At 39.3% G+C, this 72,089-nt stretch overlaps 2 protein-coding genes and 3 pseudogenes across 2 annotated transcripts; 1 reads left to right on the top strand and 4 right to left on the bottom strand.

Annotated features, from left to right (window-relative positions):
• Nucleotides 1–15,836: 15,836 nt before the first annotated feature.
• Nucleotides 15,837–23,268, bottom strand: LOC100674596 (olfactory receptor 2G3-like; annotated as a pseudogene).
• Nucleotides 23,269–25,444: 2,176 nt separating this feature from the next.
• LOC111748904 (U6 spliceosomal RNA) lies at nucleotides 25,445–25,544 on the bottom strand (annotated as a pseudogene).
• Nucleotides 25,545–30,682: 5,138 nt separating this feature from the next.
• Nucleotides 30,683–31,610, bottom strand: LOC135229130 (olfactory receptor 5J3-like; annotated as a pseudogene).
• Nucleotides 31,611–39,468: 7,858 nt separating this feature from the next.
• Nucleotides 39,469–40,570, bottom strand: LOC100659967 (olfactory receptor 5AS1-like). Its single transcript, XM_003422652.3, has one exon. The coding sequence runs from the start codon at nucleotides 40,568–40,570 to the stop codon at nucleotides 39,584–39,586; it is 987 nt and encodes a 328-aa protein (XP_003422700.2). The 3' UTR covers nucleotides 39,469–39,583.
• Nucleotides 40,571–58,440: 17,870 nt separating this feature from the next.
• Nucleotides 58,441–60,504, top strand: LOC135229140 (olfactory receptor 5F1-like). Its single transcript, XM_064278921.1, has one exon. The coding sequence runs from the start codon at nucleotides 59,123–59,125 to the stop codon at nucleotides 60,077–60,079; it is 957 nt and encodes a 318-aa protein (XP_064134991.1). The 5' UTR covers nucleotides 58,441–59,122; the 3' UTR covers nucleotides 60,080–60,504.
• Nucleotides 60,505–72,089: the final 11,585 nt, after the last annotated feature.

Here is a 72,089-nt window from a genome sequence, read left to right as displayed (position 1 = left end):
CTGCTTTGTATGGTGAAAACCTCCCCCCGCCAAGTGGGATGGGTAGAGAACACTGACCCACACCCTCCAGGGGCCTCTCCTGGGACTAAAGATCCCAACATGGTCTCAACGTCGTCACCCTCTCAGCACACACCTTTCCTGCACACGTAATCCTGCCTTTCTCCGGCAGGGCCCTATCCTACCAGGAAAAAAAGCAAGCCGCTCAAAAAGGCCGATGCCAGGGAAATCGAGGAAACACTGCCATTTTCCAAATTTTGGCTGTCTACATGTCCCCGCCTCCGCTGCAAGGCCGCGTATGTGGCCGGGCTCCGAAGGCAAGGCCGAAATCCTGGCAGCCTGGGCCCCAGCAGTCCCATGCTTTATGGACGGGGGGACACGGATGACCTGTTCGCCACATACGGGAGGGATCCTTGGGCCCTTCACTGGCTCGCCATTCAGCTCCACGACGTCCACTTCCGGCCCTGGCCTTTGCTTTGGCTGGTGCCCCACGGAACGTGTGCTCCGGAGCGATGTTTCTCCACCCATCACTATCATTCTGCCACCAGGGGATGTGTGAGTGTGGGAGTCACCATTTGTCACTGGCAGCAGTGTCACAAGGCAGTAGACTTCCAGGTACCCGCTGACCTAGGCTGCCTTCTGCCCCAGGCAAGGTCCCCAATCCTTTATCCCAGATGCTGACACCCGGGCACTGGCGGACATTCATTTGGAGCAACACACAGGTCTGAGTGAGCGTCAGCGGGCCAGGTAGGTGAAGTCAAGGCCAGGTGGGCGGGGCTGAGGCTCCTTTGCCATCACCATAGAGACAGTCCCCCCACCGCAAGAGTGGGCGGAGCTTGTGATGGGCCTGCTGACAAGACTTGAGCCAATGGCAGAGATCCGGCCCGCCAGGCAGATGACACAGGGCCCTCCATTGTGACCTATGACACCTAGTGGCCACAGGATTTGAGCACACCCTGGGAAAGGCTACGCAGGCACAAGGGAGCCCCTGGTGCGGACTGCTTCAGGGCATTGGCACAGCAGGCCAGGTACCTCTTTCCCACTTTCCTCAGGATATCACTAGGCAAGGCGTCCCCACTCAGCATCTCTTGCCTCTCTCTGTCTCTCTCTGCTTGTGTTCGTTCTCTGAAATCTCTTCCTTCTCCCCCTTGTCACTTCACACCTTGGAGTGCCTGACAGAGGGCCTAGAGACCAAAGAGCAAAGGGGGAAGGCCTCTGGCTCTACTGGTTGCCCATGGGCAGAGAAGATCTGCTAGTCTATCTGGAAGGTCTAGAGAGTAGCCATTGATTGGGGAGCCACATCACGGGCGGACCTGGCCAGGTGAAGCTTGCTGACATGCAGCAGCCTCTCCGGAGACTACTAATTCCCCGGAGAACATTCTATGCAAATACCCAGCTGAGTGCCATGGGCAGAAAACATTGACACATACCTGCCAGAGGTCTATCCTGGGTCTCAAGAGTCCACCCTGGTCTCCAGCCACTCATCATCTCAGCACACACTTTGCCTGCACACGTGGAATCCGCCTCTCTCCACGAATGCCTTCTCCTGCTAGGAAACACACGATGGCACTCAGCCAAAGGAGAGCACAGGCAAAGTCAACTGAAGCCTCCATTTTCAAGAGTTTGCCCTCTGCTGGGCCACAGCCTCCGCTCGCACAGTGCATGTGTGTCACTTCTCCGAAGACAAGGCCGCAATCCGGGCGTCCAGGGCCCCAGCAGTCCAGAGTCTGCGCATGGCGGCATATGGATCACCTCTTTGCCACGTACAGGAGGGAGGCCTGGGCCCTACACTGGCTCCGCTAGAGCTCCACGACCTCAGCTATTTTCCCTGACCTTTGGCCCGTGCCCTCGTGTGTGTGTCATCCCGAGTTACACTTCTTCTCCGACCACTCTGAATCCGCCACCTGCGGATACATGAGCATGAAAATCAACATCTCTCACTGCCTGCAGTGTCACAGGTCACCAGGTGTCTAGGCTCAGGCTGACCTTGGCTGTCTTCTGCCCAGGCAAGGAGCCTAATCCTTCAAAGGCAACGAGGACATGTGGTCATTGGCCGACATTCATTCTTTCATCCACACAGCGGTCTAGATGAGGCTAAAGAGGCCAGGTAGGCCAGGTGAAGGCTGAGTGCGGGGCCTAAGGCTTCTTTCCCAATCACCATGGAGACAGCCACCGCAAGGCTGGCCGGAACTTCTGACGGGGACGGGTCACAAACACCCAGCCAATAGGAGAGGTCCAGCCTAAGCGGCCACTTCCGCAGTGCCCTCCATTTTACCCATGGACACACGACGGCCCCTTCTCTTTTGGGCCACAAAATCCAGGGCACCCAGGGAATCACCTCACAGTAGGCAGCCCCTGATGTGGACACATTCCACACACTGGGCCGGCAGGCAGGTTCCACTTTTCCACTTACGCTAGGATATCAGTAGGCAAGGCGCCCTTCCTCAGCATCTATGGCCCCTCTGTGTATGTGTTCATTCGGAGAAATCTCTTCCTTCTGCCCCTGAGACACATCACAAGTATGAGGGGCCTGAGAGAGAGCCTAGACATGAAACGGGGGAGGCTTCTGGCTGTAGTGCTTCCCCGTGGGTAGAGAAGAGCAGGTAGTCTCTCTGGAAGGTCTTAGCTTCTGTTGACTGACATGGACAATACAGTAGGTGCGGACTCTGGCCAGGTGGAGCTTGTGGGCAGATGCAACCCCTCCGGCGACGAATAATTCCGCTGCTGCTTTGTATGGTGAAAACCTCCCCCCGCCAAGTGGGATGGGTAGAGAACACTGACCCACACCCTCCAGGGGCCTCTCCTGGGACTAAAGATCCCAACATGGTTTCAACGTCGTCACCCTCTCAGCACACACCTTTCCTGCACACGTAATCCTGCCTTTCTCCGGCAGGGCCCTATCCTACCAGGAAAAAAAGCAAGCCGCTCAAAAAGGCCGATGCCAGGGAAATCGAGGAAACACTGCCATTTTCCAAATTTTGGCTGTCTACATGTCCCCGCCTCCGCTGCAAGGCCGCGTATGTGGCCGGGCTCCGAAGGCAAGGCCGAAATCCTGGCAGCCTGGGCCCCAGCAGTCCCATGCTTTATGGACGGGGGGACACGGATGACCTGTTCGCCACATACAGGAGGGATCCTTGGGCCCTTCACTGGCTCGCCATTCAGCTCCACGACGTCCACTACCGGCCCTGGCCTTTGCTTTGGCTGGTGCCCCACGGAACGTGTGCTCCGGAGCGATGTTTCTCCACCCATCACTATCATTCTGCCACCAGGGGATGTGTGAGTGTGGGAGTCACCATTTGTCACTGGCAGCAGTGTCACAAGGCAGTAGACTTCCAGGTACCCGCTGACCTAGGCTGCCTTCTGCCCCAGGCAAGGTCCCCAATCCTTTATCCCAGATGCTGACACCCGGGCACTGGCGGACATTCATTTGGAGCAACACACAGGTCTGAGTGAGGGTCAGCGGGCCAGGTAGGTGAAGTCAAGGCCAGGTGGGCGGGGCTGAGGCTCCTTTGCCATCACCATAGAGACAGTCCCCCCACCGCAAGAGGTCTAAAGGACACACTCTGCTCCCAGTGCTACTTTCTTGGTGGTATGAGGTCCCCAACTCTGCTTGCTTCCCTTTCTCTTTATCTCTTGAGAGATAAAAGGTGGTGCAGGCCCCACCCCAGGGAAACTCCCTTTACTTTGGATCAGGGAGTAAGGGTGGTGTTATAATCCCACCCTAGTCTTCTCAACATAAAATTACAATCACAAAATGGAGGACAACCACACAATACCAGGAATCATGGGCTAACCAAGTTGATACACACCTTTGTTGGGGGACATAATTCAATCCATGACACTCCACCCTTTGACCCCCCAAAATCACATCCTTGCGACATGCAAAACATATTCACCCCATCATATCATGGGAAAAGTCTTAACTCCAAGTCCAAAATCCAAAAAGTCCTCTTCATCTGTGAAATCTAAAATACTAGTTATCTGCTTCCAAAGGTAAAATGGCAGAACAGGTACAAGCTAGAGATTTCCGTTACAAATGGAAAAAACTGGAGGAAAAGGTGTAACAGGCACCAGGCAAGTCAGCGGAACACATTGCATTAGCCCTCAAAGCTTGGAAAATAACTCTCTGTTCTTTGAGACAATTTACACAATGGCCCTGCCCTCCAGACTCAAGGTATTGGCCACACTCTTCAGATTCTGAGTAGAGGCCCCTCGACTCTGGGCTTCACTTCTGCCTTCCAGGCCCACTGGGAGAGCAACTCTGTTCCCTAGGCTTTAGGTGCACCATTCTCCTCTTCCATCTGAGTGGCAGCTCTACCCTTAGAAACACCAGAGGCCTTGTCTCCACCTTTTGAAACTCCTGAGGTCATGGCCATACCTTTTGAGGCTGAGACAGCTCAACTTCTTGTGTTTTTTGTCTCTTCAGCTTCTGCTTCCTGGTTTCTTGGCCTCTTGGCTCCTCGGGACTCACACCCGCATCTGCCCTGCTGAGGCAAGTGTTCCAAAGCTCTGTAGCTCCACCAGTAAGTGCCTAGAGGCACCTCACTGCACCAGAAAGCCTCTTGCACACAAACAGTCAGCTCTCTCGCTCCGTGGTTTGGCGCCAGCACCATGTTGTGATGGTCTCCTGGTTCTGCTACTCTTGGTTCTCTGCTGCTGCTGCTACTTCTCTGCCACTGCACATTCTCTGCTGCTGCTGGTTCTCTCTCCATTCACAGTGTCAAAACCACTTCCACATTTTAGGTATCTGTTACAGCAGCACCCCACTCTCTTGGTACCAAATTCTGTCTTAGTCATCTAGTGCTGCTATAGCAGAAATACCACAAATGGATGGATTTAACATAGAGAAATTTATTTCTCTCACAGTCTAGTAGGTTACAAGTCCAAATTCAGGGCGTCAGCTCCAGAGGAAGGCTTTCTCTTTCTGTCGGTTGTGGAAGAAGTCCTTGTCCTCAATCTACCCCTGGTTGAGGAGCTTCTCAGGTGCAGGGATCTGGGGTCCAAGGGATGCACTCTGCTTCCGGTGCTGCTTTCTTGGTGGTGTGAGGTCCCCAACTCTCTGCTTGGTTCCCTTTCCTTTTATCTCTTGATAAAAGTTGATACACAAATTTGGGGGGGACGTAATTCAATCCATGACAGGAGGGTTCAGAGCCATCACCTTTGGAAGCAGATACTCGATTTGAACAAACATTTGCCTCCATCTCTAAAATGTTGAGCTAGAGAGTCCATTTCTGCTGATGTATGAAAAAAAGGAAGGCATATCACAAAGAAGATGGTTGGAGCTACTTTGGATAATATCTGCTTTTAAAGTTTAAGTGGGATTCAGAAGAGGGCTTAATGTCAGATAGATGTTAGCTAAAAGCAGACACTGTAAGAAAGATGTTTACCTAAGTTTTATTAACTGCAGAAAGGCATTTGGCTCTATGGATCATAGCAAATTATGGATACCATTACAAAGAATCATAATTCTAGAACACCTAACTGTGCTCATGTGAAACCTAAACATAGACCAAGATGCAGTTATTCCAAGAGAACAAGGAGATACTGCATGGTTTAAAACTGGAAAGGGTGTGGGGTAGGATTGTATCCTCTCACCTTACTTATTCAATCTGCATGCTGAGAAAATGATCAGAGATGCTGAACTATATGAAGAAGAACACAGCATCATGATTGAAGAAAGACTTATTAACAACTTGTGATATACAGATTACATACTTTACTTGCTGAAAACGAAGACAACATGGAGTACTCTCTGATGAAAGTAAAAGACTACAGCCTTCAGAATTGATTACAACTAATCATGATGTCATCAAGGACATCATACATGAAGAAAACAAGAGGTCTTTAAAGAGATGGGAGAGAAAGAAAAGACCTAAATGGATGTCGGGAGAGACTCTGAAACTTGCTCTTGAATGTCTAGTAGCTAAAGCAAAAGGAAAGAATGATGAAGTAAAAGATCTGAACAGATTTCAAAGGGCAACTCAAGAAGACAAAGTAAATTCTTACGATGACATGTGCAAAGACCTGGAGATGGAAAACCAAAAGGGAAGAATACAGTCAGCATTTCTCAAGCTGAAAGAACTGAAGAAAAAGTGAAGCCTTGAGTTGCAATACTTAAGGATTCTACAGGGAAAATACTAGACGATACAGGAAGCATCCAAAGAAGATGGAAGGGATACACAGAGTCACCATACTAAAAATGGTTGGTTGACATTCAACCACTTCAGGAGGTGGCATATGATTAGGAACTGATTGTACTGAAGAAAGAAGTCCAAGCTACACTGAAGGCATTGGCAAAAAACAAGGCTCCGGGAATTGACAGAATACCAATTGAGATGTTTCAACAAATGAATGCAGCAGTGAAAGTGCCTACTCTTCTATGCCAGTAAATCTGGAAGACAGCTACGTGCCCAACTGACTGAAAGAGATACATATTTATGCCTAGCCCCAAGAATGGTGATCCAAACGAATGTGGAAATTATTGAACGATATCAATATCACATGCAAGCAAAATTTTGCTGAAGATCATTCAAAAGCAGCTGCAGCAGTATATCACCAGAAATTCAAGCCAATTCAGAAGAGGACATGGGAACAGGGGTATCATTGCTGATGTCAGATGGATTCTGGCTGAAAGCAGAGAATACCAGAAAGATGTTTTATTGACTATACAAAGGCATTTGACTATGTGGATCATAACAAAACAAATTATGGGTAACATTGCAGAGAATGGGAATCTGGAACACTTAATTGTGTTCATGAGGAATCTGTACATGGATCGAGAGGCAGTCGTTGCAACAGAACACAGGGAAAACGTTCAAGATGAATTGACACAATGGCTGCAACAATGGGCTCAAGGATAATGATGACTATGAGGATGGCGCAGGACCGGGCAGGGTTTCGTTCTGTTGTGCATAGGGTCGCTATGAGTAGGAATTGACTTGATGGCACCTAACACCAACAACAACCAGAAGAAAGAGAAAATCAGTCTTGGAGGAAGTGCAGCCAGAATGTTCCTTAGAAGTGAGGATGCTGAGACTTTGTCTTACTTTGGATACATCATCAGGAGGGACCAATTGCTGAAGAAGGACATCATGTTTGGTAAAGCAGATGGTCAGCGAAAAGGAGGGCTGGATTGACACAGTGGCTTCGGTAATGGGCTTACACATAGCAACAATTGTGAGAATGGCAAAAGACCTGGAAATGTTACTATTTTTATACAGAAGGTCACTGTGAGTTAGAATTGACTTGAAAGCACCTAACAACAATAAAATGGTGTTAAAAAAGGAGAGACAGAGGCGGGGCCGAGATGGCGGACTAGGTAGACGCTACCTCGGATCCCTCTTGCAACAAAGACTCGGTAAAACAAATGAATCGATCACATACATAACAATCTACCAACCCTGAACAACAAACACAGACTTAGAGATGGAGAACAAACAAATACGGGGAAGCAGCAACTGTTTTCGGAGCCTGGAGCCAGTGTCCCAGTCAGGTAACCTTGGCACCGAGCTTAGGTCTGGGCCCAGGGGAGCTGAACTCAAAAATCTTGTGAGGGCGCAAACAAGGGGCACAGCCCTACCCCCCTGAACTGACCCCGGGAGGGGACCCAACCGGTCCGCGCGGGTGGCGTGGTGACGTGGCTAGTGGGAGAAGTTCCCAGGAGGCAGTGACAGGATTTGCAGCCGGGAGTGCAGCGTCCCAGCCGGGGAACCTTGGCGCCGGGCTTTTGACTGGGCGCTGTCACGGCACAAGCACGGGGCACAGCCCTACTCCCCTGAACTAACCCTGGGAGGGGGCCCAGCCGGTCCGCAGGAGCGGCGCGGCGACGCGGCTGGTGGGACGAGAAGTCCCCGGGAGGCAGCGACTCATTTTGGAGCCAGGAGTGCAGCATCCCAGCAGAGGAACCTTGACGCTGGGCTTTGGATTGGCAGCTGAAGATCTGACCACGGCTTCAGCGGGCTAGACCCCCGGGGGCAATCTCCACACAGCCAGCACACATAGGCGACACACCCCTTGGGAATCTCAGATAAAATAGTCATTCCACGCAAGACAAGCAACTTTGGCTATATTCCGAGGTGCTACTCTCCTATCTCTCTGAACCCTCACCCACCCTTCCCAGGCGGCTTCATTAACATTGGAATTTCCTGAGCCAGAGGGAGAACGGCTCCGGCTCCGTGGCAGCTTTGCTTTCCCTCTTTTTTTTTTTTTTGGTCTTTTCCTAACCCATTCTTCCGGCCTGAGAGAAGCAACCACAAAAAACCCAGGGACCAAAAATCCTTCCCTAATTGGACTAAAAACACAGAACCAGCTACAGCCAAGCATATATGATTCAAATCTCGGACTTTCATCCTTACAGGGAACAAGGTGGCGGTTCTAATCCAAAGGCAGTTCTGATAGGGATCTGACTGCATTTTTTTTTTAGTGGATTTTCTGGAAAAACAAGTTTCCCAGGTCTGATATCTCTGCTTATTCAACAGAGCCCTAACTGACCCACAACAGGGAACTGAGGGCTGAAGCTCCCCCCAGACCACCTAGCCTCTTGCCTTAGGGGTCTAAGGAGGGTAACACCTACCAATCAGTAGAGGTACTTGCATTGGGGGCCTAAGGTACAGCTGCAGTGCCCTCCCACCAAGATGCTATAGGAATAGAGACAAACCTACCTCACTGACACTTGGGGGAAGCCTGTCAGCATCCTGCCCCCCCTGGAGGGTGAACCCCAGCTGTTAATAGAATCTGGTGCACACAACTATCACCACTACTTCTCGAGGTGGATAGGTGTTAGGGTGCAGCACACACTTGATGACCCCAAATCAGATTCTACTCAAGAATAGTGAATGGACTCAGGCATATATATCTGGCAACAGCCCAAACCAGCTGGTAATGGGTCATAAGTAAGTCAACGGCTACAACAAATAAGACAGCACAATCTAGTAGCCCATCCAAGTATATTGAAAGAAAACAAAACAAGATAAGACTCAGTGAGCAATTATAGTACAAACCACTACTATATCTTAGTGATGGCTCGGAGACAGCAGTCGATATCAAACCACATAAAGAAGCAGATCATGACTGCTTCTACAACCCCCCAAACAAAAGAATCAAAATCTTTCCCAAATGAAGATACAATCCTGGAATTATCAGACACAGAATATAAAAAACTAATTTACACAATGCTTCACGACATCAGAAACGAAATAAGGCAAACTGCAGAAAAAGCCAAGGAACACACTCATAAAACAGTTGAAGAACTCAAAAACATTATTCAAGAATATAGTGGAAAAATTAATAAGTTGCAAGAATCCACAGAGAGACAGCATGTAGAAATCCAAAAGATTAACAATAAAATTACAGAATTAGACAATGCAATAGGAAGTCAGAGGAGCAGACTCGAGCAATTAGAATGCAGACTGGGACACCTGGAGGACCAGGGAATTAAAAATCAGATAAAAGAATTAAAAAAAAATGAAAAACCCTAAGAATCATATGGGACTCTATTAAGAAGGATAACTTGAGTGTGATTGGAGTACCAGAACAGGGAGGGAGGACAGAAAACACAGACAAAATAGTTGAAGAACTCCTGACAGAAAACTTCCCTGACATCATGAAAGATGAAAGGATATCTATCCAAGATGCTCATCGAACCCCATTTAAGATTGATCCAAAAAGAAAAACACCAAGACATATTATCATCAAACTTGCCAAAACCAAAGATAAAGAGAAAATTTTAAAAGCAGCCAGGGAGAAAAGAAAGGTTTCCTTCAAGGGAGAATCAATAAGAATAAGTTCAGACTACTCAGCAGAAACAATGCAGGCAAGAAGGGAATGGGACGACATATACAGAACACTGAAGGAGAAAAACTGCCAACCAAGGATCATATATCCAGCAAAACTCTCTCTGAAATATGAAGGCGAAATTAAGATATTTACAGATAAACACAAGTTTAGAGAATTTGCAAAAACCAAACCAAAGCTACAAGAAATACTAAAGGATATTGTTTGGTCAGAAAACCAATAATATCAGATACTGGCACAACACAAGGTCACAAAACAGAACATCCTGATATCAACTCAAATAGGGAAATCACGAAAACAAATTAAGATTAATTAAAAAAAAATGCTCATAACAGGGAATCACGGAAGTCAGTATGTAAAAGATCACAATAATCAAAAAGAGGGACTAAATACAGGTGGCATAGAACTGCCATATGGAGAGTGATACAAGGCGATATAGAACGATACAAGTTAGGTTTTTACTTAGAAAAATAGGGGTAAATAATAAGGTAACCACAAAGAGGTATAACAACTCCATAACTCAAGATAAAAGCCAAGAAAAACGTAACGACTCAACAAACATAAAGTCAAACACTACAAAAATGAGGATCTCACAATTTACTAAGAAAAACCTCTCAGCACAAAAAAGTATGTGGAAAAATGAAATTGTCAACAACACACATAAAAAGGCATCAAAATAACAACACTAAACACTTATTTGTCTATAATTATGCTGAATGTAAATGGACTAAATGCACCAATAAAGAGACAGAGAGTCACGGACTGGATAAAGAAACACGATCCGTCTATATGCTGCCTACAAGAGACACACCTTAGATTTAGAGACACAAAAAAACTAAAACTCAAAGGATGGAAAAAATATATCAAGCAAACAATAAGCAAAAAAGAAGAGGAGTAGCAATATTAATTTCTGACAAAATAGACCTTAGACTTAAATCCACCACAAAGGATAAAGAAGGACACTATATAATGACAAAAGGGACAATTGATCAGGAAGACATAACCATATTAAATATTTATGCACCCAATGACAGGGCTGCAAGATACATAAATCAAATTTTAACAGAACTGAAAAGTGAGATAGACACCGCCACAATTATAGTAGGAGACTTCAACACACCACTTTCGGAGAAGGACAGGACATCCAGTAAGAAGCTCAATAGAGACACGGAAGGCCTAATTACAACAATCAACCAACTTGACCTCATTGACTTATACAGAACTCTCCACCCAACTGCTGCAAAGTATACTTTTTTTTTCTAGCGCACATGGAACATTCTCTAGAATAGACCACATATTAGGTCATAAAACAAACCTTTGCATAATCCAAAACATCGAAATATTACAAAGCATCTTCTCAGACCACAAGGCAATAAAACTAGAAATCAATAACAGAAAAACTAGGGAAAAGAAATCAAATACTTGGAAAATGAACAATACCCTCTTGAAAAAAGACTGGGTTATAGAAGACATCAAGGAGGGAATAAGGAAATTCATAGAATGCAACGAGAATGAAAATACTTCCTCTCAAAACCTCTGGGACACAGCAAAAGCAGTGCTCAGAGGCCAATTTATATCGATAAATGTACACATACAAAAAGAAGAAAGAGCCAGAATCAGAGAACTGTCCCTACAACTTGAACAAACAGAAAGTGAGCAACAAAAGAATCCATCAGGCACCAGAAGAAAACAAATAATAAATATTAGAGCTGAACTAAATGAATTAGAGAACAGAAAAACAATTGAAAGAATTAACAAAGCCAAAAGCAGGTTCTTTGAAAAAATTAACAAAATTGATAAACCATTGGCTAGACTGACTAAAGAAATACAGGAAAGGAAACAAATAACCCGAATAAGAAACGAGAAGGACCACATCACAACAGATCCAACTGAAATTAAACGAATCATATCAGATTATTAGGAAAAATTGTACTCTAACAAATTTGCAAACCAAGAAGAAATGGATGAATTCCTGGAATAACACTACCTACCTAAACTAACACAATCAGAAGTAGAACAACTAAATAGACCCATAACAAAAAAAGAGATTGAAACGGTAATCAAAAAACTCCCAACAAAAAAAAGCCCTGGCCCGGACGGCTTCACTGCAGAGTTCTATCAAACTTTCAGAGAAGAGTTAACACCACTAATACTAAAGGTATTTCAAAGCATAGAAAATGACGGAATACTACCCAACTCATTTTATGAAGCCACCATCTCCCTGATAACAAAACCAGGTAAAGACATTACAAAAAAAGAAAATTATAGACCTATATCCCTCAGGAACATAGATGCAAAAATCCTCAACAAAATTCTAGCCAGTAGAATTCAACAACGTATCAAAAAAATGATTCGCCACGATCAAGTGGGATTTATACCAGGTATGCAAGGCTGGTTTAATATCAGAAAAACCATTAATGTAATCCATCACATAAATAAAACAAAAGATAAAAACCACATGATCTTATCAATAGGTGCAGAAAAGGCATTTGACAAAGTCCAACACTCATTTATGATAAAAACTCTCACCAAAATAGAAATTGAAGGAAAATTCTTCAACATAATTTTTTTATGCGAAGCCAACAGCCAACATCACTCTAAATGGAGAGAACCTGAAAGCATTTCCCTTGAGAACGGGAACCAGACAAGGATGCCCTTTATCAACACTCTTATTCAACATTGTGTTAGAAGTCCTAGCCAGGGCAATTAGGCTAGACAAAGAAATAAAAGGTATCCGGATTGGCAAGGAGGAAGTAAAATTATCTCTATTTGCAGATGACATGATCTTATACACAGAAAACCCTAAGGAATCCTCCAGAAAACTACTGAAGCTAATAGAAGAGTTTGGCAGAGTCTCAGGTTATAAGATAAACATACAATAATCACTTGGATTCCTGTACATCAACAAAAAGCACATCGAAGAGGAAATCACCAAATCAATACCATTCACAGTAGCCCCCAAGAAGATAAAATACTTAGGAATAAATCTTACCAAGGATGTAAAAGACCTATACAAAGAAAACTACAAAGCTCTACTACAAGAAATTCAAAAGGACATAATTAAGTGAAAAAACATACCTTGCTCATGGATAGGAAGACTTAACATAGTAAAAATTTCTATTCTACCAAAAGCGTCTATACATACGATGCACTTCCGATCCAAATTCCAATGTCATTTTTTAAGGTGATAGAGAAACAAATCACCAGTTTCATATGGAAGGGAAAGAAGCCTCGGATAAGCAAAGCATTACTGAAAAAGAAGAAGAAAGTGGGAGGCCTCACTCTACCTGATTTCAGAAGCTATTATACAGCCACAGTAGTCAAAACAGCCTGGTACTGGTACAACAACAGGCACATAGACCAATGGAACAGAATTGAGAACCCAGATATAAATCCATCCACATATGAGCAGCTGATATTTGACAAAGGACCAGTCTCAGTTAATTGGGGAAAAGTTAGTCTTTTTAACAAATGGTGCTGGCATAACTGGATATCCATTTGCAAAAGAATGAAACAGGACCCATACCTCACACCATGCACAAAAACTAACTCCAAGTGGATCAAAGACCTAAACATAAAGACTAAAACGATGAAGATCATGGAAGAAAAAATAGGGACAATGTTAGGAGCCCTAATACAAGGCATAAACAGAATGCAAAACATTACCAAAAATGACGAAGAGAAACCCGATAACTGGGAGCTCCTAAAAATCAAACACCTATGCTCATCTAAAGACTTCACCAAAAGAGTAAAAAGACCACCTACAGACTGGGAAAGAATTTTCAGCTATGACATCTCTGACCTGCGCCTGATCTCTAAAATCTATATGATTCTGTCAAAACTCAACCACAAAAAGACAAACAACCCAATCAAAAAGTGGCCAAAGGATATGAACACACACTTCACTAAAAAAGATATTCAGGCAGCTAACAGATACATGAGAAAATGCTCTCGATCACTAGCCATTAGAGAAATGCAAATTAAAACTACGATGAGATTCCATCTCACTCCAACAAGGCTGGCATTAATCCAAAAAACACAAAATAATAAATGTTGGAGAGGCTGCGGAGAGATTGGAACTCTTATACACTGCTGGTGGGAATGTAAAATGGTACAACCACTTTGGAAATCTGTCTGGCGTTATCTTAAACAGTTAGAATAGAACTACCATACAACCAAGAAATCCCACTCCTCGGAATATACCCTGGAGAAACAAGAGCCTTCACACAAACAGATATATGCACACCCATGTTTATTGCAGCTCTGTTTACAATAGCAAAAAGCTGGAAGCAACCAAGGTGTCCATCAACAGATAAATGGTTAAATAAATTGTGGTATATTCACACGATGGAATAGTATGCATCGATAAAGAACAGTGACGATCTGTGAAACATTTCATAACATGGAGGAACCTGGAAGGCATTATGCTGAGTGAAATTAGTCAGAGGCAAAAGGACAAATATTGTATAAGACCACTATTATAAGATCTTGAGGAATAGTAAAAACTGAGAAGAACACAAACACATACTTTTGTGGTTACGAGAGGGGGAGGGAGGGAGGGAGGGAGAGGGTTTTTTACTGATTAATTAGTAGATAAGAACTGCTTTAGGTGAAGGGAAGAACAACACTCAATACAAGGAAGGTCAGCTCAATTGGACTGGACCAAAAGCAAAGAAGTTTCCGGGATAAAACGAATGCTTCAAAGGTCAGCGGAGCAAGGGCGGGGGTTTGGGAACCATGGTTTAGGGGGACTTCTAAGTCAATTGGCAACATAATTCTATAACGAAAACATTCTGCATCCCACTTTGAAATGTGGCGTCTGGGGTCTTAAATGCTAACAAGCGGCCATCTAAGATGCATCAATTGGTCTCAACCCACCTGGAGCAAAGGAGAATGAAGAACGCCAAGGTCACACGACAACTAAGAGCCCAAGAGACAGAAAGGGCCACATGAAGCAGAGACCTACATCATCCTGAGACCAGAAGAACTAGTTGGTGCCTGGCCACAACCGATGACTGCCCTGACAGGGAGCACAACAGAGAACCCCTGAGGGAGCAGGAGATCAGTGGGATGCAGACCCCAAATTCTCACAAAAAGACCATACTTAATGGTCTGACTGAGACTAGAGGATTCCCAGCTGTCATGGTCCCCAAATCTTCTGTTGGCAGAGGACAGGAACCATCCCCGAAGACAACTCATCAGACATGAAAGGGACTGGACAGTGGGTGGGAGAGAGATGCTGATGAAGAGTGAGCTAATTATATCAGGTGGACACTTGAGACTGTGTTGGCATCTCCTGTCTGGAGGGGGGATGGGAGGATAGAGAGAGTTGGAAGCTGGCAAAATTGTCACAAAAGGAGAGACTGGAAGGGCTGACTCATTAGGGGGAGAGCAAGTGGGAGTACGGAGTAAGGTGTATATAAACTTATATGTGACAGACTGACTCGATTTGTAAACGTTCACTTGAAGCTCAATAAAAGTTAATAAAAAAATCTTAAATCTAAGGGCATTTTCCATTAATTTGTGGCAATGATATGAAAGAATAAAATTCCTTATTTACCTGGAAAAAAAAAAGGTGAGAGTTTGTGAGTTTCTCTGAGACAGGAGAGGTTGAAAGATTGTGGGTAGGAGGTGTGATGAATCCAATGCAGGTCTTGTTTTAAATTATTGTGATGATATGTACAAAAGTTTTTTTTAGCACATTTACTTGGAGGGCACCATTTAAAGAGGAGCAGTTGTAGGAGGGAATTTAAAAAGAATGGTGTCATTTATCCTCCTACAGAGGTGTGAACATTTCTGCTTGTTCTGTCACCGAGAACAGGACATATGGGAAGAGTTAAGAAGGAATACAATGCTTTGTTTGAGATTTTAGAACATAGCACTTGTTGGGAGGATGAGCTTCTCAAACATGAGGATACTTAATGTTGACATATGGGACATCTTTTCTTGGAGCTCTTGAACACCCACTTGGAAGCAGAGAAGCACCAATACTCATTGATGGTGTCTATGTGGTTGGTAGAGGCAGGATTTTTATGACTTTACACTTTTTAGGATTTGTCTCCTATCTTGGATTGTAGCATTCTCTTCAATGCCCTATTCACATCCTTGTTTCTCAAGGTGTAGATGAGTGCATTCAGCAGTGGGGTGATAAGGCAGTAGAAGAAGGATGTGAACTTGGCCTGGGTGCTGTTGGCAGGGGGCTGCAGGTACATGTAGATGGATGGCCCATAGTACCTGATGATGACCACCATGCGGGAACTGCAGGTGCTGAAGGCCTTGCGCCTTCCTTCAGCTGAAGGTAGCTTCAGCACAGCCCTGACAATGAAGGTATAGGAGAGCAGCACAAGCAGCGGAGCCTGCAGTCCAAAGGGGATGGCTCCTGCAATCAGTGTCAGGTCATCAACAGTGGTGTCTTCACAGGCCAGCTTGATCAGGACAGGTAGCTCACAGAAGAAGTGGTGCAGAGTATGGTGACCACTGCAATGGAGCTGGATAGTGAGAGTGCCTTGGAGCAGAGAATTGGCTAGGCCACTGCACCAGGCTGAAACTGCCAGCTGCATACATACCTGGGGATGCTGGTGAGAGTGTACTGGAGTGCCTGGCAGATAGCCATGTAGCGATCAAAGGACTTCACTGTCAGCAGAATGCATTCGGTGCATCCTATCCAGTGAAGAAGTAGGCCTGTGTGATGCAGCACCAGGAAGCAGTTGTCTTCTTTGGCCCCCAGAGGTTGGCCAGCAGCTGTGGCAAAATAGTGGTGGTGATACTGAGGTCCTGCAAAGAGAGATTGTCTAGGAAGAAGTACATGAGAGTGTGGAGTCTGAGATCCACAATGGTGAGAAGGGTGATGAAGCTGTTTCCCACCACGGTAAAGATGTTGAAGACCAGGACCACTCCAAAGAGGGTCCTCTCTAAAAAAAAAATCTAGCCGTGAATAATCTGAGAAGCCCAACAAGACAAACATACTTGGGAAGCTCATATTTTCTCCTTCCATGGCATCTAAGATTTGTATAGCTGGAATGCAAGAGACAAGGTTTAGAGCATAAGCCTAACTTTTAGGTTTCAGTCACGCCATGGCAACATTACAAAATCTTCCATATGTTAGTAAGATAAGTTTTAAAACTGTCAGGAGAAATTTTCAAAAAATGGGACTAATTCTGTTTAAACACTGCTCTAGCAGTTGTCATTGAATGAGAGACAGAATTGGAATAAACTAGATATGATGAGAACCTCTATCTGGAGCCCAGTTTTCTGAGTATTTGTTTATATGAAGCTTTCTGCTCGCTTTCTTTCTCTTACTCCCTTTCTCCCTCAGCCTGTATCCCTGGCTTTCTCAAATGTGTCTGTCCTATAGTGAGTATTAAGCATGCAGCATCTGAGGTAGGCTGCTGAATTGGAGTGCCACCACTCATGGACTTAGCCAGGTCACTTAACCTCATTATGTTTCAATTTCCTCGTTTTAAAATTAAGAACAAAAAGAGTCCTTATCTTATTTGGATTTATATGTTCATTTGAAAATTTTGAATGAATTTTATGTATCTCTGTCTGTATCTGCATTTGGAAACCCTAGTGGTGTAATGGTTAAGTGCTACAGCTGCTAACTGAAAGATAAATCTGCATTTATCTATCTACCTATCCACCTGTCTGTCTGCCTATCTATCTATCATCTATATCTATCTGTCTGTCTATCATCTATCTATCTATCTATTGTCTATCATCTTTCTCTCTATATATCATCTACCAGCTATCTGTCATCTATCTATCATCTATCTATCTGTCTATCATCTATCTACCTACGTACCTATTTATGAATGGTAAAACCAAAAATGAAACCCACTGCTATCGAGTCGATTCCAACTTATAGCAACCCTATAGGACAGAGTAGAACTGCCCCACAGAGTTTCCAAGGAGCACCTGGCAGTTTTGAACTGCCAACCTCTTGGTTAGCAGCTGTGGCACTTAACCACTACGCCACCAGGGTTTCCTTATGAATGCTAAACTCTATATTAGTGTTGTTGTTTTTGTTAGGTGCCATCAAGTTTGTTCTGACTCATAGCGACCCCATATACTTCAGAATGAAACACTGCCCAGTCCTGGACCATCCTCACAATCATCGTTATACTTAAGCCCATTGTTACAGCCATTGTGTCAATCCATCTCATTGAGGGTCTTCCTCTTTTTGGCTGACCCTCTACTTTACCAAGCATGATATTCTTTTCCAGGGACTGATCCTTCCTGACAACACATCCAAAGTATGTGAGACAGAGCCTCGCCATCCTTGCTTCTAAGGAGCATTCTGGTTATATTTCTTCCAAGGCAGATTTGTTCATTCTTTTGGCAGTCAATGGTATATTCAGTATTCTTCACTAACACCACGATTCGAAGGCATCAGTTCTTCTTCAGTATTCCTTATTCACCGTCCAGCTTTCACGTGCATAGGAGGCGATTGAAAACACCATGGCTTGGGTCAGGGCACCTTAGTCTTCAAGATGATATCTTTGCTTTTCAACACTTTAAAGAGGTCTTTTGCAGCAGATTCGCTCAATATGTCTTTTGATTTCTTGACTGCTGCTTCCGTGGGTGTTGATTGTGGACCCCGGTAAAATGAAATCCTTGACAACCTCAATCTTTTCTCTGTTTATCATGATGTTGCTTATTGGTCCAGTTTTGAGTGTTTTTGTTTTCTTTATGTTGAGGTATAATCCATACCCAAGGCTGTGGCCTTTGACCTTCATCAGTAAGTGCTTGAAGTCGTCTTCACTTTCAGCAAGCAAGGTTGTGTCATCTGCATAACGCAGGCTGTTGATGAGTCCTCCTCCAATCCTGATGTCTGTTCTTCCTGATATAGTCCAGCTTCTCAGAATATTTGACCAGCATACAGATTCAATAGTATGATGAAAAGATACAACCCTAATACACATTTTTCCTGACTTTAAACCATGCAGTATCCCCTTGTTCTGTTTGAACAACTGCCCCTTGATCTACATACAGGTTCCTCATGAACACAATTAAATGTTCTGGAATTCCCATTCTTTGTAATGTTATCTATAATTTGTTATAATCCACAAAGTTGAGTGCCTTAGCATAGTCAATAAAACACAGGTAAACATCTTCATATTCTCTGCTTTCAGCCAGGATCTATCTGACATCAGCAGTGATAACCCTGGTTCCGCATCCTCTTCTGGATTTGGCTTGAATTTCTGGCAGTTCCCTGTCAATATACGGGTGCAGCCACATTTGAATGATCTTCAGCAAAATTTTACTTTTGTGTAATTCAATCATATTGTTTGATAATTTCTACATTCATTTGGACCACCTTTCTTGAGAATAGGCATAAGCATAGGGTTCTCCCAGTCAGCTGGGCAGGTAGTTGTCTTCCAAATTTCTTGGCATAGATGAGTGAGTACTTCCATCACTGCATCCATTTGTTGAATGAAATATCTCAACTGATATTTCATCAGTTCCTGGAGCCTTGTTTTTTTGCCAGTGCCTTCAGTGCAGCTTGGACTTCTTCCTTCAGTACTATTGGTTCCTGCTCATATGGTACCTCCGGAAATGGTTGAATGTCAACTAATTCTTTTTGGTGTAGTGACTCTGTATATTTATTCCATCTTCTTTTCATGCTTCCTGAGTTGTTTAATATTTTCCACATAGAATTCTTCAATATTGCAAATCAGGCTTGAATTTTTTCTTCAGTTCTTTCAGCTTGAGAAATGCAGAGCATGTTCTCTCCTTTTGATTTTCCATCTCCAGGTCTTTGCACATGTCATTATAATGCTTTACTTTGTCCTTTTGAGCCCCCATTTGAAATCTTCTTTTCAACTCTATTACTACATCATTTCTTCCTTTTGCTTTATGTACTTGATGTTCAAGAGCAAGTTTCAGAGACTCTTCTGATGTCCATTTTGGTCTTTTCTGTATTTCCTGTCTTTTTAATGACCTCTTGCTTTCTTCATGTGTGATGTACTTGATGTCATTCCACACCTCATCTGGTCTTTGGTCATTAGTGTTCAATTCATTGAATCTATTCTTGAGATGGTCTCTAAATTCAGGTGGGATATACTCAAGGTTGTACTTTGGCTCTCATGGACTTGTTCTAATTTTCTTCAGTTTCAACTTGCATTTGCATATGAGCAGCGATGGTCTTTTCCTCAGTCACCCCCTGACCTTGTTCTGACTGATGATATTGAGGTTTTCCATCGTCTCTTCCCACAGGTGTAGTCAATTTGATTCCTGTGTATTCCATCTGGCAAGGTCAATGTGTATAGTCACTGTTCATGTTGGCGACAAAAGGTATTTGCAATGAAGAACTCGTGGTCTTGCGAAATTCTATAATTCAATCTCCATCATGGTTTCTCTCACCAAGGCTATATTTTCCAACTACTGATCCTTCTTCTTTTTTTTTTTTTTACATGAATGTTTTTAGCAGCTTTATTCATAATTGCCCCAAACTGGAAACAACCTAAATGTCCTGCAACTGGAAAATGGGTAAACAAGCTACGGTGAACCCGTACTTCGGAATACTGTTGTTGTTATTGTTAGGTGCCATCAAGTCGGCTCTAACTCATAGCGACCTTAAGTGTAACAGAACAAAACGGTGCCCCCTTCCGTGCCATTCTCACAATAGTAGTTATGTTTGAGCCTATTGTTACAGCCATTGTGTCAGTCCATCCTGTTCAGGGTCTTCTTTTTCACTGGCTCTCTACCAAGCATGATGTCCATCTCCAGGGATGGACCCCTGATATATACACAACTGATGAAAGAAGCCAGACTCCAGATTCCAGTTCTATGACCTTCTGGAAAAGGGAAAACTGTTGTTGTTGGCTGCCATCAAGTCAATGTGGACTCATATGACCCCAGTGATGAAGCAGAACTGCCCCGTAGGGTTTTCTTGGCTGTAATCTTTACTGAAGCAGATTGCCAGGTCTTTCTTCCATGGTGCTGCTGTGTGTGTTCTAACCACTAACCTTTCAGTTAGCAGCCGAGTGCTTACCCATTGTACCACCAGGGTTCCTTAAACAGTCGTTGGTAATCTTTTCTAGAAGAAAGATTCCAAAGTAAATATCAGCCATTCTATCTCCAGCAGCAATCTCAGACGGCCAGGGAAATGTCAATCTTAGAAAAGAAACAGCCCTAATATTAGCCCAGACGTGTGGACACGTTTCCCCAGCAGGTGTGGAAAAAGCCTTAAATCCTCATGTATTTTTTTTTTTTCAGCAAAAGAAAGTTTATTCTCTCACAGTCTATTAGGCTAGAAGTCCAAATTCAGGGCACCAGCTCCAGGGAAAGTCTTTCTCTCTCTGTCGGCTCTGAAGAAAAGACCTTGTCATCAATCTTCTCTAGATCGAGGAGCTTCTCCACACAGGAACCTCGGGTCCGAAGGGTGCACTCTACTCCTGGTGCTGCTTTCTTGGTGGTAAGAGGTCCCCGCCCCCTGCTCACTTCTCTTTCCTTTTATCTCTTTTTTTTAATCATTTTTATTGAGCTTTAAGTGAATGTTTACAAATCAAGTCAGTCTGTCACATATAAGCTTATACGTACCTTACTCCATACTCCCACTTACTCTCCCCCTAATGAGTCAGCCCTTCCAGTCTCTCCTTTTGTGACAATTTTGCCAGTTTCTAACCCTCTCTACCCTCCTATCTCCCCTCCAGACAGGAGATGCCAACACAGACTCAAGTGTCCACCTAATACAAGTAGCTCACTCTTCGTCAGCACCTCTCTCTAACCCATTGTCCAGTCCCTTCCATGTCTGATGAGTTGTCTTCGGGAATGGTTCCTGTCCTGGGCCAACAGAAGGTTTGGGGACCATGACTGCCGGGATTCTTCTAGTCTCAGTCAGACCATTAAGTCTGGTCTTTTTATGAGAATTTGGAGTCTGCATCCCACTGTTCTCCTGCTCCCTCAGGGGTTCTGTATTGTGTTCCCTGTCAGGGCAGTCATCGGTTGTGGCCGGGCACCATCTAGTTCTTCTGGTCTCAGGATGATGTAAGTCTCTGGTTCATGTGGCCCTTTCTGTCTCTTGGGCTCATAGTTGTCCTGTGACCTTGGTGTTCTTCATTCTCCTTTGATCCAGGTGGGTTGAGACCAATTGATGCATCTTAGATGGCTGCTGTTAGCATTTAAGACCCCAGATGCCGCATTTCAAAGTGGGATGCAGAATGTTTTCATAATAGAAGTATTTTGGCAATTGACTTAGAAGTCCCCTTAAGCCATAGTCCCCAAAACCCCGCCCTTGCTCCACTGACCTTCGAAGTATTCAGTTTATCCCGGAAACTTCTTTGCTTTTGGTCCAGTCCAGTTGAGCTGACCTTCCCTGTATTGATTATTGTCCTTCCCTTCACCTAAAGTAGTTCTTATCTTCTAACTAATCAGTAAATAACCCTCTCCCACCCTCCCTCCCTCCCCCCTCGTAACCACAAAAGTATGTGTTCTTCTCAGTTTATACTATTTCTCAAGATCTTATAATAGTGGTCTTATACAATATTTGTCCTTTTGCCTCTGACTAATTTCACTCAGCATAATGCCTTCCAGGTTCCTCCATGTTATGAAATGTTTTAGATTTTGTCACTGTTCTTTATCGATGCGTAGTATTCCATTGTGTGAATATACCACAATTTATTTAACCATTTATCCGTTGATGGACACCTTGGTTGCTTCCAGCTTTTTGCTATTGTAAACAGAGCTGCAATAAACATGGGTGTGCATATATCTGTTCGTGTGAAGGCTCTTATTTCTCTAGGGTATATTCCCAGGAGTGGGATTTCTGGGTTGTATGGTAGTTCTATTTCTAACTTTTTAAGAAAACGCCAGATAGATTTCCAAAGTGGTTGTACCATTTTACATTCCCACCAGCAGTGTATAAGAGTTCCAATCTCTCCACAGTCTCTCCAACATCTATTATTTTGTTTTTTGGATTAATGCCAGCCTTGTTGGCATGAGATGGAATCTCATCGTAGTTTTAATTTGCATTTCTCTAATGGCTAATTGATCCTTCTTCTTGATTCCAACTTTCACATTCCAATCTCCGGTAATTATCAATGCATCCTGGTTGCATGTTCAATCAATTTCAGACTGCAGAAGTTGGTAAAAATCTTCAATTTCTTCATCTTTGTGCTTAGAGGTTTGTGTGTAAATTTGAATAATAGTCCTATTAACTAGTCTTCCTTGTAGGCATGTGGGTATTCTCCTATCACTGACAGCATTGTACTTTGGGGTAGATCTTAAAATGTTCTTTTTGTCGATGAATACAACGCCATTCCTCTTCAAGTTGTCGTTCCTGGCATAGTAGACCATACCTTTGTCCAATTCAAAATGGCCAGTACCAGTCCGTTTCAGCTCACTAATGCCTAGGATATTGACGTTTGTGTGTTCCATTTCATTCTCGATGACTTCTAGTTCTCCAGGTTCATACTTCTTACGTTCCGCTTTCTGATTATTAATGGGTGTTTGCAGCTGTTTCTTCTCATTTTGAGCCATTCTGTATCAGCAAATGAAGGTTCCGAAAGCTCGACTCCATCCACGTCATTAAGGTCGACTCTACTTTGACGAGGAAGTTCTTCCCCAGTTGTCTTTTGAGAGCCTTCCAACCTGAAGGGCTCATCTTCCGGCACTGTATCAAACAACATTCTGCTGCTGTTCATAAGGTTTTCACTGGCTAAATCTTTTCAGAAGTAGACTACCGGGTCCCTCTTCCTAGCCTGTCTTAGTCTGGAAGCTCAGCTGAAACTTATCCACCATGGGTGACCCTGCTGGTATTTGAGTACCAATGGCAAATCTTCCAGCATCACAGCAACATGCAAGCCCCACAGTACAACAAACTGAAAGGTACATGAGGGGTGTAGATGTTAGTTAATATTATGCATATCTAATCTACATCTCTATCTGTACCTATGTCTGCCTGGTTATTTCTCTCTCTCTTTCCATTCATTCACAAAACATATTGCTCTCATGTCACAATGAAAGGAGCTGGTGGTCCTTTCCATCGGGCATATGCTGCTAAGAAAATTCTTCAAGGAAATATAACCTGATGTTTCCTTTCATCCAGTTAGGTGAAGGATATATGTACGCTAAGATAACCAAGTTAGAGGTTGACAGTGCCATTACAACAACTTGAATGTCTGAACTCCTCTGAAGAAGAGAGCAGCAAATGGTTTACCTTATGTAGTCCTCTCTTGTTTTCTTTTTCGAGTAATTCCCATGTTCCCAGCTTCCAGTGCTTCTCATTTCTCCTTACTCATTTGCTTATTCTTTTACCTCTTTCTCTCTTATTTCACTCACACTTGCCTTTATATTTTAAATAATATTTTATTGTGTTTAAGTGAAACTTTACACAGCAGTTTAGGTTCCTATTCAACAATTTCTACACAAGCTGTTCAGTGATGTTGGTTACATTTTTCACAATGTGTGAATGCTCTCATTATTTCTGTTCTAGTTATTCTGTTTCCATTAATCTAGTTTCCCTGCCCCCCTTACATTCTCATCTTTGTTTTGAAGTAATTGTTGACTGTTTGGTGTCATGTAGGTGATTTTTTTAAAGGAGTAGAGTACTTACAGGTGATAGTCATTATTTTTTAGCCAATTTGTTGTTTAGCAACAGGGTGACCTCGGGTTAGTTTTGGTTCAAGTTTTGTAGAGTACGTCAGGGCAGTAATCTCAGGAAGTCATCCAGTCACAGCCCAGGCAGTAGGTCAGAGTTTTTTATTTTAATAAATTTGATGTTCTGTTACACATTTTTCTCCCCTTCTATCAGGGCCCATCTATTGTGGCGCTGATTAGAGTGGTTGGTAATGGCAACCTCGTACCATCTAGTTCTGCTCTTAGGGTAGATGAGGCTGTGGTTCATGTAGACTATTTGTCTTGTAGACTACTTTCTTGTTTGAGTCTTTGATTTACTTCTTTTTCTTTTGCTCCATATAAGTAGAGACCAATGGTTGTATCTTAGATGGCCACTCGCAAGCTTTGAAGACCCCAGACACAACTCACCAAACTAAGATGTAGAGCATAACTTTATGAATGCATTATGCCAATTGCTTGAGATGTTCCATGAGATTATGGTCTTAATCTTTCAAATGCAGAAATCCAATCCTGCGAGGTATTTGATTATGTCTAAGAAGTATCCATAACTGTGCCTTCTATGTGATTTATTATATATACGACTATATATGCATATAGTCACAGGTGTATGTATGTATACATATGCATACATCTATAAATACATACATATATGCATACTTATACACATATATGCCCATATGCATACATAGTTGCACATATATATTTTGGTTAATTTTGCTGCCAGTTCAAAATTATATATGCCACAGCAGTCTCTAACAGGTCCTTTTTTCTTATGTACTTTTTAGTGAAATCATTTACCTTCATCAAGCTGTGTATACTCTATCCTCATTTGGTGTTAGCTTTCCCATCACCAAGTGTATACTATCTAGAGAGTGAATTCCCCTCCTCCCCATCCCTGGTAACTAAAACCACTGTCATCAATTCGATTCTGACTCATAGTGACCCTATAGGACAGAGTAGAACTGCCCCTATTGGGTTTCCAAGGCGTGGCTGGTGGATTTGAACTGCCAACCTTTTGGTTAGCAGCTGAACACTTAACCACCACGCCGTCAGGGCTCCTTCCTGGTGACTACTAATGAAAAATATGGAACACTTCACAAATTTGCATACTATCCTTATGCAAGGGCTATACTAATCTCTGTATTGTTTCAATTTTAGTATATTTGCTGCTGAAGTGAGAATGCCTCCCCTTGCCTTTTCATCTCATATTTTATTTTTCTCTGTCTTCCTACAGATTCTTTTTCCATTTTTTTGTGTCATCTCTTATGCAGGCTCTGGATTTTCAAGATGTGTAATTTCATTTTCATCTCTAATTTCCTACCTCTTATAAGAGATTTCTTCTTGAGTATCCCACTAATATCTCAAATGTGGCACATCCCAAACTTAGTTCACCACCACTTATTGGAGAGGTAAGCACTTTTTCCCAGTTCTTTTAATGTGCTCAGTGCGATCACCATTGTTATACCCTCCAGTAGTTTGGCGTTATCCCCTGAACAGGCCAGAAAGGCAGTTACTGTTGGGCCATCATTTAAAAGCCCCGATTGCCACAATGATTGAATACATTTCCCTTACAAACCTGTTTGTAATTCTCGTGTTATCTCACTTTTTATTTACATTGCAAAATTTTACCAGGTAGGGAATGATTAAGGAATTTTCACATAACAACTCATAGCAAATATAACTGCTACAGTTTTATGGATATTTATCAGACTATGGCTTTTTAGAAAAATTTACTGATTTATTTGGAAATAGGATAAATAGAATGGATTTGTGAGAGGGAGAGATTCTGGACAAGGTAAAAAGATTCCCTTTCCAGAAGTTAAAATCAGGCTGGCTGCCATTCGTTACACTCTTTTAATCTTCTTTTAGTTGTGTTTTGCAGCCTCCATATTTAAAGGGTATCTTCTACCCAACTCTCAGCCTTCAGTCTTAGTAAATGGGATTAAAACTAGCAAAATCCACCATGTGGTTTTGTTTTTTAGTTTCTTCATTCTCCCAACCCTAGGTTTTGTTTTGGATATGAAGACTTTCTGAAAAAACTTATTATCTCCTTAGGAACTTTTGGGTCACAGTGAAGATGGATTGCAAATGTCCCTTGAGCCATTAGAGAAATGCAAATCAAAACTACAATGACATTTCATCTCACTCCAACAAGGCTGGCTTTAATTCAAAAAACACAAAATAAAAAATGTTGGAGAGGTTGTAGAGAGACTGGAACACTTATACACTGCTGGTGGGAATGTAAAACGGTACAACCACTTTGGAAATCGATTTGGCACTTCCTTAAAAAGCTAGAATTAGAACTACCATATGATCCAGCAATCCCACTCCTTGGAATGTATCCTAGAGAAATAAGAGCCTTTACACAAACAAATATATGCACACTCATGTTTATTGCAGCACTTTACAATAGCAAAAAGTTGGAAGCAACCAAGGTGCCCATCAACGGATGAATGGATAAACTATGGTATACTTGCACAATGCAATACTGCACATCGATAAAGAACAATGTTGAATCCATGAAACATTTCATAACATGGAGAAATCTGGAAGACATTATGTTGAGTAAAATCAGTCAATTGCAAAACGGCAAATATTGTATAAGACCACTATTAAAAGAACTGGAGAAACAGTTTAAGTAGAGAAGAAGATACCCTTTGATGGTTACAAGAGCGGGGAGGGAGGAAGAGGGGTATTCACTAATTAGATAGTAGATAACTTTCATTTTAGATGAAGGGGCAGATGATACACAATACAGGAGAGGTCAACACAAATGGGCTAAACCAAAAACAAAGAAGTTTCCTTAAAAACCTGAACACTTCAAATGCCAGCACAGCAGGGGCGGGGGTTTGAGGACCATGATTTCAGGGGACATCTAAGTCAATTGGCATAATAAAATCTTTTAAGAAAACATTCTGCATCCCACTTTGGAAAGCAACGTCTGCAGTCTTAAACGCTAGCAAGGAGTCATCTAAGATGCATCAATTGGTCTCAATCCACCTGGAACAAGGAAGAGTGAAGAACACCAAAGGCACAAAATAATTATGAGTCTAAGAGACTAAAAGGACCACATAAACCAGAGACTACATTAGCCTGGGATCAGAAGAGCTAGATGGTACCTGGCCACAGCAGATGACTGCCCTGACAGGGAACTCAACAGAGAAACCCTGAGGGAAAAGGAGAGCTGTGGAATGCAGACCCCAAATTCTCATAAAAAGACCAGACTTAATGGTCAGACTTGGACTGGAGGAACCCCGGAGGCCATGGACCCCAGACCTTCTGTTATCCAAGGGCAGGAACCATTCCCAAAGCCAACTCTTCAGACAGGGATTGGCCAGGAATAGTGGATGGAAAGTGAGACTGGTGAAGAACAAGCTTTTTGGATCAAGTCGACACATGAGACTATGTTGGCATCTCCTGTCTGGAGGGGACATGAGAGGGCAGAGGTGGCCAGAAGCTACCTGAATGTACACGAGGAGAGAGAGTGGAGGGAAGTACTGTGCTATCTCATTAGGAGTGTATAGCAAGGTATATGTAAACTTCTGTATGAGAGACTGACCTGATTTGTAAACTTTCACTTAAAGCATGGTAAAAACTAATTAAAAAAAAATAATAATTATGACAATTTTACTTTATACTCTCAAATAGAATTTTTTTCTTTACATATTACATGTTTTAGAACTTTTAGAGCAATGTTTAATAAAAAGTATTTATAGGAGGCCTCTAGTTTTATTCCCATTCTCAGGGGAAATTTTTTTTTCAAAAACTATTAACCACAAAATGTAATTTGTCAGCATGTAGTAACCTTTTAACTATTATTAATTTAAACAAGTTTTTTTTTTCTTTTTAATCCGTTCATGTTAGCAAATTTTATTTTCTGTTTATTTTTCTCAACAGGATCATATAATTGAAGCTATATTCTTCAGTTTTCATCTAAGAATTTCATGTTTTTTTTTTCTTATATTCAGGCCATTGATTCACTCTGAGTATTTTTTGTACATGGCATGAGGCAAAGTCCATCCTCATTCTTAGCATGTGGGGATACAGTTGTCCCAGCGCAGTTTGTTGGCTGATTTTGTTTTTATTCATTTAATCCTCTCTTAAGATATTTCTCACACGATTTTCCAATTTTTTTTCTGTTTTCTTTAATGTTTTAGTCAGTAATTTTTAAAGCCCTTTGCTAACTTCAACATGTAAATTTTTGCAGGTCTCTGTATATTGTGCCCTTTGACATTTGATTATACGTTCTGGCTCTTAAGCATCAGAGAGACTGAAAATGACATTACTTTTTACCAGGGAAGGGGTGTACTTTCCCCTGTAGTCAGAAAGGGTGAGGGCTAATCATGAAAATTCAGTTATTAATAAAGCTGGAATCTGATTGTTTAGACTTACAACACATTTTTCTCCTGGCTTGTTACTGTTTCTGGGGTATTGGCTTCCCAGGGTTTGATTGAGAACCTGGTATTTTTCTCTCTGTGTCTCTTCCTCCATCCTTTAAACACTTTTTTCCTCCTTAGCCAATTTATCTTCCTAGTTACACAGTTCAAAATCTTCTATCCATTATATACTCTTTTTCTCAAAAATAAAAATCTAATTATTTCTCAAGTCCTGTTGATGATTTTCATGAGCTCTCTTTTAAATCACTTGTCTTCTGTCTATTGCTCACCCGTAATACTTATCTTTCTCAGAGTAATTTTTTTTTTACAGTTTCCAAGTAATTTTCCCAAATACTTCTAACCTTCCAATACGTTGATAGCAGTGTCATCATGAGATTTTTTCTGAAGAATTCTATGTATATTTCACTTAGGTCTTCACTTACTATGCATTGAAAGAGTTTTAAAGCATGTTATCCTGGTATCCAAAGGTCTTCACACCCATGCCTCTAAATGACTCGTCATTTTCTACTACTTTTGTTTAAACATTTCATAGTAGACATAACTCTTGAATTTTCATGTCTTTAAACAGTCATCCCCATTTCCCATGCCCCCCCTTTCTCTAACAGCTTTTGATCCATAGTTTAAATCTCTCTAGATTTAGATCACGCAGAGTAACTGGCACAATAAAGGTACTCAATAGAAGCGCACTGAATAAATAATTTATAAATAATAAGAGTTGTTTTCTATAGCCATTTTTATAGGATACTATTAAGATATGCAAATTTAAATAAAAATGAAAGATATATTTTTACTTGAATGGTGACATTTTTAGAATAAAATCAATTTGTGTGAGTGATCTTAGAGAATGGGACTAAGGGAATATTTCAAATTTTCTCTGAGATAACATTTGGTAAATCCCTGTGCTAGAATATTCTTTTTTAATTTGAGATAATGTCTTATTTTATTTATTTTTAATTGTGCTTTAGGTGAGACTTTACAGACAAAATTTAGTTTCTCGTTCAACAATTTATACACGACTTGTTTTGTGACATTGGTTGCAGTCCCCTTGATATGTCAACACCCTCCCCTTCCACATCTCAATTCGCCATTTCCATACATCTATGTTTCCTGTCCTTCCAGCCTTCTTCTCATTATTTTTAGGCAGGTGTTGCCCTTTTGGTCTCGTAAATGTTTGAATTAAGAAGCACGCTCCTCAAGTGTGTTATTGTTTCATAGACCTGTCTAATCTTTGGCTGAAGGATGAACTTTGGGAGTGACTTCAGTGTCTAAGTTAAAAGGGTGCCAGGGGCCATACTCTTGAGGGTTCTTTCAGTCTCTGACAGACCAATAAGTCTGGTCTTTTACTTTGTGAATTTGAATTTTGTTCTACATTTTCTTCTGCTCTGTCTGGGACCCTCTACTGTGAGCACTGTCAGAGTAGTTCATGATGATAGCCCAGTACTATGTAGTTCTCCTGGGCTCAGGCTGATGGAGGCCGTGGTACTTATGGTCCATTAGTCCTTTAGATTAATATTTTCCTTGTGTCTTTGACTTTCTTCATTCTCCTTTGCTCCTGTCTGGATGGAACCAGTAGGTGTATCTTAGATGGCCACTTCTAAGCTTTTAAGACCTCAGCAATGTCTGATTCTTTTGAATCCATGGTGAGATCTTTCAGAGTTTAGCACAAGAAGTTAGAAAAAAAAAAAAAAGATTTATCAGCTTTTGAGGAAATTAAATAATAACCAAAACCATGAAAGGGGAATTAAAATAATTTTTAATCTTCATGCCATATTCAACACTTTCTCCTCAAATTGCATGAGAATACTTTGATCGTATTTTTCTTGTGATTTTATCTATGAAACAATTTTCAAGGTCTCCTATCTCTTTGCTGGTTAATGTCAGGTTAGCAAAGACATGCACGGGATTCAGCCCAGTCGGGTTTATCTTCCACAATATTGACCTTTTGCAGCATCTTTCACATCCTTATTCCTAAGGCTGTAAATCAGTGGGTTTAGCATGGGAATCACCAATGTATAAAACACAGCAGAGACCTTCTCCTGTTTCAGTGAATATTGGGAGCTTGACTGGATGTAGCTAAAAGTCACAGAGCCATAGAATAAGGTCACAGCAGTCAGGTGTGAGGCACAGGTGGAGAAGGCTTTGTGCCTTCCTTCAGCTGAACGAATTCTCTGGATGGCAATAATGACGCGGACATAAGAGACCATAATGATAATGAAAGTGATCATTGCAATAACCCCAGAGAAGATCAAAAGCAGCATCTCATTGGTATGGACATCAGAGCAAGAGAGTCTCAAAAGAGGAGGAATATCACAGAAATAATGGTTCACAACGTTAGGACCACAGAAGTCTAGTTTGAGCAAACCTATCGTGTGTGTCAAGAAATTAATGAGTCCACCTAAGTAAGACACAAGGACCATCTGAATACAAACCCTTTGAGTCATGATGACTGTATACAGCAAGGGATTAACTATCACCGCATAGCGGTCATAAGCCATCATAGACAGGAGGATGCCCTCTGTAGTTGTACACACTGCAAAAAAGAAACTCTGTAGTACACAGCCAGAAAAATGTGCTGGACTTGTGCTCTGATAAGAAATTTACCAGCATCTTAGGAGCAAAGACAGTAGAGTAGCAGATGTCACAAAAAGAGAGGTTGCTAAGGAAGAAGTACATTGGAGTATGAAGTCGAACACTTAACCAAATCGGAACAATCATCCCCCAGTTGCCTACCAGAGTGACGCAATAAATGAGAGCAAAAAGCAAAAAGAGAGGGAGCTGCAAATTTGGATTTTCTGTTAATCCTACCAGAAGGAACTCCTTCACACCTGTATGATTCCAACCTGCCATGCACTTAGGTTTACGTAGCTCTATAGTTGTGGAACAAGATGATATCACTTAGATGAAAAACATTATGGCACCTTCACGATCCCGTATCCATAATTGCACAAAGCATTTAGGCTTGCCCTGTAGTCAAATGAAGAAAAGAAATTAACTTCAGTTTGGGGCCATGTGTTCGCTAGATAATTCCTATAAAGTGGCTCAAGTTTTTGGAACTAGAGATTATTTTATTTCCTGGTTCTCAGTTTCCACATCATAAAAATGGGGTTAAGAAAACTCTACCAGGTCATGAAGCTATTAATTGGTAGAACTGACATTTAAACCTGTATATGCCTGACTCTAAACTTCTGACTTTATTTTATGATGTATAGAAGCCCTCTGTTTTTATAACTAATAACTGAGTAGCAAAAAGTGATAACAAATTTTCCCTTATCCTATCACTAGCCTGTTCATATTTTTTCACACCCAGTTCTGGAGATGGTGCTGACTTCCATGAAATGCAATCTCCGTCCTTTCCAGTTCTCAGAATTCAGACATCTTTTATCTTCATTTTCTGCCTAGATCCCACATTTGGATGATTGATGACTCTACTATCCCGAAGACTTGATTTGTGAAAAAGAGAAAAAGTAATCCTTTCATTGGCTATCTCACTAACACCCAGAAAAGGAAGAATATTCTCTCTTTACACTTTTTTCACTTTTGTGGGTATTCACAGAATATACTTATGTGTTTTAATTGTCACAAATATTTGCTCCTACTTTATATAATTTTAATTAGTTTATATAAAACCTATTTTCTATTAAAAAAGAATTGTTTTTCCACTTTCTGTTGTTCTATTCCCCCTCCTGGATATTATTCTGTGCATGTATAAATTTATTAACTTTTCTACCTTTTTCATGCACTTTTTATGTCTCTCTCACTAAAGGATAGATTGCATATCTGCTTATCAGTTCAATGAACATGCCCTCTGTACAAGGCACCATTTATGGCATTAGAGATCTAAAGAAGGATGTAAGAGCTTGTCTTAGCTATCTAGTGCTGCTATAACAGAAATACCTCAAGTGGGTGGCATTGACAAAGGAAATGTATTCTCTCACAGTCTGGGAGACTAGAAGTTCAAATTCAGGGTGCTAGCTCCAGGGGAAATCCTTCTCTCTCTGTAGGCTCTGGGGAAAGGTCCTTGTCATCAATCTTCCACTGATCTAGGAGCTTTTCATCATAGGGACTCTAGGTCTAAAGGACATGAGCTCCTGACTCTGCTTTCTTGGTGGTGTGAGGTCACCATGTCTCTCTGCTTGCTTTTCTCTTTTGTATCTCAAAAGAGATTGACTTAAAACACAACCTAATCTTGTAGGTTGAGTACTGCCTCATTAACTACTTCTAACCTAACTTCATTAACATCATAGAAATAGAATTTACAACACATAGGACTATCACTTCAGATAACAAAATGGTGGACAATCACACAATGCTGGAAATCATGGACTAGCCAAGTTGACACACATTTTTTGGGGGGGACACAACTCAATCCATAAAGCCCTCATGGAACCTGACCTCTTCCATGTTAAGATTTGGGTAAGGCTGGGGGGTAATCTTCAGGGTATTGCTAAATCAAAATAAGAATCTCCATTCTTAATTTACAATTCATATTCTGCCCATATTTTCTATCAGTGACCATAGCAAGCATAGGGAATCTAAGCTCAACTATTCCACGGAAAATAGGAAATACTTTGGTTGGAAGTAGGAAAGAATATTTTTCTTTTTTTCTTCTTAATAAAACTAGTTCATAGGCTAGGGAATCAAAAGGTATTTATAACCTGGAAATAAATAAATAAATAAAGGATGTGAAGGGACATTTGTCTGTGTTTCTCAAGAGCAACCAATTTTCTTCTTCTGGGAGGCTGTTTATGGGAATATCTTTGGAACATCCTAGAATAGGGCAGTCTGGGTTCTCATATAGCTCTGTCCTTGACTTTTTGTATATTTTGCCTATTACAAATAAGCCATAAAAAGGAACTAAGACACTAAAGTTGGTATAACACAAAGTAGAATTTGTATAATATTCCCAGTTACCTTTTACAGTTACAGAGGAAAAAAAAAAAATGAAGTTTCTGTTGCTTTAACTGGCATGCAGTTTCAAACTGTGGATGTAGCAATGGGCTGAGACATGATACTGATGGACAAGTCTCAACACCAGAGCACAGAAAAAAACATTCATGTGGAAAAGAGAGGAAATCAAGTGTACAGAGAAGGAGAATACATTCTGAAGATTGAAACCAGTTGTTTTTCAAGCTTATAATATGTTAGTATAGGATTCTCAAGGAATTAAAGTCATAAATGAAGACAGTAGATTTTTTAAATCTAAATAAAGGTTAGGAAATACGTATCTTAATGAGTATTTAAGATGACAAACTACATAAAACTCTATTTTGCCCCTTTTTTGATTGGCAGTGCAAATATTTTATTTCAATTTAAAAAAAGTCATAGCTGGAGGGCATGGGGAATGCAGTGCTACATAACCAGTAACCTCATGTGTGTGAGAGTGTAACTGTGCTCCACAGGGTTCTCAGTGGCTGATTTTTCAGAAGTAGGTCACCAAGCCTTTTTTCTGAAGTGCCTCTGGATGAACTCAAATCTCTAACCTTTCATTTAGTAGCCCAGTACGTTAACTGTTCTCAGGAAAGTGCTTGATAATACAGTTAAAAAAAAAAAAACAGTGGCTGTGGAGTTGATTACAAGTCATAGTGACCCTATCTATACGACAGAGGAGAACTGCCCCACAGTGTGTCCAAGGAGAACCTGGCAGGTTTGAACTGTCAAACTTTTGCTTAGCAGCCAAGCTCTTAACCACAATGCCACCAGGGCTCCTGATACTAACAGTTAATGTTTATTGAGTGCAGTTATTTTTATTTATAAACAATATAATGGCATTAAATATTATTATGTTCTATAGTTTAGACCGAAGGAAATTGAAGCACTGAGAGGTTAAATAGCTTAACCAATGTCATATGGGTATTAGTAGAGGAGCTGGGATTCAAACCCAGGCCATCTGGATCCAGAAGCCATGCTTTTGATTCCTCTGCTATATACTCAATCTTATATTTCACCCAGTTTCTCTAAAGTACTTGCCACCAGTGTATGTCCAGCTTTCCAGCAATAAACCAAGTTCAGGCGGTCAGGCATTTTTGCCACACCTTCTACCCTCAGGGCCCTATCAAGCATTTCATTGCACTTGAGGCTGCAAAATGAAAGGAAAGATATTTTTTAAGAAAAAATAATTCAGGAAAATCCTATCTCATTACTTTTAATTGCCATTTTTCTTCAATTTCTTGAATTTCTGTGGATTTTGGCACTATAATCAAAGGGCAGGATTTTTGTAATGAATTCAAGCACTCCACATGATTTCAGTCAGTTGCATTTATATTTCTAACAACTATTTTTGTATGTGGAACTCATAATACAAAACAATAAGTAGAGAAAAGTGCTATCGAGGGTCAAGGCATGATTTACTAAATGGGTTCATTTTGTCACTAAATGCAGGATTTTTGTTACCACTCAGTGATGCCATCCAGATAAGTCTCCTTTAAAATACTAATGAGTGTGCATATTCTCTTAGGAAACATATTTTAGAGCCTGATGACATACTTAGGGCCCTGGCGGTGCAGTGGTTAAGAGCCACAGAGTGCTACAGCTGCAAACCAAAAAGTTTTACAGTCCAAATCCACCAGCCGCTCCTTGGAAACCCACTGGAGCAGTTCTCCTCTGTCCTATAGGGTTTCTATGAGTCAGAATCCACTCAATGGCAATAGGTTTGATTTTTTTTTTTTTTTTTTTTTGGTGACATACTCATATGAAATTATTCCAACATTCAGATCAATATTTTGAAAGGTCATGTTCAAATAAGGGTGTTTGATAAAAAAAAAAAAAAAAAATTCTCCTAGTAATTTATTTTTTATTTATGGCACCAAAGGAATATTAGAAAATATTCAATCACCAGTGATCAAGAACACAGTTGAAAATAAAGATATTGATGAGAAAATAAGAATGTTGAAAACATCTCTAATTACAGTGAAATAGGGAGCCCAGCCAAATGGCTATCAGAAGAGTTAATGCTTATCAAAATTATTCTCTCTCCATCATATGGGACTATGCCCAGTAGAAAACCAAAGCTTACCTACCTCGGTGTATGGTTTCATGGGGTTTGCCTATGAAATATGATTTTGCTGATACAATAATTTATTATAATATATAAATATATTTGATGAATTGTCTTATGTTATAGCATATTACATGCAAATAAATATATAACTGATTAAACACTATGTGAAATCTTATATATTAGGATATAAATTCATAGTTGTATACATGCACTTGCACTTTTAAACAATATACACTGAATGGTTTATAATTTAAAATGGTTTATAGAACTAAAGAAACAAAAAAAGATGAATACTAAAACACCATAAAACAACACACAAAAAAAAATCTTTCAAAAACCGTGGCATACTGAAAGACCTACAAGTGTGGCTTAGATAGTGTTATTTAAAGAAAATATGTTAATGCAAAGTTATTTAATTCAGGCACACTAGACATGTAGTAGGAAGTAGTAGCTTGCTATAACAAAATATGTCCCAGGCTCTAGGGATAAAGTGCCACTTGCAAGTTCCAGTTTTGTTACAGACAAAATGAAGTAACAAACCTAAAGAAAGTAGAAAATAATTCCTAATACCTTATTATGGCAATTGTAAAGCAACATTGACTCTAAATGATTGCCAAAGATTAGTATTATATAAGACTGTAAAGAAATCATTCTCTTTAAAATGTAGCTAAAATACATGGCAATTATCAGGTGTTATGTTTTAAGGAATTTTCCACAACGGTATAAGTAACTTTAAATCACTATGTAAGCCCAGTATTACATTTCATTAAAAAAAAAAAATCACAGACATCAGAAAATAGTGGATATAGATATTTTGTAAATATTGTCTTTCCCCATAAAAAGAGGACAGCTCTATTGAGATATCAACAAACCACAAGTTAGGAAGTTGTATTTTCTGGCTCTTTGGGAATAATACTAATTTTTTTATAAAACTGGTACCAGATTTTTTAGTATGAAAAGAGCACAAAATGTTAGAATTATAAAAATAAACCTACATGATAACTTATTAAAGATACTCACAGCTAAGCAAAGTTGAGAGTACATGGAGCTTCTAGTGAAGGAAACCCGGTTTCCATGATTCTTAAAGGCGGTTTTATGTTTGGTTCCTTTTCTTTTGGGAACACAAACTGGAGCTCATCGCATAGATGTGAGTCTCAGATATCCACAGGTTGGATTATTAACATTCTTTCTGGTCTCTTGAGAGTAGAATTAACCATAAGTCTGCAGGTCCTCTTGATCATTGTTCAGAAGATACCTCAGCTTTTCACTGTAGTAAGATAAATTTCCCTTTGTAAAAAAAATAAAATAATGTATCTTTTCTAAAACTCAAACATCATGGTATCATGTCACAAAACAGAGGATAGATGCAATTTCAGGACCAAAGAATTATATTGTAATTTGTGATGTTGACTACAAATTAGGATTTTATTTGAATTCCAGAAAAATCAAGAAACGGCATTCCGCACAAGCAAAATAATCAATCATTACCAATGCTTCCGTAAATGCACGCCTTTCCAAAAAGCAGATGACCAGTGTAGGCCAAATAGTGGTCTACATAATTTTTGTGACAATATATCTACTAGTAAAATGTGAAGTAACACTTGTTAATATAAAAAGCCAAAACAGATGAGCTTTTTCTAAGAAATGAAGGGTAATGATCGACATACCAAGGTAGATTCCCTATTGGCTGCCCTCCGAAAAAGCTACAGGGGAAGTAGTTACAGCTTCATATTAAGACAGTCAATACTGGTAATCAGTGCTGAGATATAACTCCGAGCACAAGTTCTGACATGTCATCACACACCTCATTGACTGCACTTTCAAGCCACTGGTTAAGATGGGTAAGAAGGTGATGTCCCCTTAACCACGAAGGCTGAAGAGGAAAGTCAGGTTCCTGCCCTGATTAATCATATATTTTCATGAACATGCTGTTACTTCCCAGGTGATAAATGTTGAGGAGACAAAATTGTGATATAGACAAGGTTCTGCAACACCATACTTCTGTTTTATTCCATTTCAGTTTTCATCAGGAGAGGCACTTGTGCTTCTATAATCAAGTGACATAAAAGCCCACAGCAAAAGGACCAAGGTCCTTCTCTTGGATAATAATGTCCAGCTCTGCCAGGTTACCCAGCACCTCACAGAAAATCAAATCCTATCGTCTTAAAATCAATAGTAATATGATAACAGTAAGAACAAATAAGCATTATATGCTGATAAAATGTGCCAGACATGGTTCTAAGAGCTTTTGAAAATATTCTAGGAAATTTGTATCTATTTTTTTATTACCTTATTTAATCCTCAAATCATGCATGTACTGGTATTTTTGTGTATATTAATTTATTTGATTTTCAAAACAATACTATCCAGTAAGTAATATCTTATTGTTTCCATTTACAAAATAGGACATCGAGGCACTCAAATAAGACAATATTTCATTGCAAATTTATTTGGCTAAATTTTTGTGTTAAATTGACAACCGGGTACATTCAGTACAACTAATGCAGCCATCTCTATTTTCATAATTACTGCAAAATATGCAGTAATATACATTCACATGTGTGCAATTTATTGTTTCAACTCTTTCAAGATAAAACAAGAAGTAAACAGACACTGAAAAATCCAAAGTAGCCACAGAAGATATATATCTTAATGATAAAAATTATACAAGAACAAAGTTGCTTACACTTCAATGAGTCTGCATTGTCAATTTCCATGAGAAAATTATCAGAGCAATTATTCACCTTTTCTAAAAGATATTGTTTCAAAGGCTATTTCAGTAGTATATGTATAAATAATAAGTAATTTATAGAGTTTAAAATCTTAAAGGTTTTCACAAATATTCACTGTGAATGGAAGAGTAGGGAAACTTTTGCAGCCACACTCTAGCCCAAAAAGAGCTAAACTTCACTATCATCTAATATTAAAGAGCCTATTGCTATACACCTTCTGTCTGATTTCCTGAGAACCAATGAACCCCACCTCTCCCGACACCAACTGCCATCTATCATTGATAATATCAACCTTCCCTGATAATAAATGCTATATTCTTACAGGATATAGATTCACTCTCCCAAACACAAACTGATAGATTTATCCATCCATCCATCTACTCAGCCATCCACTGTTCACCTACCTAGCCATTAAACAAACACACATGTAATAAGAACATGCAATGTACCAGGTGCTATATAACAACAACCCATTGCTGTGGAGTCGATTCCAACTCATATAAAAATGAACCAATAATATATGTTCCAGCAGCGAAGGATCATCTAATGTAGGCGGGTTAAGAGTAGGTCAACGTGTATCTTCAATACAGCATGATAAATAATTTAATGAATAAATACATAGAGCATTTTAGGAATACTCACTGGAGAACAGTTAAGCTATCTTAGAATTAGAAATGGTTCACACAGTAGAAGCATTCCAAAAACCAAAAACAAAACCCAAACCCACTGCCGTCGAGTCAATTCTGACTTGTAGCAATCCTATAGGACCGCGGAATTGCCCGATAGAATTTCCAAGAAGGTCCTGGTGGATTCGAACTGCTGACCTCTTGGTTAGCAGCCACAGCACTTAACCACTACGCCACCAGAGTTTCCAGTAGAAGCATTAAATATATATATATATATATATATATATTTTTTTTAAAGAAGCATTAGAGAGGGAATATTTCTGGAAGAAAAGACAGAGAATTGGAAGACATTGAAGTTGAACAGTTCTCTTTATTTTTAGCAAATATTGATACATTTAAAATTGTTGAATCATAAGCTGTGCATGGGGTAGTAGAAAATGGAAAGATTAAAGGGGATATTAGTCCTCAAATATTCTCAAATGAAATATGTTTTATTTTATTTTTATTTTCATTTATTTGAATGTCCAGTACTTTTCCAACAGTTTTTTTGAGAGCATTCTTCACATCTTTGTTTCTGAAGCTATAGATTATGGGGTTAAACATGGGAAAGACAACTGTATAAAACACTGCAACTACCTTATCAGTGTCTAGAGAAGAGCTGGTGGTAGGATGTAAGTACATAAACAAGAGCGTCCCGTAGAATAAGGTGACAGCTATGAGATGGGAAGCACAGGTAGAAAATGTTTTGCTTCTGCCTCCTGAGGACTTGATGCTCAAAACAGTAATAAGGATACGGAAGTAAGAGACACATATGACCACAAAAGTGCTGGTCTGGATGAAGCCACACAAGGCAGAGAGCAGAAACCCATTGATACTGGTATCTGCACATGACAAAGCCAGGAGAGGGCGGATATCACAAAAAAAATGGTTGATAATATTGGAGATACAAAATGGCAGCCTGAATGTGAGGCACACATGCACCAGTGAAGTCATACTTCCACTAAAGTAGGCCAATACAACGAAACAGAGGCAGATTTTCCTAGACATAAGTGTAGAATAGAGCAGCGGGTTGCAGATGGCTGCATAGCGGTCATATGCCATTGCTGCCAGGGTGAGGCACTCAGTATCAGCAAAACAAGCAAAGAAAAACATTTGTAGTGCACAGCCATAGGTAGAGATGCTCTTCCTAGATGCTAAGAAATTTAAGAGCATTTTAGGAGCAACTGCTGTAGAATAACTGATGTCTAAGAAAGATAAATTGCTCAGGAAATAATACATGGGGGTTTGAAGGCTTGAATTGACATTAACTAAGATTATCAAGCCCATATTTCCTACCACAGTTAACACATATAGCATGAAAAATACCAGGAATAGCGTGACTCTGAGAGGTAGATAATCTGTGAATCCAACAAAAATGAACTCAGTTGGCCTGGTATAATTATTTTCCAGCATCTTCTTGGTTTTCTTATTTTTCTCATTCAAGATAGGTGTTATCAACAGATATGAGTTGACTTCAGTGATGAATGAACTGAGGAGGTCATTCTTCTCCTTTTTAAGGAAAGAAATGAAAGGTTAGTAAAATCAAAGTGTTGTATTTTCTCTGGCAGTTTTTTCTTTTTCTGTTAAATGATATAATTAGAACTCACTCTCAATACCAGATAATTTCACTCGGAAGGTGCTGTTTTGTGATACAGTAACTCATTAAAAGCTATGGACATTAGGATATACTATTAGTTCCTCTCAAGCTGAAAGAGGCTTAGCTGATGAAACCTGGTATGAAGTATGAAAATTGGCAGGCTCTTTAGGGGCAAAGATCAATGTTTCCTACCTGAAAATCACATTTTTCTTTGTAAACAAAAAAGAGTTGAGAAAAATTCTGGGGAAAAGAAATGCTCACAGATAGACTAGATAGTTCCACAGAACTAAACTGGTGATCCGGAGAGGTAGCCTAACATAATAGGGAAAAGCACAGTCGCTAGGCAAGAGATGACTGAGTTCAAATCTTAGGTTTGATATTTAATGTTTGTGTACTCTTGGTAATGCTACTAAAACACTCCGTGACAGAGGAATAAATGAGTAAATATATGTAAATTATATATGTGACTAGAACATAACCTGTATATAAGTGTTTATTAAATATAATACATTAAACATAAATAAACTGATTTTTGTTTCTATTATCTTCTTATTTTATTAGCTTAAACTATCCAGGTGGTTGTCTCAGAATTGACCTTGTCGTTGGTTTCATGGATATGTCTTAAGCATGATCTAAAGTCTCTTACAAAGATAAGCCTGTACTTGTGTGTGTGTGTGTGTGTGTGAGTATGTGCGAATAAGCTAGAGTAGGAATGGAGTATTCTACAGGCAGTTAGAGAACTGAAATTTTACAGGTATCTAATGGGAATAAACAGCCCTAGTGGTGCAGTTGCTAAGCGCTCGGCTGGGAACCAGAAGTTCAGTAAAAGAAGAGTTTTGAAGATTTCTGTCATGATTACAGATTTAATTTCTTCTTGTACTGCTGAGTCTTTGTATTATATGTTTTAAAGCTATGTAATTCAATATTAGACTGTGCTATATGAATTGTCATTGACAGTTATGTAACTGTAATACATGAAGACTTATGACTGTTATATTTTCTTGATAGAGTAACTTATCAAAAAAAAAAATACCACTCTGCCTTTTTTTAAAAAAAATGCTATGTAGTAATTCTGATGTTGAAATAGTTTCTACTGTTATAGGAATTTCACAATAAATTATTCAATTATAGAATATTAGTGTTGGAAGGAACCTCAGCAGTAATCTAATTTATGTCTTTATTTTAAGTCACATTTACAAGATTATCCAGTGAGTGACATGTCCATTAATCTTTTTAAAAAGTATAAATCTGATCCATAAACAGGTTACAAACTTCTTGAAATCAAAATCCAACTTTCCTTCCTTGAGCTCCCATGGCATCTAGAAGACTGTTTGGAGTGGTTCAATATTTAATTGTTGAATGAGAGACCAGGTCCTCTAGATCAACTTCACTGCTCTTGAAGGATTCATCTCACACTGCTTTGAACTCAGATTACTCTCCTAAAACAAGTTTGGCCCCATTGATTCTCACTGAAATCTTACCTGACAAGGTGGCTATTTCTGGAAGGTGTCCATGAATTATTTTCTGTTTGAGATTCTGCTTGAAAGGCTTAGGTAGAAGAAAAAAAAAAAGAAGAAACCACAATAAATTCACTTGTTCTCCTTTTCAAATTATATCGTGTTGTGATGGCCAAGACACAGAATCTAGAGTTAGGCAGAATAATTTTAAATTCAGGTTTGACTCTTAATCCATAAGCCATAGAACTTCTCTGTTTATATTTCTGTTTCTGTTTAATTAGCATATTAATATATCATAAGGTTGAAATCAGGATTAAAATGTGTAACTTATTATAGTACCTTTTTATAGGGTTTGTTATCTCATGGATACATAGAAAGTTCTCACTATTTCTGATCAGTTATTATCATCATTGCTATCACTATTACACTATTGTTGTATGTGGTCCTGTCGATTCTGACTTAGAGCAACTCCAGTGGACACAGTAGAACTGCCCCATAGGGTTTCTGAAGGCTGAAATTTTTATGAGAGTACATTGCAGGTCATTTCTTCTGCAGAGCTGCTGGTAGGTTCCAACTGTTGACTTTCAGTTAGCCTAGTGCTTAACCATTGCACTGCCAGGGCTCCTTACCATTACACTAATATCATTATTATTACTTAATAGTTCAATATCTAGCTTTAAAACTGTAAGTTTTCTGAATTGATATTTATAAGAACAAATACAAAATGATCAATCATATTGTGAGTGCATATATGCTGTGTGTTCATAGAATCTGAGGCTTAGTTTACATAGTCAGGGAATTAATTAGACCATTGGATTCCCCCAAATTTGAAAAATAGCTCACTCACCTTTCCTGTAATGGCAACAAGCTGCACAACAAATTGGACAGTGGTATTTTCAAAATGCCATGGATATGGGTGGGCTCAGATCCACGTCACTACTGCTCTTACTCCCTTACGTGTACAAACACACTCAGGCTATGAGAAAAAAAACAGAGTCAACAGAAATACATTTTTTGTCTAAGGTTAGCTCATTATCATTGCTACATTCACAAGAGACAATTTGCTGACGCTTTGGGAAGTCACCTATCTCAGCACCATCTAGAATTTTGAATGTGGAATTTATTTTGTATGAGATGTTGGCAACATTTCTCTCCAGGTTTTAGAAATTGTCTTATAAGGAGTGATTATTTATCTTCTAGCCTCTGACAAATAGGACATTGTCCCAGGATACTCCCCAATCCCAGGAGATCTTTGGATAGGCAATTACTCTGTTTCCAGTGCTGTGGCTGCTTTCTTTTAAAAATGAAAAAGATAAAGTTAACACAATTTACTATGATAAACCACTTAGAACATACCTCTGCATTTTGGGGAGATCTTTGATTAAAATAGCAATAATTATAATAACTTTAACTGTGCCAATCTATAGGAAAAAAAAAAGCTTTCTTATTCAAATTCTGTAATTTCTCTGAGTAACAACTATTAATTCAGATATTCAAAGAGACTTTGCAGCAGTTAGTTTTATGTGGAAATGTCAAGGTACAGACTGACTACTATTGAGAAAAATGCCAAGGGCCATGTTTTTGTTTCTCAGTTATAGGAGTGACTGGGAGGAACTATGCCTTGAATGATAAGATGCAGTGGTAAGAGCTTAATACTCACCCAACATGGGTTTGACTCATTTTTTATTCACAAGAGTGACATTAACCTTAGTCAGCCTTTTTTAATTTGAAAATTGTGAATAATTTCCCACATTATCAGATTCTTGAGAATTAAGGGAGATAACACATATAACTATTTAACACCATGTTCAGCAGATTGTATTTGTTTATATGACTATTAGCTTTCCGTCACAATTATAGCAGTACTTACAGCAATATTTCTTAATACTTTCAAATGCAGCTCTTGGTTTTAACTTTTTTTAGATTATTGACACTGGAACAGTCTTATACCCTTCAGAAGCTTAAGGTGCACGGAATGCAGAGTGGATAAACGCATGGCGCGAGGCTTAATGCAAACAATTCACCTCATTCCTCCATCTGGTAAGAAATTTAAATAAGTTTTTTTTATAGCTTTTAGGGGGACTTCTTTTCTAGTAGGGTGAAGATCTGTGTTTTTAGGAAAAAAAATTTTTTTTTTCCCTAAATCAAAACAGCAAAGTACATGAAGAACTAAAATGTGGAAAAATTGCAGAGTTAAAGGAAGTACCACAATCAATTATTTCTTTTTCTTTTATTTCATTTTTTTATTCCTTTTTTCCTCCCCTCTATACTTCTTTTCTTTCTTCCTTATCCCATCCTCCCTTCCTTCCCTTCCATCATTTCTTTTTCTCCCTTTTTCACTCATTCACCCACTCCCTTCCTTCCTTTTTTTCTCTTCCCTTCCTTTTTCCAGTCCTCCTATCCATCTTTTCTTTCTTTTTCTTCTATCCTTCCTTCCTTCTTTCCTCCCTTCCTTCCTTCCTTCCATCCTCCCTTCTTCCTTCCTTTCTTCCTCTCTCCCTCTTTCCCTCCCTCCCATCCTTCCTTCCTTTCTTCCTTCTTTAATAAATCTACAAGTCTGGAAATAAATAAATAAACATTTTACTAGGTGCACTTTTTAAAAATTTAATTGAACTTTTTTCTTTCTACTTGTAATGCATAAATTATTAAAATGCAAGGATTAATTATAGGGTAATAAAGTATTTTACCTATAGGAAATTTGGCTGCAGACAGCAGAAAAACAGCTAAACAGCTTTCTTCACTTTAAATACTACACAAATTTGCTGAAGGGATATTGGGTAATTCATAGAATTCTGACGGAAGCTGGAAAGACAGTCTGAGAAAACTGGCAGGAACCAAAGGAAACACAACATAGTGAAGATCTCCCCATAGGAAGAGTTTACTTCATAAATGGCAATGCCAATATCACTATTGGGTTTGCTGCCGTAGAATCACCGTCCCTAGTAACTCGCCTACTTGATGCCGGACCGTAGTTTCCCTAAATACCCTCCAGTGCACTCCTGGATTTTGACTCTGATGCAGATATGGTGAATAATCTCTCATTTTTCATAACTTTCTAAAGACTTAAATTCGGGGCTGGGACTTTAAATTCATCAAGCCTAGTTCACATGGCCAAGCTTTTGTTAAGGAGCTAAAAGAAGAGATATCTGTTTCTTTGGGCTGCCTCTGTGGGGGCCTGAAAAGCACCTGTAGCGTTCTCAGCCTCCAATTCAATGGCAAGACTACCTCCCACTGTGCACCCTGGAGGAAATAGCCCCCCCTGAATATAAAATCCTCTAAAGCAGCTGAGCTAAGAGTTACATAAGTAGGGTAGAAACATTTTTCTAAGTGTGTCATCACTTGAACCCTTAGCCTATATTAGGTGCTCCAACCACATACACCTTCCTTGAACCTCCTCTTCGTTACCAGTTTTATTCCTTCAGGTTCCTGATTGTCTGATCAAACTGAAACAGAGCTTTCCTACAAAGCGATATAGATGAAACTGTTTATATTTGGAAGCTCTGCTTCCTGGGTGCATTCTGTAACATTGTCCAATATTCTTCAGAAATTCCATTTCAGAGGTTATAATCTAGCAGCAATCCATTCCTTGCAGCATCTGTCATCTCCTAGAAAGCCAGCTGCCAACCAGGCTCGGGTTGTCTTTCACTCCTGTTTTACCTGGACATAGAGAGCTCCCCCCAACCTTTGGTGGGGTTGAAGGAAGTGCCGCTCAAGGGAGGGGCTCCTGGAAATTACTCGGACTTCAGGCCAAGCTTCTGATCTATGGATTCCGTGAGATAATAACATTGTTCAGGGAAGGCTTGTCTTTACCAGTAAATTAGCCTTATAGCTCTGTGCTCCCAATAGAACATTTGGGACATATAATAAGCTGGTGTGCCTGGGTCAGTATTCAGTCTCAGTCACCACCCAGCGACAAGTCAATGTTTATTTCTCAGTATGGGAAAGGAGAACTCTCGGAAAAAAATATTTGTTATATTTAAAATATCTAAAGGTTTTGGCACTCCATATTACACCTCAATATACTAGAGTCTGTCTAGGGGCACTGGGGTCTGGGTATCTAGGGACAACTGTATCAAAAGAGCAAAAGTATAGAACTCTTTGTACAGCAGTCTGGAGAACGCTTTCTCGCTGTGGATCCTACACAAACTTGCTTACCTTTGAGACCATTCACTCCGTGTGGCAAAAGTGAACTCACTCATGTAGGATATGTAGCCTCCAAAACTGGAAGGGGCCTACGAATTAATTGCTTTTCATTGTAGGTGGTCGTGGAGAGTACAAATTTGAACAAAGCCTGCTTCCATTTGCTGAGGATATCCCAACATGATCAAGACGACTAGAATCACAGAAAGTACCCCAAGGGAGAGGTGGTGGCAGTGATGCTTGTCACATCCTTATATTTTTATTTTCACATACTTGCATTATTTAGCAAGGCATATTTCCTGTTTACACATATTTCCTGTTTACACATTATATTAACCTTATGGTGGACAGGTGAGCCATTTCATGGGAAAGCAAGAAGCAAACTATCCCCCCCCCCAACACCGCCTCGGATTTAGAAATTTAGAGACAGGTACTGAAAGTTCTTTGCTTCTCCTGCACCCCCACCCCCAAATAAAAAAGGAAGAGTAATTTTGGAGGTATGTTTGCCTTTTTTGGGATTAAAAAAAAAAAAAATGAAGGTAAAAAAGCATTATCCATAGCAAAAGCTGCATTCAGGGCACCATGTGCTGTATTTAAGAGGACAATATATGGAATAGCAGTGAAAAATCAAAGTACACAGCTTATTAAATTCATAAAAATAATTCCCTGTTGTTCTGAAGATAGGGTAGTGGCAAAACTAAGGAGTTAAAATACAGTTGAGTAAGAATCAACAGCACTAAGATTTTGGTATTGGTATTGTGCTGTAAAGAGTTAACTTAGCAACCTTGATTACTACCCAAAGCCTGCACAATCCAAAGATCTTCAGATCTGGTCCTTGACTATCTCCTGGGAAGTCAGCTCTGAGTACTTGAATGTTCTGCCTGATAAAAGTGTCTTTTTATACCTGAATTCTTGGGCCAAGTAGGTAGTTTATACTAACAAAGTGATTTACTCTGAGTGACTATTTTCTGTTTGTTTTTTGTCTTTCTGTGTGCCTGCTTTTGGCCATACTATATCTTTTTGATCTCTGGGGATATACAAGCTAAAGACTGAATAACTAAGGTCAACCATGCCTGTGCTTCATACCTACATGACTGATCCTGAATAAATGGAAGCCAGTGCTCAGATGAACTTTCCTGTTTGGCAATATTTTTTACATGTTGTCACAAAACATTGCTTAGAGAATTAAGCACTCTCTGTTCTATTTCACTGGAAGGAGACAACTGGAAGTTAGAGCCTGGTTTCTCCTGGGCTCCACCTTATGTGCCTTTTTCCTTTGCCAATTTCAGCATGTATCCTGTCACTGTAGTAAACCATAATGATGAGTATAATGACTTTATTGAGATCTGTGAGGTCATTAAACCTGAGAGTGACCTTTGTGACCTCTGACCTGGGTATTACATTCTGAAAATATCTTCATGTATTTTGTTCTTCTTTTTAAATTAAGATTTTAAAGATCCAACATAACTTAATTCTTCTGTATAAAAGAATAGAACTCAAAATCTACATGTATTTCAGCAACAGAAATGGCTACAAAAAGACATATTTTTCCTACACTCTCATCTTTAAAATGTACTACATGAATTTGCCTTATTAGTATTAAGAATCTTATTAGAGTAAAATGTTAGCATCCTGAGAATAATCCTTATATAAATGACATACATAAAAATGTTCTCAGTCCAAGAACCAATGATATATAAAACTAATCATTTATAAACGGAATAAGGAGCCCTGACACTGCAAACGGTTAAGTGCTCTGCTGTGAACCAAATGGGGATAAGCTCCTGGGAAGAAGAAACTGGTGATCTGTTTCCCTAAAGATTGCTGTTGCTCTTGTCAAGAAAACCTTATGGAACAGTCCTACTCTGTCACATGGGATTGTAAGTCAAACACAACTTGACAGCACCCAACAGCAAAAACAACATAAAACTGAATGAATTAAAGGATTTTTAAATTTATACCTTAAAATATAAAGAAATTCGGGGGACAGGGCCAAGATGGCGGACTAGGTGGGCACTACCGCGGATCCCTCTTGCAACAAAGACTCAGAAAAACAAGTGAATCGATCACATACATAACAATCTACAAACCCTGAGAAACAAACACAGATTTAGAAACGGAGAACAAACAAACACGGGGAGGCAGCGATTGTTTTCAGAGCCTGGAGCCAGCGTACCAGTCAGGTGACCTTCGGCACCCGATTTGGGGCAGAGCCCAGGGGGGCAGACGGCACAAACAGGGGGCCCAGCCCTGACCCCCGAACTCATTCCGGGAGGGGGCCCAGCCGGTTCGCACAGGCGGCGTGGCGGCACAGCTGGTGGGAGAAGTCCCTGGGAGGCAGTGACTGGTCTTGGAGCGGGGAAAGCAGCGTCCCAGCCGGGGAACCATCCCGCCGGGATTTTGGCAGGGTGCGGGCACGGCATAAGCGCGGGAAGCAGCTCCACACACTGAACTGACCCCGGAGAGGGCCCAGCCGGTTCGCGTGGGCCGCGTGGTGACGAGGCCGGTGAGGGAGGTCCCCGGGGGCAGCGACTGGTCTTGGAGCGGGGAGAGTGGCGTCCCAGCTGGGAGGCAGGGTCGCAGCGCAGGCACGGGGAGCTGTTCCGCTCGCCTGAGCTGACCCCGGGGGGGGGCCCAGCCGGATTGCGGAGGCGGCGCGTCGACGCGGCTGGCGGGCCGCGGAGTCCCCGGGAGGCAGTCACTGATTTTGGAGTCGGGAGTGCACCGTCCCAGTAGGGCAACCTTGACTTTGGGCGTGGGGCTGGAAGCAGAGGATCTGACCGTGACTGCAGCAGGCCAGACCCCCCAGGGGCAATCTCCACACAGCCAACACACATAGGTGATGCGTCCCATGGAAATCTCAGATATAATAGTCATTCCAAGCAAGACAAGCAACTCTGGCTATATTCTGAGGTGCTACTCTCCTATATCTCTGATCCCTCCCCCACCCTCCCCAGGCGGCTTCATTAACCTCCGAATAGCCTGAGCCAGAGGGAGAACTCTGATAGGGATCTGACTGCATTTTTTTTTAGCGGATTTTCTGGAAAAACTAGTTTCCCAGTGATGGCTCGGAGACAGCAGTCCATATCAAACCACTTAAAGAAGCAGACCATGACAGCTTCTCCAAGCCCCCAAACAAAAGAATCAAAATCTTTCCCAAATGAAGATACAATCCTGGAATTATCAGATACAAAATATAAAAAACTAATTTACAGAATGCTTTAAGACATCACAAACGAAATAAGGCAAACTGCAGAAAAAGCCAAGGAACACACTGATAAAACTGTAGAAGAACTCAAAAAGATTATTCAAGAACATAGTGGAAAAATTAATAAGTTGCAAGAATCCATAGAGAGACAGCATGTAGAAATCCAAAAGATTAACAATAAAATGACAGAATTAGACAACACAATAGGAAGTCAGAGGAGCAGACTCGAGCAATTAGAATGCAGACTGGGACATCTGGAGGACCAGGGAATCAACACCAACATAGCTGAAAAAAAATCAGATAAAAGAATTAAAAAAAATGAAGAAACCCTAAGAATCATGTGGGACTCTATCAAGAAGGATAACTTGCGTGTGATTGGAGTCCCAGAACAGGGAGGGGGGACAGAAAACACAGACAAAATAGTTGAAGAACTCCTGACACAAAACTTCCCTGACATCATGAAAGACGAAGGGATATCTATCCAAGATGCTCATCGAACCCCATTTAAGATTGATCCAAAAAGAAAAAAAAACCAAGACATATTATCATCAAACTTGCCAAAACCAAAGATAAAGAGAAAATTTTAAAAGCAGCCAAGGAGAAAAGAAAGGTTTCCTTCAAGGGGGAATCAATAAGAATAAGTTCAGACTACTCAGCAGAAACCATGCAGGCAAGAAGGGAATGGGACGACATATACAGAACACTGAAGGAGAAAAACTGGCAGCCAAGGATCATATATCCAGCAAAACTCTCTCTGAAATATGAAGGCGAAATTAAGATATTTACAGATAAACACAAGTTTAGAGAATTTGCAAAAACCAAACCAAAGCTACAAGAAATACTAAAGGATATTGTTTGGTCAGAAAACCAATAATATCAGGTACCAGCACAATACAAGGTCACAAAACAGAACGTCCTGCTATCAACTCAAATAGGGAAATCACAAAAACAAACAAATTAAGATTAATTAAATAATAATAATAATACACATAACAGGGAATCCTGGAAGTCAATAGGTAAAAGATCACAATAATCAAAAAGAGGGACTAAATACAGGAGGCATTGAACTGCCAGATGGAGAGTGATACAAGGCGATATAGAACGATACAAGTTAGCTTTTTACTTAGAAAAATAGGGGTAAATAATAAGGTAACCACAAAGAGGTATAACAACTCCATAACTCAAGATAAAAGCCAAGAAAAACGTAACGACTCAACTAACATAAAGTCAAACACTATGAAAATGAAGATCTCACAATTTACTAAGAAAAACGTCTCAGCACAAAAAAATATGTGGAAAAATGAAATTGCCAACAACACACATGAAAAGGCATCAAAATGACAGCACTAAAAACTTATTTATCTATAATTACGCTGAATGTAAATGGACTAAATGCACCAATAAAGAGACAGAGAGTCACGGACTGGATAAAAAAACACGATCCATCTATATGCTGTCTAAAGAGACACACCTTAGACTTAGAGACACAAACAAACTAAAACTCAAAGGATGGAAAAAAATATATCAAGCAAACAATGAGCAAAAAAGAAGAGGAGTAGCAATATTAATTTCTGACAAAATAGATTTTAGACTTAAATCCACCACAAAGGATAAAGAAGGACACTATATAATGATAAAAGGGACAATTGATCAGGAAGACATAACCATATTAAATATTTATGCACCCAATGACAGGGCTGCAAGATACATAAATCAAATTTTAACAGAATTGAAAAGTGAGATAGACACTTCCACAATTATAGTAGGAGACTTCAACACACCACTTTCGGAGAAGGACAGGACATCCAGTAAGAAGCTCAATAGAGACACGGAAGACCTAATTACAACAATCAACCAACTTGACCTCATTGACTTATACAGAACTCTCCACCCAACTGCTGCAAAGTATACTTTTTTTTCTAGCTCACATGGAACATTCTCTAGAATAGACCACATATTAGGTCATAAAACAAACCTTTGCAGAGTCCAAAACAACGAAATATTACGAAGCATCTTCTCAGACCACAAGGCAATAAAACTAGAAATCAATAACAGAAAAACTAGGGAAAAGAAATCAAACACTTGGAAAATGAACAATACCCTCCTGAAAAAAGACTGGGTTATAGAAGACATCAAGGAGGGAATAAGGAAATTCATAGAATGCAACGAGAATGAAAATACTTCCTATCAAAACCTCTGGGACACAGCAAAAGCAGTGCTCAGAGGTAAATTTATATCGATAAATGCACATAAACAAAAAGAAGAAAGAGCCAAAATCAGAGAACTGTCCCGACAACTTGAACAAATAGAAAGTGAGCAACAAAAGAACCCATCAGGCACCAGAAGAAAACAAGTAATAAAAATTAGAGCTGAACTAAATGAATTAGAGAACAGAAAAACAATTGAAAGAATTAACAAAGCCAAAAGCTGGTTCTTTGAAAAAATTAACAAAATTGATTAACCATTGGCTAGACTGACTAAAGAAATACAGGAAAGGAAACAAATAACCCGAATAAGAAACGAGAAGGACCACATCACGACAGAACCAAATGAAATTAAAAGAATCATTTCAGATTACTACGAAAAATTGTACTCTAAGAAATTTGCAAACCTAGAAGAAATGGATGAATTCTTGGAAAAACACTACCTACCTAAACTAACACATTCAGAAGTAGAACAACTAAATAGACCCATAACAAAAAAAGAGATTGAAACGGTAATCAAAAAACTTCCAACAAAAAAAAGTCCTGGCCCGGACGGCTTCACTGCAGAGTTCTACCAAACTTTCAGAGAAGAGTTAACACCACTACTACTGAAGGTATTTCAAAGCATAGAAAATGACGGAATACTACCCAACTCATTCTATGAAGCCACCATCTCCCTGATACCAAAACCAGGTAAAGACATTACAAAAAAAGAAAATTATAGACCTATATCCCTCAGGAACATAGATGCAAAAATCCTCAACAAAATTCTAGCCAATAGAATCCAACAACACATAAAAAAAATAATTCACCATGATCAAGTGGGATTTATACCAGGTATGTAAGGCTGGTTTAATATCAGAAAAACCATTAATGTAATCCATCACATAAATAAAACAAAAGATAAAAACCACATGATCTTATCAATTGATGCAGAAAAGGCATTTGACAAAGTCCAACACCCATTTATGATAAAAACTCTCACCAAAATAGGAATTAAAGGAAAATTCCTCAACATAATAAAGGGCATCTATGCAAAGCCAACAGCCAATATCACTCTAAATGGAGAGAACCTGAAAGCATTTCCCTTGAGAACGGGAATCAGACAAGGATGCCCTTTATCACCGCTCTTATTCAACATCGTGTTTGAAGTCCTAGCCAGGGCAATTAGGCTAGACCAAGAAATAAAGGGTATCCGGATTGGCAAGGAGGAAGTAAAGTTATCACTATTTGCAGATGACATTATCTTATACACAGAAAACCCTAAGGAATCCTCCAGAAAACTACTGAAACTAATAGAAGAGTTTGGCAGAGTCTCAGGTTATAAGATAAACATACAATAATCACTTGGATTCCTCTACATCAACAAAAAGAACACCGAAGAGGAAATAACCAAATCAATACCATTCACAGTAGCCCCAAGAAGATAAAATACTTAGGAATAAATCTTACCAAGAATGTAAAAGACCTATACAAAGAAAACTACAAAGCTCTACTACAAGAAATTCAAACAGACATACTTAAGTGGAAAAACATACCTTGCTCATGGATAGGAAGACTTAACATAGTAAAAATGTCCATTCTACCAAAAGCCATCTATACATATAACGCACTTCCGATCCAAATTCCAATGTCATATTTTAAGGGGATAGAGAAACAAATCACCAATTTCATACGGAAGGGAAAGAAGCCCCGGATAAGCAAAGCATTACTGAAAAAGAAGAAGAAAGTGGGAGGCCTCACTCTACCTGATTTCAGAAGCTATTATACAGCCACAGTAGTCAAAACAGCCTGGTACTGGTACAACAACAGACACATAGACCAATGGAACAGAATTGAGAACCCAGATATAAATCCATCCACGTATGACCAGCTGATATTTGACAAAGGACCAGTGTCAGTTAATTGGGGAAAAGATAGTCTTTTTAGCAAATGGTGCTGGCATAACTGGATATCCATTTGCAAAAGAATGAAACAGGACCCATACCTCACACCATGTACAAAAACTAACTCCAAGTGGATCAAAGACCTAAACATAAAGACTAAAACGATAAAGATCATGGAAGAAAAAATAGGGACAACCTTAGGAGCCCTAATACAAGGCATAAACAGAATACAAAACATTACCAAAAATGATGAAGAGAAACCCGATAACTGGGAGCTCCTAAAAATCAAATACTTATGCTCATCTAAAGACTTCACCAAAAGAGTAAAAAGACCACCTACAGACTGGGAAAGAATTTTCAGCTATGACAGCTCAGACCAGTGCCTGATCTCTGAAATCTACATGATTCTGTCAAAACTCAACAACAAAAAGACAAACAACCCAATCAAGAAGTGGGCAAAGGATATGAACACACATTTCACTACAGAAGATATTCGGGCAGCCAACAGATACATGAGAAAATGCTCTCGATCATTAGCCATTAGAGAAATGCAAATTAAAACTACGATGAGATTCCATCTCACTCCAACAAGGCTGGCATTAATCCAAAAAACACAAACTAATAAATGTTGGAGGGGTTGTGGAGAGATTGGAACTCTTATACGCTGCTGGTGGGAATGTAAAATGGTACAACCACTTTGGAAATCTATCTGGTGTTATCTTAAAGAGTTAGAACTAGAACTACCATACAACCCAGAAATCCCACTCCTCGGAATATACCCTACAGATACAAGAGCCTTCACACGAACAGATATATGCACACCCATGTTTATTGCAGCTCTGTTTACAATAGCAAAAAGCTGGAAGCAACCAAGGTGTCCATCAACGGATGAATGGGTAAATAAATTGTGGTATATTCACACAATGGAATACTACGCATCGATAAAGAACAGTGACGAATCTGTGAAACATTTCATAACACGGAGGAATCTGGAAGGCATTATGCTGAGCGAAATGAGTCAGAGGCAAAAGGACCAATATTGTATAAGACCACTATTATAAGATCTTGAGAAATAGTAAAAACTGAGAAGAACACATACTTTTGTGGTTACGAAGGGGGGAGGGAGGAAGGGAGGGAGAGGGTTTTTTATTGATTAATCAGTAGATAAGAACTGCTTTGGTTGAAGGGAAAGGCAACACTCAATACAAGGAAGGTCAGCTCAATTGGACTGGACCAAAAGCAAAGAAGTTTCCGGGATAACCTGAATGCTTCAAAGGTCAGCGGAGCAGGAGCCGGGGTCTGGGGACCATGGTTTAAGGGGACTTCTATGTCAATTGGCAAAATAATTCTAGTATGAAAACATTCTGCATCCCACTGTGAAATGTGGCGTCTGGGGTCTTAAATGCTAACCAGCGGCCATCTAAGATGCATCAATTGGTCTCAACCCACCTGGAGCAAAGGAAAATGAAGAACACCAAGGTCACATGACAACTAAGAGCCCAAGAGACAGAAAGGGCCACATGAACCAGAGACCTACATCATCCTGAGACCAGAAGAACTAGTTGGTGCCCGGCCACAATCGATGACTGCCCTGACAGGGAGCACAACAGAGAACTCCTGAGGGAACAGGAGATCAGTGGGATGCAGACCCCAAATTCTCATAAAAAGACCATACTTAATGGTCTGACTGAGACTAGAGGAATTCCGGCGGCCATGGTCCCCAGACCTTCTGTTGGCACAGGACGGGAACCATCTCCGAAGACAACTCATCAGACATGAAAGGGACTGGTCAGCGGGGGGGAGAGAGATGGTGATGAAGAGTGAGCTAATTATATCAGGTGGTCACTTGAGAGTGTGTTGGCAACTCTTGTCTGGAGGGGGGATGGGAGGATAGAGAGAGAGGGAAGCTGGCAAAATTGTCACGAAAGGAGAGACTGAAAGGGCTGACTCAATAGGGGGAGAGCAAGTGGGAGTACGATGTATGTAAACTTATATGTGACGCACTGATTGGATTTGTAAATGTTCACTTGAAGCTTAATAAAAGTTAATAAAAAATATATATAAAGAAATTCATTTATTTATTCATTATTTCATCTACATATATTTATTGGCTATCTACTACATGGCAGGCACTGTTTTATTTTACTGGATAGTGATTTTAAAAGTTCGTGCTCTGAGAAAGTTTATTAGGAAAGTAAAAAAGTGGAAAAAAATAAACAGGTAAATGATAATGGTAAATACTGCTATGAATATGTCCTATGAATGCAATTAAAAAGGTTTTTGTAATTAATGGCTTCATGATCCCTTTGAAGTTTAGGTAAGTTTTTAAATTTTTCTTAATTATAGAGAAAATGACAATCATTTAATAAAATCAAGATGTATGGAACTCTGAATCAACAAGAATAAAGTGAGTACCATCTTTTTTTAATGTAAACCAATGATTAAGAAAAAAATTTAGCTCATTTCAATATACCTTTTCAAACTACTGTTTTACATAGTTTTTTTTAATAGTTAAGTAAATAAACATGCGAAAATATGGAACTTACTCTACACCTCATAAACTTCCATTTGATGAGTACCCAGTTTATACTGAGTCAAGAGACTATAATTGCCAGAATACTAGAATATATCTTCTAAGTGTCTTCAGTGTAAACTAGTATCTGAATTATCTAATAAGACAAAAGAGAATAAGAATAAAAATACAGATAATAAATATATAAATGCAGATAATGCAGGTTGAATAGATGTGTAAATTCTTCAGAGTCTTCAATAAATTAATAAGTGAAACAAGTTCTTTGGATTTAGCAAAAAGCAGGTAGCCAATACCATTCAAAACAAAGGTACTTGTGGTGAAGACACACTATAGAAGGTCTTCATTGTTGGTAGTTGTTGTCTAGTCAACTGACTCAGAACAACAGAAAAAAATACTGCCTGGCCCTGTGACATCTTCATGATCATTGGGTTCTCAAGTTTATGGTGGTCTCTACTCAGAGATCTGTTTCCCATTCCTCCTGTCTTTAGAAAATAATTCTAATAAGCTCAACATTTTAGCTCTTAAAAGATTCACTTTTACATAACAGAAATGCATATATTTTTACAAAAAATACCAAGAACATTTGTTATCATCAAGCCAATTTTCCCAGCTACCTTTCTAGTCCTCTCTGGTCCATTTTTAAAAAAAATTTCTACTACTGTAGTAGTCTATGTTGTTTGTCTATATTTCCCACATTATCAGAGGAGATATAGGTAGCAGAACAGTAATGTTTGTACCTGTGAACATTATACCCTTGCTGGTAAAATGATCCCTTAAGGTGTCCTCCAAGAATGAAGAACACCAAAGACATAAGGGAAAGATGAACACGAGAGACAGAAAGGGCCAGAGAATACATCAGCCTGAGACTAGAAAAACTAGATGGTACCTGGCTACCAACGATGACTGCCCTGACAGGGAACACAACAGAGAATCCCTGATGGAGCAGGAGAACAGTGGGATGTAGATTTTAAATTCTCATAAAAAGACCAGACTTAATGGTCTGACTGAGACTAGAGGGACCCCAGAGGTCATGGTCTCTGGACCCTTTGTTAGCCCAAGATTGGAACCATTCCCAAAGCCAACTTTTCAGACAGGGATTGGACTAGACTATAAGACAGGAAATGATACTGGTGAGGACTGATCTTCTTGGCTTAAGTAGACGCATGAGACTATGTGGGCAACTTCTTTCTCCAGGTGAGATGAGAAGGCAGAGGGGGACAGAAGGTGGTTGAAAGGACATGGGGAACACAGGGTGGAGAGGAAGAGTGTGCTGTCTTATTAGGCCGAAAGCAGTTAGGAGTACGTATCAAGGTGTGTGTAAGTTTTTGTATGAGACTGACTTGATTTGTAAACTTTCACTTAAAGCACAATAAATAATAGTAATAATAATAAAAAAAGATATTCCTCCAAGTTTGACAAAGTTTTATGCAAATAGATTCTCCTTGTGTATGGACATCCAATGAGGTTTATCACATCTTTTTTCACTTGTGAATTTGGTCTAGAAATACTATTGTACCACCCCTTATAGAATGATAGTCACCGACAGTAATTGCAAACAACCAAGAAAAAAAGAGTTGAAATCATAAAAATAAATTTGGTATGGTTATCTATTTTCCTATCTGCTCAGGTAAAAGTATTTCTTTGAAGATGGTCACAAAGAATACTAGGTAGTTTCCCATTCTCCTTAATTTCACTGGGGAGCAGAGCTGAATTGTAGGTTACATTTACCCAGGTGTACACACACAGACTAAAGAAAAGTACAAATTTGGTAGTGCTCTATCTATTCCTTTGGAATAAGCTAAAAATACCAAGAAAGAGGAAATGTAAACAGTCAATTAAAAAATGAATTATCTGCCTTTGGTGAAGAACTTTAATATAACACGGAGAGCAGAAGCCACACCATGATGCAAGCTCCACAGGTCTGATTCCATCAGCTTTGAAGTACATATACATGTGCTTAGTGTCATATTGTATTTCCTTTTGAGATTAAGCTTTCTGTCTTTAGAGAATTGACTTCACAATTAATACCTACATCTAATCCCCATAGCTCCTCAATCCTCTTGAAGGAAAACAAAATAAAAGTACCTTAACATGTATTTACTGAGAAGGTATCTCAAAATTTACAAGAAGGTAATTCATCTTTACACTGCATTTAAAAAAGAATGAAATTTTTCTTTTTTAACCTCCAAATGAGAACCTTAATAATAATGAAATTGGTAGACTACACAGGTAAGATACTCTCTGGGAAGGAAGTTCTAAGGATTTCATACTGTTGTTCACTGGGGTGCAGAAATACCCTATCTGCTATTAAATGACATTAATTTGGTATATGTGTCATCCTCGTAACAACAACAACCATTTGGCTCACTATACAAAATTATCCTTAAATGTATAATGGGTGTCAAAGTATCTCTCAGATTTAATTGTCAAAATTTTTCCTACTTAGGGTTATACAAAAGCTATTTCTAGGGGGGAATGTATGAATTTTGGAGAGATGATCATCGTGGTTTTAAGGGAGAGAAAACATTATCTTTGAGTTAAATCCACATAACCGTAAAAAGAACCAAAGAAACTTCAGCAAGAATATTTCTATCCTTTACATTTTAATGTGCCCTGGCATACAAAGAAGAGAACAACCAATGTTACATTTGCAGAAGCTGAACTGGAGTCTGTGGACTTAGATAAGTGATTTAAAAGTCCTCCAACCCAGTTTCGAAACAGACAATCCTTTGTTAAAACAAAATACATTTTCCAGTAGTACTCTATTTTTCCTCTTACTTCAGTCATTTCATTTACTATTCCATGTTATCCTAGGTTTTTATTTTTATTTTTTTCCATGTGTAAATATCCTTATTGACATTTCAACTTCTTCCTGTAAGGTTTTGGAGAGGGAAATATTTACACTTGATCCAAAGTTTACACAAAATCTCTTTGTAACAAATGACCAGAAAAAATCGTACCTCACTGACCGAGTTCATCCTGCTGGGATTAGCAGACACCATGGAGCTACAGATCACCCTCTTTTTGTTCTTTGTTGTGATTTACACACTCACAGTCCTGGGGAATGTGGGGATGATCCTGCTAATCAGGGCAGACTCTCGACTTCACACACCCATGTATTTCTTCCTGGCTAACTTGTCTTTTGTGGAGGTTTGCTACTCGTCCACCATCACCCCAAAGATGCTGGTAGATCTCTTGTCTGAGAAGAAAACCATCGCCTTTGCTGGCTGCTTCCTGCAGATGTATTTCTTTATCGCCCTGGCAACAACTGAATGCATCCTCTTTGGGTTAATGGCCTATGACCGTTATGTGGCCATATGTAACCCACTCCTCTACTCCTTAATCATGTCCAGGAGAGTCTGCCTTAAAATGGCAGCTGGGGCCTTTACAGCAGGATTACTGAACTCCATGGTTAACACAAGTTATGTAAGCAGCTTACCATTGTGTGGTTCCAATATCATCCATCACTTCTTCTGTGACAGCCCCCCTCTTTTTAAGCTCTCTTGTTCTGACACAAGCCTGAATGAAAGCATCTTTTCCACTTTTGCCTGCGTGAATATGTTTGGAACTCTGCTGGTCATCATTACTTCCTACTCCTACATTCTCTTCTCCATCTTTCATATGCATTCAGGGGAGGGGAGGCGCAAAGCATTCTCAACTTGTGCCTCCCACTTGACTGCTATAATTCTGTTCTATGCAACCTCCATCTGTACTTATTTGCGTCCCAGGTCTAGTTACTCCCTGAGTCAGGATGAAGTGGCTTCTGTGTTCTACACAGTAGTGATCCCCATGCTGAATCCCCTGATCTACAGCCTCAGGAATAAGGAAGTAAAGAAGGCTTTGTGGAATGTGACTACCAGGAAAAGAATCCCTTCATTTCTGATGCTGCCTGGTTAATTTTTCTGAACTAAATTGAGTATTTAGTTATTTCCCGAACAAAATAAAGTTTTTGATTAACTTCCAAGGGCTAATTCAAACATACAGGTTCTCATTAGAATATTTTCAAAGTAAACACATTCTTTTAATACTCAGATATCTGTATCTAATTAGAGATAAGATAAATTAGACAAATAATAACAGGGGCATGGATGTTTATGCTATAATCAGTCTATATGGTCACTGGGTCTTTTAAAATAGAACTTATTTATAATGCACACTTGGCTGTAGAAAAAAGGAGATTAAGTATTTAGAGACAAAAGTCACAATATCACATAGAACTAGCCATATAGAATATTTTGGTCCACCAAAAAAAAAAAAAAATTTTTTTTTATTCAATGTTTTCCCATATGCATTCTTTTTTACCACTTGTTAAGATAACTGTTAGCTATCTATAACATATTTCATAAATGCTTTGAAGTTATAACGGACTTTTTTTTTTAATTTAGATATATATCATGGAAGGGGTGCTTAAATCAAACTTCAGGACTAAACTTTTATTACACTTTCAAGCTTTTATCTTTCTATTTCTCTTTCCCTATCGCACCTACATTTGTTAAAGAATGAGTGTGGCTTCATGCAAAAAATGGCTCTTAAGGACACTGCTGACTGATTTGAATGCGCCAATGACAGCACTCCTTTCATTCCCTGACCTTTTTCTTGAAACTTTCTGAACCCTTCTTCCCCTTTCTGTCTTCCAGAGTCACACACACATAAACACCCATCAAAAAAAAAAGATACAACCCAGTCAGCTATTACAAAGGGTTCCAATAGACGACAGACTTTTAAAGGAAGTAGATGAGTCTTCAATGGATGAATCTAACACAAATTCTTTATTAGGTTCTTGATTTCCTTCATAGAAATCTTCTTTCAATTGGTAATAGAGAGCAATTGAAAGTCACCTTAATATAAGTGGGAAGCACAATTAATATAGAGGTTGCCATCAAAGGTTTACTTACAATGTGTGTTTTAAGGAAATTATGTATTGATCAAAACATCGCACAATGAAACAGTAATATGTGGCTTCCGCTGTAAAACTTAGGGATAGAAAAAACGTGTTGGAGACGCAATAAAGTCATTCCGATGTTTGGGGTTTTCAGCATGTCTTATTTTGAGCCATGTTCTCTGCTGTCTAACTCAGCTGTCCTCAATCTGACTAATCTCATTTACAAAGTCTACAGATATTGCCGTCTTTGGAAGCTAGTACCACCTCCTGATGCTGGGTCCATTTTAATTCATTGAACATGTGTTTTACATAGATTTTGATACTTTCTCTAACTCCTAATTACATGTAGTAAAACTCTTTTTTAAAAAAAAATTGTCAAATTCCCTGGCTTATTGTTCAATGTATTTATATGAAAAAAATTTCAAAAAATTTTATTTTCTCTAACTCAAAGGAAATTTTGCTTTAAAAAGTAATGAGAAACATAATTTTATATATAATGTGATTTCCTCACCTCTTTCTTTAACATTTGACAATATTTATCAAACCCTCCTTTATAAAGTTAATGCTCTTTTGGTCTCTTTGATATAGTATCCTAATTGTTTTTATTTTTCTACTTTCCCAATCTCTCTTGTTTTCACTTAAATATTTGATGTTACACCCTTCCCAAACTTGCACAGGTATCAATTAATAGTTCACCTTTGCTCAATTTTTTTTTTGGATAATGAATTTGTTAATGTTAATTAATGGAATTTGAGATATTGCCACTAGGTTTTGTTCTGCATGTTATGTTCAGTAGTGATTATCCATTGCCACCAACTCAATTCCAACTCATAGCAACCCTACAGGACAAAGTAGAACTGCCTCCTAGGATTTCCAAGAAGCACCTGGTGGATTTGAACTGCCGACCTTTTGGTTAGCAGCCATAGCACTTAACCACTACACCACCAGGGTTTCCCAATAGTGACTAAAAAAAAAAAAAAGATTGCTATCAAGTTGCTTCCAACTCATAGAAATCCTATATGACAGAGTAGAACTGCCCCATAGAGTTTCCAAGGAGCACCTGGTGGATTGGAACTGCAGACTTTTTGGTTAGCAGGCATAGCTCTTAACCACTACACCACCAGGGTTTCCTAGGTGAGGCCAAATAGAGACTTGGTTTACAAAACGTGAACATTACAAAGCTGAAAAAGTAAATAATTTGGAAGAAATAATGGAATTCAAGAATCATATAGATTCAAATAATAAACCAAAAACATTAATGTTATATTACTAAGAGACAGAGTCCCATATATAGACAGAAAACAAATGTGTACAAATGGTTTAATATTAATGTATAGAAATTTTTGAATTCTCTTAAATGTCAACTAGCATGTACACCATACTTTACATAGCTCTATTATCTATGGGAAGTCATGCTTCTAGTTATAAAATAAGACTAATGCCCTAGTTAATTGAAGAAATAATTCCATTTCAATTCACACTGGTCCTATAAAACCAATGACGGTATATTAATTTATAGTCAACATGCTTCAGAAGAGACAAATAAACACTGGTAGTAGTACCCAAATTGTCCAGGTGTCTAGAAAAAAAAGTCAAAAAGTGGTCAAGTTGATGTGAGAATATTTAATCTGTAAAAGAGGAATACAGAATGACTTAATAGCTCTATTGAAAACATGGGATATATGTCAAATAGAATGTGTCAAGTGTAGAATGTATGTCAAACAGAACCTGTGATATCAGAAAGTAGAAATATAGTCACTGTAGCTAAACTTAAATACAATTTACTGCTTTGGCAGGGAACTTTGTACATACTATCAATGAGATTTTCTTTCAATTTTGATATTTTAATGCTTCTGCGAAGATGTTGCCCACATCCATCACATTAGAGGTGTTTGTGTTCGGTAACTTACCAAAAATGATTGCCCCCAGCTTTGTTACTAACGTAGGAGGTTATAAATACTGACCAAGGAATTTTGAAGCTTTGCAAGCCAGGGATCGACCTGATTAAGATCTATGTCAAAAATTTGTCTGAATTTCTGAATCGGGCTGCAAGCCCTCAACCTCCAGAATTTGTGTGATAATTTTAACTCTGTATTGTCAAATGAATAAACACATAAAATAAATAAATAAAACATAGTTTTGTTTCATTGAGATTTTGTTGAGGACATGTCAGATTTATTAATATACTAGCAGGAGAAGAAACAAGGTGAAAAAAATTGTGATTTGGAGGGAGCAGGGGAATAGAGGAAATCCTGGTGGTGTAATGGTTAAGTGCTATGGGTGCTAACCAAAACGTTGGCAGTACGAATCCAGCAGGTGCTCCTTGGAAACCCTATGGGGCTGTTCTACCCTGTCCTGTAAGGTCTCTGTGAGTGGAAGTCGACTTGATGGCAACAGGTTTTTATTTTGTTTTTTAAGGGAATAGAAATGTTGTTTTTATGGGAACAGGATGCTTACATAAGTAGCATAAAAAAAAGTGAAAGAAAAGTTGGTTTTATTTCATGCATCATAAAATCATCATGTTGAAATCATGTGTTAACAAAGAAGACTGTGTAACAGAATCATTAGAAATGGTAGATTTGGCGAGCATTAGTTAGAAGGAACAAGCACACAGCTAAAGAGCAAATGGTAAAAATATAACTATGGCTGATTGTAATGCGATAGCTGTATTCCCTGTAGTAGTTTACCAGCTAACCGTGGGCTCATATAATGATGTCAGAAGCAGAGTAACAAGTTGTATTTTTAAATGGGCCATTGTCGATGATTTTTTTGTTTCCAATTTCTTAATCTTGATTTTTCCTTTAATAATAATACATATTACATTTTTCCTCCTGGGCATAGGCTGATAGCTTCGTATCAGAAGTGTTGTTATTGTTAGCTGCCTTTAAGTTGATCCAGGACTCATGACAACACCATGTATACAGAACAAAATGCTGCCCGGTCCAGCACCATCCCCATTATTTATTGTGGAGCAGACCATTGTGACCCATAGGGTTTTTTTTAGAAGCAGATCACCTTTCTTCCTACTAGATCTTAGTCTGGAAGGTCCAGTGAATCCTGTTCATATCAAAGCAACACACAAGTCTCCAGTGACAGACGGGTGGTGGCTGTGTGCGAGTTGCATTGCCCAGGAATCAAACTTGAGTCTCCTTCGTAAAGGTGAGAATTCTACCACTGAACCACTGTAAAAGACTGTATAATGTGTATTTTCATTTCTTCTCTTAACTGATTTAAAAAAGCAATTGTATAAAACAATATGTATATGATTTCTGTTTGGGCCTACAAAACGTAGAAATAAAATATATCTGGCAATAACAGCACACAGGCATGGGGGAAGGAAGCTGTGTAGGAGTAAGGAAATAACACCTGAAGGTTGTGCCAGTCCAGAGGAACAAATGAAGAGAACCAGAAATGGTAAATAAGAAGGTTAATGCAGTAAACATTATGAATACATACTTTTTTTCCCTCTTTTCTCATTATCTTTTATTGCATAAATCTACATAAAGTAATGGGCTCAAACATAGCAACAATTGTGAAGATGGAGAAGTGACGGGCAACGTTTTGTTCTGTTGTACAAGGGGTTACTATGAGTCAGAACTAACTCAGCTGCACCTAACAACAACAAAAAACAATGTAAGAATTAAAATAATTTATTTTGGAGTTTATAACACACAGAGATACAAAAAGTATAACAGTAATAGCCAAAAGGGGAAAGAGAGAATAGAGCTACATAGAAGTAACATATTCTTATCATTAGAATTACGTTAGTACAAATCTGAAAGAATCACTGTTAAGTTTTGGTCTATATTGTAAGCCCTAGAATAAACACAAAGAAATAACACAAGAAATAGTAAAAATATTATTAAAACTTGCACTAGAAAATATTCACACTTTGCAAAAGAAAAGATTAAAGGAAGAATGGGGAGAAAAAAGAGAGCTACATACAAAACAAAGTAAAATGGCTTCAAGTATAAACACAATCCAGTCAAAAGTCAGAGGTTGTCAGACTAGAAAAAAAAAAAAATTGAAGATCCTACTATATGCTACTGAAAGGTGACAAATTTTAGATTCAAGGACACAAGTAGATTGAAAGTAAAGCAATGGTGTTTGCATCGTGATTGTCTACTTTGTCTTTCTCATAAAGTGCCGAAAAAAGTAACAATTGACCAAACCATAAGGTAAAGTATAAAAGATCTGTAAGTTTCCAGAGAAATCCAGTTGATGGGATTCAAAGCTCTGAATGGAAAGGTGAAAATTTGAACATATGCAGAAATAGTTCAAGTTCCTCTGTTGTAATCAGAAGGACAGAAAAAGAATGGAAAGATGAAAGTATGTTTTTGTAGATGCAGGTAGATTTTCATATTTATTACCAGCCATTTGAGGATGTTCCTATCTGATACCTTCTATTTCTTCTTTTAACATAAATGTGAGGTAGCTAGGTGAATGGAATAGGAGTATGGGACATCAGAAACTACAGAACAGCAAGAAAGATTTTGAAATATTCGTGTCAGAAAGAGTTTGTTTAAGCCAGTGTGGCACACTCAGACTCAATTAAAGACAGTCTGATGAAGGATTGTTCAGAAAATGTGAACAGGAATAGTGAACTCAACGGGAGCTGAGAAGGTATCACCAGTATTGACCAAAGAAGCTAGAGGAAGAACCTATTCAGGAACTTAGAGAGGACTGCAGCCAAGGAGGATGAGTTCTGTGTTAAGATAAACCAAACCAAACCCACTGCCGTCAAGTAGATTTCGACTCATAGCGACCCTATAGGACAGAGTAGAACTGCCCCACAGAGTTTCCAAGGAGCGCCTGGTGGATTTGAACTGCCAACCTCTCAGTTAGCAGCTGTAGAGCTTAACCACTACACCACCAGGGTTTCCTGTGATAAGATATACGGCCTTTAATAGGAAAAAATGCCACTACAGATCTCAGCATAGCTGAGAAAGAACAGAGGAAAAAGTGCATTACTCTTTTTCTTCTCAAATGTTCATCTCTTTCATCTCCACTGGCAAAAAAAAAAAAAGTTGCTATCAGTTCCACCTCATGGCAATCCCGTGAATATCGGAGAAGAACTTGCTTCAAATGGTTTTAAACGGTTGAGTCTTCAGAAGTTTATCACCAGGCCTTTCTTCTATGCACCTCTTGATGGATCTAATCTCCAAACTTTCAGTTAGCAGCTACATGCACTAACCATTTGCAACACCCATGGACTGTCTTCCCTTGGCCAAACCCAATCAGAAGCCAAGTTCAAGGAAACCTGAGTGATCAAAACCAGAGTTTAGTGACACAGGACATAAACGAAAGCAGAGTTGGGTGGGAAATGGAAATGGGCCAGCAAAACGTTGTCTAAAAAAACATTGTCTAGCATGGTTTATTTCTTTTGCCTTTCAGCATCCACTCTTATCTTTTATCTTCAAGGAGGGGAAAAAAAAAGACAGAGGGAACACAAAAGCTCCATTGCTACCATATCGAATCAGGTGATGTAAATTCAGTATTCCTTTCATTTGGATCTAAAATAGAAAACATAGCCAACACCAGTCCTCTTCATGTAAGGCAGTTAGTGAAATCAGAAAATATATATATATATTTATATATATAATTAGCAAAAAAATACAAATGCATTTTAGCTGTTGAGGCCAGTTTAACATTCCCCATTACTCTTTGCAGGAATTTAGGTTGGTCAATTTTCTTTTCCATTGTTTTTTCTTTTTTAACTTGGTGTGTGTGTGTGTGTGTGTGTGTGTGTGTGTGTGTGCGCGCTGATTCAAAGCTTCATTCTAATAGAATTTAAGTATTAATGGCCTTTGTAAGTCTGGTGGTTTTAGTTTTCCATTCTTCAGCGCTTTTGGACATGGGATACTAATAGTTAACCCAGTAAAATCTCTGGTTCCAGGCATGCTCTTTTTCAATTCTGTCATGCAGCAGAAACATATTTTCCTTCCTTGGTAATATTGAATATTTAATAATCATCCTACCTGAGATAATGACCCTCTCCCCTTCCTATTCCTAAATTGCTACAAGGAGCTCCAAAAGGCTGAATGTGAGGGCAATCACAACTTTCATTTTAATTGAAACTTGACTTTTTACTCAATGGAACCATTCTTCTCTTGAATACTAGTAATTCAGTAATAATGCAGAGAGCCTAGAATCACAGGAGGAGAAAGTAAATTAAAAAACACAATATTATGTTAGATCTAGTTTTAATAGTGACTGTTCCTAGTTCCGCTTTTTGAGTTCCAAATCCAATAATTCTGACTGTATGGGAGAAGATGCCCCTGTCTCTCTGCTAGCTTCTGTCTTTTATATCTCAAAAGAAATTGACTTAAAAGGCAATCTTGTAGATTGAGTCCTGACTCATTAACATAATTGCCTCTAATCCTGCCTCATTAACATCATAGTGGTAGGATTTACAATGCACAGAAAAATCACATCAGATGACAAAATTGTGGTCAATTACGTAATGGTGGAAATTATAGCCCAGTTGATACACGTTTTTCGCAGGCACAATTCAACCCATAGGAGCCTACATGAATTATATATGAATTTTCCTAGCGGTCATTCCAACAAAGCCTGGAGTTGCCATTTTTAAGAGCACAGCTGCTAACCAAAAGGTTACTAACCGGAAGGTTGGTAGTTCAAACCCACCCAGCGCTCCCCAGGAGAAAGTCCTGGCAATCTTCTTCCTTAAAGATTGTTGTTGTTGTTGTTAGGTGCTGTCAAGTCAGTTCCGACTGATAATTACCCTATGCACAACAGGATGAAACACTGCCCAATTCTGTGGAATCCTCGCAATCATTCTTGAGCCCATTGTTGATGCCACTGTGTCAATCCATCATGTTGAGGGTTTTCCTCTTTTTCACTGACCCTCTAATCTACCAATGATGTCCTCCCCCGGGACCTGGCCCCTTCTGATAACATGTCAAAAGTATGTGAGATGAAGTCCATCATCCTCGCTTCTAATAAGCATTCTGGCAGTACTTCTTCTAAGACCCATTTGTTCGTTCCTTGGCAGACCATGGTATATTTGATATGCTTCACAAGTTTCATAATTCAAGGCATCAATTCCTCTTCAGTCTTCCTTACTCATTGCCCAGCTTTCACATGCATAAGAAGTGATTGAAAACACCATGGCTTGCTTCAGGTGCCACTTAGTCCTTAAAGTGAGATCTTTGGAGCAGACTCACCCAGTGCAATGTGTCAAATGATTTCTTGATTGCTCCTTCCATGGGTGTTGATTGTGGACTCGAGTGAAATGAAAACCTTAACAACTTCACTGTTTTCTCCATTGATCATGATGTTGCTTATTGGTCCAGTTGTGAGGATTTTTCTTTTCTTTATATTGAGGTGTAATCCATACTGAAGGCTGTGGTCCTTGTGTTCTTCATCAATAAGTGCTTCAAGTCCTTTTCACTTTCAGCAAGCAAGGTTGTGTTATCTGCATATCACATGTTGTTAATGAGTCTTCCTCCAAAACTGATTTCTCGTTTTTCTGCATATAGTACAGTTTCTCAGATTATTTTTTCAGCATACAGATTTAAAAAATATGGTGAAAAGTACAACCCTGACACACACCTTTCTTTACTTTAAATCACACAGTGTCTCCTTGTTCTGTTCCAATGATTGCCTCTTGGTCTAAGTACAGGTTCCTCATGAGCATAATTAAGTGTTCTGGAATTCCCATTCTTTGCAATATTATCCATGATTTTCTATGACCCACAGAGTGCAATTCCTCTGCATAGTCAATACACAGGCAAACGTCTTTCTGATCGTCTATGTTTTCAGCCCGTGTACATCTGACGTGAGCAATAATATCCCTTTTTTCACACCCTCTTCATAATTTAGCTTGAATTCCTAGCAGTTCCCTTTTCATATACTGCTACAGCCACTTTTGAATCATCTTTAGCAAAATTTTACTTGTGTGTGATATTGTTCAATAATTCTGCATTCTGTTGTACTATCTTTGAAATGGATACAAATATGCATCTCTTCCAGTCAGTTGGCCAAGTAGCTTTCTTCCAAATTTCTTGGCATAAATGAGTGAGCACTTCCACCTCTACATCTGTTTGTTGAAACATCTCAGTTAGTGTTCTGTCAGTTATTGAAGGCTTGTTTCTTGCCAATGCTTTCAGGGCATCTTGAGCCTCTTCCTTCATTACCATCGTTTCTTGATCATATGTTACCTTCTGAAATGTTTGAATGTTGACCAATTCTTTTTGGTACAATGACTCTGTTCATTACTTCCATCTTATTTTGATTTTCCCTGCATCTTTTAGTATTTTCCCCCATTGAATCCTTCAATACTGCAACTCATGTATTGAATTTTTTATAAAATTCTTTCAGTTAGAGAAATAAGGAGCATATTCACCTTTTTTGGTTTTCTATCTCCAGGTCTTTGCACATTTCATTATAATACTTTATCTTCTAGAGCTGCCTCTTGAAGTCGTCTGGTTAGCTCTTTTACTTCATAATTTCTTCTTTTCTCTTTAGCTACTCTACTTTCAAGAGCAAATTTGAGAGTCTCTCCTGACACTCATTTTGGTCTTTTCTTCTTTCCTGTCTTTTTAATGACTTCTTGCTTCATTTATAAAGTCCTTGATGTCATTCCACAATTCCTTTGGTATCTGGTCTTTAGTGTTCAATGTTTCAAATTTATTCTTGAGATAGTCTCTAAATTCAGGTGGGATATACTCAAGGTTGTATTTTGGCTCTTGTGGACTTCTAATTTTCTTTAGCTTCAGCTCGAACTTGCATATGAACAATTGATGGTATGTTGCACACTTGGCCCTTGGTCTTGTTCTGATTGATGATATTGAGCTTTTCCAGCCTCTCTTTCCACAGATGTAGTCAATTTGATTCTTGTGTATTCCATCTGGAAGGTCCACATGTATAGTTTCTGTTTATGTTGTTGAAAAGAGATATTTGCAATGAAGAAGTCATTGGTCTTGCAAAAATCTATCATGTGACCTCCAGTGTCGTTTCCATCACCAATGCCATGTTTTCCAAGTAGCAAGTAGCAATCCCTCTTCTTTGTTTCCACCTTTCACCTTCCAATCACCAGTAATTATCAGTACATCTTGATTGCGTGTTTGATCAATTTCAGACTACAGAAGCTGGTAAAAATCTTCAATTTCTTCATCTTTGACCTCAGTGGTTGTGGCATAAGTTTGGATAATAGCTGTACTAATTGGTCTTCCTTGTAGGCATATGGATATTATCCTAATATTGACAGCATTATACTTCAGGATAGATCTTGAAATGTTCTTTTTGATGATGAACATGATGCCTTTCATCTTCAATTTGCCATTCCCAGCATAGCTGACCATATATGGTTGTTCAACTCAAAATGACCAATACCAGTTCATTTCAGCTCACTAATGCCTAGCATATCTATGTTTATAAGTTCCATTTTTAATGATCTCCAATTTTCTTATATTCATATTTTATGTATTCCACACTTTGATTATTAATGGATGTTTGCAGCTATTTCTTCTCATTTTGAGTTGTGCCACATCAGCAAATGAAGGTTCCAAAAGCTTGACGCCAACCACTTCATTAATGTTGACTCCACTTTGAGGCGGCAGCTCTTCCCCGGTCATCTTTCAAGTGCCTTTCTTCCTGAGGGGCTCATCTTCTGGCACTATATTTGACAATGCTCCACCACTATTCTTAAGGTTTTAACTGGGTATTTTTTTTTCAGAAGTAAACAGCCGGGTCCTTGTTTCTAGTCTTAGTGTGGAAGCTCAGCTGAAACCTGTCCACCATGGGTGACCCTGCTTGTATTTGAATACTGGTGGCATAGCTTCCAACATCACAGCAACAGGCAAGCCCCCACAGCATGACGAACTGACAGGTGCATGGGGGCCCCTAAAGATTCCAAAAATTAAAAAAACAAAAAAACCTGTTGCTGTCTGGTCGATTCCGACTCATAGCAACCCTATAGATTACAGCTTAGAAAATCCTATGGGGCATTTCTACACTATCACGTGGGGTCAGTATGAGGCAAAAATAAACTCAACTGCATCTAACAACATTAACAGAGACCGTTCCATATCTACTAAATCAGACTATGTGATGTTAATAGCTGACCATTTTACCATTTGAATATATATATATATATAACTTTAAAACCAATTTTCTTAACTTAATTCCTGTTCCATACACACTTAGGTCATCTTTGAGCTTCAATCACTATGAATATGTATGTGTGGTGAAATAAGCTGAGTTTGTTGTGGGTGGAACATTTAGGGATATAGAGAGTGATAGAAAAGATCGACCAGTGCTGGAAACGGAAGCGATAAATATGATTGTAAGTTATAGGAACACCTTTAGCAGTTACAAAAGTACTGTTAAAGAAAAGCAATTGCCCTTTTAACTATTTCACCACAAATGTGTGTTTGATGGAATTAAAAAAAAAATTGATGATTTACGTATAGAATAACCCAAAACACATTGACTTTTAAGTTTATTAAGAACACAAAATACACACACACACAAACTTTTTTTTTCATTTTTGCTTCATCAACTCATACATATAAGTTGATTATTTTTGGATTCCAAATAATTAGTGAAGTATTATTTATAACAGTGTTGTGTCTTGCTTAATGCTTAAGCCAAATGTAGTTAGATGTTAATTAATGCAGAATTTCTCTTAAAATATTTTTAAAAATTGCAGCTCTCAAAATTAAGTAGTAAAATGGCAAACAAACTGTCCTAGTTATCCAATGCTTGTATAATAGAAATACCACAAGTGGATGCCTTTAACAAAGAGAAATTAATTTTCTCACAGTAAAGTAGGCTAAAAGTCCAAATTCAAGGTGTCAGCTCCAGGGGAAGTCTTTCTGTTGGCTGTGGAGCAAAGTCTTTCTTGTTAATCTTCTAGGAGCTTCTCTGAGCAGGAGCCCTGGGTCTAAAGGACATGCTCTGCTCCAGGTGCTTCTTTCTTAGTGGTATGAGGTCCCCAACTCTCTGCTTGTTTCCTTTCCTTTTATCTCTTGTAAGATAAAAGGTGGTACAGGCCACACC

This window comes from Loxodonta africana, unplaced genomic scaffold (assembly GCF_030014295.1).
Source record: "Loxodonta africana isolate mLoxAfr1 unplaced genomic scaffold, mLoxAfr1.hap2 scaffold_100, whole genome shotgun sequence".
Lineage (NCBI taxonomy): Eukaryota > Metazoa > Chordata > Mammalia > Proboscidea > Elephantidae > Loxodonta > Loxodonta africana.
Note: the sequence above shows the minus strand (reverse complement) of the source record. Positions and strands in the feature narration are given on the sequence as shown.

What these genes read in the sequence shown, in the direction of transcription:
- LOC100659967 (XM_003422652.3), bottom strand. Translation starts at nt 40,570, where the DNA reads ATGCTGGAAAATAATTATACCAGGCCAACTGAGTTCATTTTTGTTGGA.
- LOC135229140 (XM_064278921.1), top strand. Translation starts at nt 59,123, where the DNA reads ATGACCAGAAAAAATCGTACCTCACTGACCGAGTTCATCCTGCTGGGA.